Genomic DNA, 72,089 nt, shown 5'->3' with positions numbered 1-72,089 from the left:
ACAAAGGTCCATCTATTCAAAGCTATGATTTTTCCAGTAGTGATGTGTGGATGTGAGAGTTGGACTATAAAGAAAGCTGAGCGCAGAAAAACTGATGCTTTTGAACTGTGGTGTTGGAGAAGACTATTGAGAGTCCTTGGACTGCAAGGAGATCCAACCAGTCCATCCTAAAGGAAATCAGTCCTGAATATTCATTGGAAGGACTGATGCTGAAGCTGGAACTCCAATACTTTGGCCAGCTGATATGAAGAACTGACACATTTGCAAAGACCCTGATGCTGGGAAAGATTGAAGGCAGGAGAAGAAGGGGAAGACAGAGGATGAGATGGCTGGATGGCATCACCGACTCAATGGACAGGAGTTTGAGTAATCTCCAGGAGTTGGCAATGGACAGGGAGGCCTGGCATGGTGCAGTCCATGGAGTTGCAATGAGTGGGACATGACTGAGCAACTGAACTGAACTGAGACAAGTATGTGGTCCATGTGATCAGTTTTGTTAATTTTCTGTGACTGTGGTTTTCATTCTGTTTGCCCTCTGATGGGTAAGGATAAGAGGCTTATGGAAGCTTCCTGATGGGAGAGACTGACAGAAGGAAACTGGGTCTTTTTCTGATGTATGGGGCTATGTTCAGTAAATCTTTAATCCAGTTTTCTGTTGATGGGCAGGCCTGTGTTCCCTCACTGTTGCTTTACCTGAGGCCAAACTATGGTGGAGGTAATGAAGATAATGGCTACCTCCTTCAAAATGCCCCATGGAGGCATTGCTGCCCTCAGTGCCTCCAACCCTGCAGCAGGCCATCACCAACCCACACCTCTGCTGGAGACTCCGGGACACTCATGGGCATGTCTGGGTCTGTCTCTTGTGGGGTCACTGCTCCTTTCTCCTGGGTCCTGGTGCACACAAGGTTTTGTTTGTGCCCTCCAAGAGTCTGTTTCCTGTGTAAGTTCCAAGAGTCCTGTGTAAGTTCTGGTGGTTCTATGATGGGGAGGTTAATGGCGACCTCCTCCAAGAGGGCTTATGCCATACCCAGGTCTGCTGCATGGGATTGCTGGATCATATGGTAGCTCTATTTTTAGTTTTTTTAAGGAACCTCCATACTGTTCTCCATAGTGGCTGTACCAGTTTCCATTCCCACCAACAATGTAGGAGTGCTCCCTTTCCTCCACACCCATTACCGAATTTATTGTTTGTAGATGGCCATTCTGACTGATGTCAGGTGATATCTCACTATAACAAAAAGACAACCCACAGAATGGGAGAAGATATTTGCAAACAATGTAACCAACAAGTGATTAGTCTCCAAAATTTACAAACAGCTCATGATGCTCAATATCAAGAAACAAACAACTCACTCAAAAAAAATGGGTCTAAATACATGTTTTTCCAAAGAAAGTCTATACATGGCCAAGAGGTACATGAAAAGATGCTCAACACAGCTAATTTTTTTTATTCCACATATAAGAGAGATCATACAGTATTTGTCTTTCTCTGTCTGACATCTCACTTAGTGTAATACCCTCAAGGGTCACCTAAGTTGTCTAAAATGGCAAGATTATAAGCTTTTTTATGTAGAAAAATATTCAACTATATGAATATACCAAATCTTCTTTATTCTTTCATCCATCAATGGGCACTTAGGTTGATTCCATAGCTTGGCTATTGCAAATAATGTTGTAATGAGCATAGGGGTGCATATTTCTTTTTGAGTTAGTGTTTTTGTTTTCTTTGGCTAAATGCCCAGAAGTGGAATTGCTGGGTCATATGGTAGTTCTATACTTAATTTCTTGAGGAATCTCTATACTGTTTTCCATAGTGGCTGCACCAGTTTACATTCCTACCAACAGTACAAGAAGGTTCCCTTTTCTCCACATCCTTGTCAACATTGTTATCTCTTTGTCATCTTGATGATAACCATTCTAACAGTTGTGAGGTGATTTTAATCTACATTCCCTGATGATTAATGATGCTTAGCATCTTTTCACATACCTGTTGGCCATATGTATGTCTTCTTTAGAAAAATGTTAAAAATTGAAATCAGTGGGAAAAAATCCATGGTAAAGAAAATAACAATACGTTGCATGAAGACAGGATTCAATTCTGCCACACCTGTCTCATCCTAATTCTGGCCCTGGTCCTTTGTTTATCATAACAGGAGGCTGCTCTGTGGACTGTAGACTGTCAACTTGAGTTATTTAGATATTGCCTTAAAATATGGCTGATTCATGTCAATGTATGACAAAAACCACTACAATATTGTAAGGTAATTAGCCTCCAACTAATAAAAATAAGTGAAAAAAAAAAAAGAAATAAAACAAAACAAAACAAAAAATATACTATATGCCTTGATTACTGTGCCCTCTTCCAGGGGGATCTTCCCAACCCAGGGACTGAACTCACATCTCTTATGTCTCATGCATTGGCAGGCGGTTCTTTACCACTAGCATCACCTGGGAAGAAATAAAGCACCAAATACTCGTTTTCTGCATTCCCTCCAAGCTGGGGGAAGATGAGGAAATGTCTGTCAGTCAAAGGGTACAAGCTTCCAGTTACAAAAGAAGTTCCGGGTATATATAACGTACAGGACAGTGATTATACTTAACAATACTGTATTGTGTACTTGGAAGTTTCTATGAGAGCAGTTCTTAAATTATCTCAGCCTTAACAACAAAAATTGGCAGTTAAGTGAGGTGAAACGTGTTAACTAACCTTATTGTGCTAAACATTTCACAATATATATGTGTATTACATCATCAGGTTGTACACCTCAATCTTACACAAATACCTCAATGAAGCTGGAAAAAACCCTCCAGCCCCTGGTGAAGGAGTCTTTTGGGCCTAGAAAAGAGAACAACAGTCTCAAAGGCCCCTTGCTGAATCATCTAACTTCAGAGAAAACAAAGCATAACTTTAGTTCCATCCTGATGCTCCAGGCCAGTTGCATCTATCTGGGACTTATCACCCCCTGTCCAGAAACCTTCCACCCCCTACACCCGCTCAGAAGACTTATCACCCCCTGCCCAACTATAAGTGTCATCTCAACAAAAGAATACTCAAAATATCCCACTTGATTGACGTTTCCCTTATCGCTTCCACAAACCTCCCATAAGTATGAAGCTTCCCTGATCCCTTTTGGCGCTCAGCCTGGTCGTTAGGCCGACTGTCGCCCCTCCTTGCCTGAATAAAGGTAACCTACTTCTGTTGAGGTCGTCTTTCCTTTTCTGCCTCGCCGGAACTGTACCTTACACCTGGGAAGACCCATATCCTGCAATGACTCCTAGAAGGACTTAACCTGCCCCCCCTGAGATAATCAACTCATTCCAGTTGCCCCAGGACTTGTCAGGATTTAGCACAAGTCCTAGATTCCAGAAAATTGCTCAGTCCCAGGAAACCAGGGTAGTTGGTCCCCTGACTTGTAATGCTGCTTCCCTAGGATGAGATTGTGCCTTTTCTTCTGATTCTGGACCCCAGGAAAGAATCCCTGGTCCCAGTCATTATTTCTGTATAACCAACATCCCCAAACACAGTGATGAGAACCAAAAAACATTTTGTTCTGCTTGTGGAGTCTATGGGTCAGGAATTTGGACAGAAGACAGCAGAGACAGAGGCTCCAATTTTGGGAGCTTCCACTGGAAAGATTCAAAGTCTGGGAGTGACTTGGCTATTGGCTAGAACCTCACCTGGGGTACCATCCAGAACTCTTCTCCTTGGCTCTCATGTGATTTCTTTGTATGGGCTAGCTTGAGGTTCCTAAGAGCCCAATGGCCAATTCCAAAAATGAACACATCAAGAGACTAAGGTGGAAGTGCAGAGCAGTTTCATGATCACACTTCAAAAGTCACATGGCAACACTTCCTTCACATTCTACTGGTAGAGGCAGTCAAAAAAAATCCATCGGTTTTAAGGAGATGGGACAGAGACTCTACCTCTTAATATGGGAGTGGCACAGGTATAGAAGGGGCTTCCCCAGTGGCTCAGTGATAAAGAATCCACCTGCAATTCAGAAGCCCCAGGAGATGCAGGTTCGGGCCCTGGGTCTGGAAGACTCCCTGGGGAAGTCAGGATACTACACAGGTAGTGAAGTGCTACCCACTCCACTATTCTTGCCTGGGGAATCTCATGGACAGAAGAGCCTGGCAGACTACCGTCCACGGGGTCACAAAGAGTCGGACATGACTGAAGCGACTTAGCACAGCACAGCACTAGATGAAGTCATAAGGGTAGAGATTCCATGAGTGGAATTAGTGCCTTTATAAGAAGAGGAAGAGATACAAAGAGATGCAAAAATGTTCTCTCTCCACATCAAGGAAAGGCCGGGTTGTGACTCAGTGAGAATGCCCCTCTGCAAGCCAGGAAAAGACCCCTCACCAGAACACGACCATGCTGTCACCCTGACCTAGGACTTTCAGCCTCCGGCATTGTGAGAAAACAAAGATGTTATTTCAGTCACCCAGTCTATGATATTTTATTATGATAGCCTGGGCAGACTAAAACAATTTTTTACATGGAACTCATGCTCAAGAGAGTAAACTAAAAGCATGTGTGAGTCCCTGCAGCAGTGTGTATACCAAGAGGTGGTGCCCTCTCTCTGACCTCCAATTCAACATGGCCACCAACCCCTGAGAAGGACCCCAAACCCACCAGCTACTGGCCACAGGAAATGCAAGCCTGGTTGTCCAGGCCCCTAGGTGAAGAGACCCCTCCTAGAGTACTTTCTGCCTTGGAGAGAGCAGAACCTATGGGTCTTCATTCCCCAGAGTGTTCTTCCTGGTCTTCTGTGCCAAGGTCTAGGCTGCGCCTGACTGCTAAACATTTCTAAGAACTAGATCTCATGCTTTTGAATACATATAATTTGCCAGAAGAACGAAAGGCAATCAGAGGCCCTATTTGAATTAGAAGACATGTTTTTAAAGTCTATTGACAGTAAAAGCATCAAAATCCCATTGTGTGACTGTTGTCAAAGCCAAATTAAGCTCCCTAAGGGCAATTTTAGAGATGTAAAGTTCTGCTTCTTTAAAAACTTAAATGCTCAGGGGACAGCACACATTCTGTGTGACTTCAATTCTGTTAAAGCTTTAAAAAAAAAAAAAAGAAAAGAAAGGAGAAGAAAGCTACTTTCTTGCTCTACATTTCAAATCTGAAGAGTGAGGAGAGAGAACAACCCACAATATGGCATAAGAATAGAAAACAGATAAAAGAAAGAATACAAAACAAATAAATAGGCTTTATTAATCGCTTCTGGCTAGGCAGAGTTTAAAGAGTTCCAGTGTATTCTTATGGTACATCTATTAATTTTCAGACAGAATTTATATTTTTATGTTTTTCCTATACTGAAAAGTAAATGCTTGTGTGTGTGCATTTTGTTGTTGTCAAATTGTGTATGCCCAATAAAAATTAACTGTTTGCTCTTCTTTTTATTTGATTCAGACTTCTTTAAAAAGACTCCATTTTCATAAAAGAACAAATGAACACCCAATCCTAGAGTGGTTTGGAATCCAATTTAATCAGTTGTAACTGACTTCTGTTTCCTAAAATGGGGTTCCAATGAATCAATAGCATAGTGTGTAGATTAGAAAGAAGACTATGAAATTATCTGTTCCCAGTATCCATACCCTTGAAAGGTATATTACAAATCCTTGCATTCAAAGATGGAATCTATTTTTCTACCTACTGCATCTGGGTTGGCCCCTTGACTTGCTTTGGCCAATGGAATATTGGTGTATGTGATGCAAGGAGAGCCTTCAAAAGCATTTGTGCGTTGGAGCTTGCCATCTCCTGCTTTTCTTGAAAACCTACCTGCCTCTATGTAAACATGCCCTGGCCTGATAGACACATGACCCAGTGAGCCCTGTTATCATGGCCACTGCCATCCAATCCCTAGAAGCAGAACCACTAGTTGATGGGGAGCCAACTGCAGAGTTGTGAGGGAGCCCTCCTGAGATCAACAGAAGAATCTGCCCAGCTGAACCCAGACCAAGTTACAGACCTGTGAGCTCCATGTAAATGGTTGGTGTATTAAGCCACTTGTTATGTTTCAGAGTGGTTTGTTATGCAGCAGTTGTTAACTAACACACATAGATTGTCAAGCTTTTATTCTCTTTGAATTCTAGAAGGTAAATTTCTTTTATTTTTTTTTATTTTTTTTTTATTTTTCAGTGGGTTTTGTCATACATTGATATGAATCAGCCATAGAGTTACTCGTATTCCCCATCCCGGTCCCCCATCCCACCTCCCTCTCCACCAGATTCCTCTGGGTCTTCCCAGCCCACCAGGCCCGAGCACTTGACTCATGCATCCCACCTGGGCTGGTGGTCTGTTTCACCACAGATAATATATATGCTGTTCTTTCGAAACATCCCACCCTCACCTTCTCCCACAGAGTTCAAAAGTCTGTTCTGTACTTCTACATCTCTTCTTCTGCCCTGCATATAGGGCCATCGTTACCATCTTTCTAAATTCCGTATATATGTGTTAGTATACTGTAATGTTCTTTATCTTTCTGGCCTACTTCACTCTGTATAATGGGCTCCAGTTTCATCCATCTCATTAGAACTGATTCAAATGAATTCTTTTTAACGGCTGAGTAATATTCCATGGTGTATATGTACCACAGCTTCCTTATCCATTCATCTGCTGATGGGCATCTAGGTTGCTTCCATGTCCTGGCTATTATAAACACCCAATGTTCATCACAGCACTGTTTATATTTTTTATTTTTTTTATTTTTGCTTTTATTTCCAATATTCTGGGAGGTAGGTCATAGAGGATCTTGCTGTGATTTATGTCGGAGAGTGTTTTGCCTATGTTCTCCTCTAGGAGTTTTATAGTTTCTGGTCTTACATTTAGATCTTTAATCCATTTTGAGTTTATTTGTATGTATGGTGTTAGAAAGTGTTCTAGTTTCATTCTTTTACAAGTGGTTGACCAGTTTTCCCAGCACCACTTGTTAAAGAGGTTGTCTTTTTTCCATTGTATATCCTTGCCTCTTTTGTCGAAGATAAGGTGTCCATAGGTTCGTGGATTTATCTCTGGGCTTAGAAGGTAAATTTCTTAGTAAGAGAAGTAGTGTCTGCTCAGTCTCCCAATACAAGTAATTGCTATCACTTTTGATTTTTTTAATCATATTTTCCTCCTGTCCCTTCCCATGATGACACTGAGTTGGTAGGGATTAGGTTAAACAGAACGTATGACAGTTACAGAATGAAAGTGACTTTACTCAGGACCATTGCTAGAGCTGTAGGGCCCACTGCAATGAGATTTTGCAGTGGGGGAGAGAGATTGGGTTCAACTCTGAATACAACAAATAAAGAGTGAATTTACAGTCAAGGAGCAGGGGCAGGTTCATGACGGGGTGAAGGGAAGGGCCAGAGGATGGAAAATTACTAAGAATTCTAACAGGTCAGGTCAGGGTGATCAGACATCACCTGAGGGGTGGTGGGATATGAGGAAACCAATCAGATACGGAGCGTAATCAGGTTTGAAGAATGGAGTATTCTGGCTAAATTGACTAGGGATACTTACTAAAAATTAGACAATGTAGAAAGGAACAAAGAAGCCCAAAAGTCAAGATCTAGTTGGGGAGAGGATTCAGAAGAGCCTGCCTTGCTAACGTTTGGTCAAGGAGAGACTGTTGATGAAGAGACAGAATGTGAAAATGGGCACTTTCAGCCTGTTTTCCACCCAACACTAGAGGGCACAGCTGTGGCGTGCCCCAGCGTGAGCCAAGCAAACACTCCAGGCAACTTACTTCACCTCCCAGCTCTGCACTGGAGTGAGGGCTGCCACAACCAGGGAGAGAGCTCAGCCATGGGACACCGAGGAGACTCTCACCTAGGACAATGTCTGGGCAGGGCAGGAGCGGCCAGTGCTGGCGCATACACAGATAATAAATACATCAGAATGGTCCTGATCTCTAACAGAGCTGGGACTGTCACAGCCTACACCATGATGCACACCAAGAGCCCACGTGGGCCCCACCAGCTCTGTGGTGTGGGTCCACATTGGGGCAGTGGAGGTTGGGGGTAGCGATCGGCTATAAGGGACAAATTTCTGGAAATGTACAATCTCCCAAGACTGAACCAGGAAGAAATAGAAAATGTGCCTGCTCAGTCGCTTCAGTAGTGTCTGACTCTTTGCAACCCCATGGACAGTAACCTGCCAGGCTCCTCTGTCCATGGGATTCTCCAGGCAAGAATATTAGAGTGGGTTGCCATGCCCTCCTCCAGGGGATCTTCCCCACCCAGGGATCGAACCTGAGTCTCTTGCATCTCCTGCATTGCAGGCAGATTCCTTACCAACTGAGCCTCCTGGGAAGCCCCTGAAATTGAAACTATGAACAGACAAATTACTACCAAATGAAATTGAATCAGCAAAAAAAACCCAAGCAAGCAAAAATGGACAGAGGGACTGAATAGACAACTTTCCAAAGAAGACATAGAGATAGCCAACAGACACATGAAAGATGCTTGACATCACTAATTATCAGGAAAATGCAAATCAAAACCACAATGATATATCACCTAACACTTGTCAGAATGGCTATTATCAAAATTACAAGAAATAACAAGTGTTGGAAATGATGTGGAGAAAAGAAAAACCCCATTCACTATTGGTGGGAATGTAAATTTGTGCAGCCACTATAGAAAACAGTATGGACATTTGTCAAAAAATTAAAAGTAGAACTACCACATGATTCAACAATTCCACTTTTGTGTGTTTCTCTGAAGAAAGGGCAAATGTTATTTTGAAAAGATATATGCATCACTATGTTTATTACAGCATTATTTACAAAAACCAAAATATGGAAGCATACTGAGTGTCCATCAGTAGATGAATGGATAAGGAAGTTGCGTATATATACAACTGAATATTACTGAGCCTTTAAAACCTTGTCATTTACAACAACATGGATGGCCCTCAAGGGTATTACGCTAAGTGAAGTTAAGTCAGACACAGAAAGACAAATACTGTATGATTTCACTTGTATGTGGAATCTAAAAAATGAAATGAACAAATACAACTAAACAGAAACAATCATAGATACAGAGAACAAAAAGGTAGTTGCCAGAGGAGGAGTTAAATAAGTGAGGGAGATTAAGAAGAACAAACTTTCAGTTACAAAATAAATGTCACAGTATGAAATGAACAATGTGGGAAATATAGTCAATTATTATGTAATATTTTTGTGTGGTGACAGATGACAACTAGACTTAGCATGGTAGTCATTTTGAAATGTATAGAAGTACCAAGTCAACATGTGTGTACCAGGAACTAACATAGTGTTGTAGGTCAATTATACTTCAAGAACAAGCAACCTCATAGAAAAAGAGATAAGATTTGTGGCTATTGGAGGCAGAAGATAGTGGGGGGAGGGAATTGGATAAAGGTAGTCAAAAGGAACAAACATCCAGTGATAAAATAAGTACTAGGAATGTAATATACACATGGTAAAGGTAATTAACACTATGGTACATTATATATGAAAGTTATTAAGAGAGTAAATCATAAGCATTCTCACCACAAGGAAAAAAGTTTTTTTCTATTTCTTTGATATTGTATGTATATGAGATGATGTATGTTCACTAAACCTATTGTGGTAACCACTCTATGATGCATGAAGTCAAATCATCATGTTGAACATCACGCACACAGAAAAGAATCAAAACTGCCTGATGAAATGCCACATCTCCCTAGTCTTACGTTGTAGAATCTTTTTGCCAAGTTTAATGCCCATGACTAATGGATATGCCACAGAGTACAAAGGTTTTTCCAGCCACGCATGCATGCATGTTAGTCGCTCTGTCGTGTCCAACTCTTCGTGATCCCACTGACTATAGCCGGCAGGCTCCTCTGTCCATGCAACTCTCCTGGCAAGAATACTGGAGTGGGTTGCCATTTCCTCTTTCAGGACCATTTCCTCCTCCAGTAATAGTATCAGCCAAATCTATCGATGATAATAAGCCACGTGGGGAGCATGAACTTGTGATCTTAGCCCCCCCCCCCCACACATAGTTCGTGTATCTGTTAGTTCAGGCCTATAAGGGTCTGGCTAGGGCAGCCCAATTCACTCCAAGTCTTTGTCTTCCAACAAAGAGTCACGGCACAGAACTCAGATTTGCTCCACCACAGCCAAAAGCAGCCTCTTTTGACTGTGTCACAAGAAAGGAAAGGAAATTGCCATTTGAAAATGGTTTGGGAATGAGAAGACTTCTGAAGCACTAAAGAAAAGCCTGCTGGTCTGCTGTTAGGGATCATATTTCAACCATCCTTGGCAAATTTGCAGACTCTGCCTCTTGGCTCTCAACTCTTCACTGAGCAAAAGACCTCGCAAATAGGAGACACTAATTAATTGATCTCATGCAGACCACAGCAGCCTTTTCCAAGAGAAGACAGTTAGGAAATACCATTGGAAAAAGAAGCCGGAAGGATGGTCCCCACACCCAGGTCCTCAGGGGCCACTGAAGTTTGTTCCGCTGGTTGGAACATAACCACTATGGCTCATATGGTTTCACATTTTGCCTGGTACAGATCATCTGGTTTTGATCACAAGACAAGCAGAGTAAGCAACTATAGCTGGATTGACAAAAACCCTCAGCCGCTCCTGGAAAACTACAAATATACTTTATGACAACATCAGTAATACCATGTCCCACTGGGAAAGAAAACATAGCCCAGGTCTCAATTCCTCATCCGGAGATTTCCCTATTATAAGAGGACTCAGGCAACCTAAGACTGGTTAGGTAGAGATCATCTTAGCATGTCTGAGGGGATGTGAGGAACATGAGCTTTGAAAGTTTCTGCTACAAAGTGTTCTTTGTTCAAAAACTTGTACAAAACTGCATACTATTGCTTTCTCTTGGAATTTCATAGAACATTTTGACATTTCAAGAGCTCTAAAAAGCCATGCAGCAACAAAACCACAACAAAAAAACACAACAGCAACAAAAACCACATTTATGCAATCAGAGAAACCATTATTCTTGTAAAACCTATGAGCATTCTTACAGATGTGCTTTCTCATAGAACACACTTCAAGAAACACTGAGGGTCATTCACATGTATCTTCCCACTCAGAAGTTCCACTTTCTTTTTCTATCATTTATTTTATTGAAGTATAGTTGATTTACAATGTTGTGTTAATGTCTTAGTTCTGTACAACTTAGTTCTGTACAACTAAGTGATTATATATATTCTTTGTGACCCCATGCCCCATTGACTGTATAGCCCCACCAGACTCCTCTGTCCATAGAATTCTCCAGGTAAGAATACTGGTGTGGGTAGCCATTCCCTTCTCCAAGGGACCTTCCTGACTCAGGGATTGAACCCAGGTCTCCTGCATTGCAGGCAGATTCTTTACCATCTGAGCCACCAGGGAAGCCTATATATACATACTCGTTTTCATTATGGTTTATCCCAGGATATTGACTATAGTTCCCTGTGCTATATAGAATGACCTTGTTCATTCATTCTATATATACCAGTTTGCATCTGCTAACCCCAAACTCCCTGTCCATCCCTCCCCACCTCTCTCCCCTTCGGCAACCAAAAGTCTGTTCTCTATGTCTGTGAGTCTGTTTCTCTTTCATAGATAAGTACATTTGTGTTATATTTTAGATTCCACATATAGGTGATATCGTGTTATACTTGTCTCTGACTTATTTCACTTAATATAATCTCTAGATCCATCTGTGTTGCTGCAAATGACATTATTTCATTCTTCTTTATGGAGCAGCTCAATTCTTGATGCTGAGTCAACTTGGAGGACAATGCTCTCAGAAGATCAAGGTGGCCCCAGACCCGTTTGAACTTGGCGTTGACAGCAGCCCTGGGGCAGAGCAGTGGAAGTCCTTCCCTTGAGGGGAGCAGCCTAGTATATGTAGGGTGGTGCTCAATAGACTGAGCCCAGATCCCTCGGTTTAAGTCTAGGTCAGGAACTTCAGAAGAAGCATTGCTGCTAAGTCGCATCAGTCGTGTCCGACTCTGTGCAACCCCATAGATGGCAGCCCACCAGGCTTCACCATCCCTGGGCTTCTCCAGGCAAGAACACTGGAGTGGGTTGCTATTTCCTTCTCCAATGCACAAAAGTGAAAAGTGAAAGTGAAGTCGCTCAGTCGTGTCCGACTCTTCACGACCCCATGGACTGCAATCTACCAGGCTCCTCCGTCAGAAGAAGCACAAAGCCCTAAAAATATATGCCCCATACATATATGCTCTAATTCAAGATAAATTCAACTTAAATTGTAAAATAAATACATGGAAACATAACAGAATTCTGAATTGTTCCATAATAACGACTTCAATATTTGAACTGCTTGCCCCCAAATTAATACTCCTGCTCTGCTAGTGCCCCCAAACACTAGTCCTATCAGCATTCCTACCCGAGGATCTGCCACTTGTTTATTCCAAGTTCATCAGTTGACCTCTTTTGGCTCCAGTTAAAATAGCAAAGGAAGTTAAACTAGTCTAGACCCTAGACTTCAGATAACTGCTATGATTACTTCCAGCTCTAAGGTTCTGTGATTCTTCCTGCTCTATTAACCAGCCCTGACATTGGAGGATGAAAGGCTTCCCTGAAGCAATTCCCAAGGTGCCCACGGTAGGACACACTGCTGGCTTCTCACCAGCCATTGGAAACTGTGGATGTCCAGTCCACCTGCCCTCGGTGCTTCCTTCAGTCCCATCCTAACTGATGGCATCAAAATTCAAACACTGCAGCACTTTGCCTGAGATCTTCTTCTGACTATTGACAGTCTGTATGAGGCAGGCTGGAACTACCATGGAGTTAATATCCCTGAGAGCATCCCTCAATCAACGGTGGCTGAGAGTTGGTCTATAAACACCCCCGCTCACTGACCCTCAGTTTGAGTAACTCCAACGTGTGTGCTCTCCAGTATCTCCCAGAATTCCCCAACAGGGCTGAACCTCAGTTGTCCACAGTGGTAGCTAACTTGGCAATATACTCTTTTGGCTTCTTTCATTTCCCTATCTTTGCTCCCTCCTCCCCAACCTGTATTTCCTGAGATCACCTTTCACTCCTCAAATCCTTGTTTAGAGTTTGTTTCTGGGGAACCCAAGGCAAGACAGTACTAGTCATTCATTTCCCCACTTTCTTCCCCCACTAACCACACCTTGTTTTGGTTTAGCTGTCTACCCTGCAAGAAAATGGACTCCTACATGGTAAATTCAGTCCCCTTCCCAGTGATGAGGTAGGATGTGATCCAGTGCTAGCCAATGAGATCTGAAGGGAGGATTGGAGGATTCTGGGAAACAATTTCTTGCTCTAAGAGATGTCTCCTGTTCTTCCACTAGGAGTTGATATGTCTGAATGTGAATGCCCCAAACTGCAGCCACCGATTTATGACCAGGAAAGCCAACCTGGAGGGAAAATTGACTCACTTAACATGCTAAGTGGAGAGATGGCAAGATTCTGTCTCTTTTTTTTATCATTTATTTATTGGCCACACTATGTGGCTTGTGGGATCTTAGCTCCCTGACCAGGGATTGAACCCGGGGCCCTCAACAATGAAAGGGCAGAGTCCTAACCACTGAAGATCCTGCCTCTTTGATGTGTTTGAGCTTCTGGAGTCCACTAAATCTCTGAACTTTTTACATGAGGTAATAGATTTTGTGGTATTTAGACAAATTTCAGGGGATGACAGAGGACGAGATGGTTGGATGGCATCAACAACTCAATGGACATGAGTTTGAACAAGCTCCGGGAGATGATGAAGGGCAGGGCAACCTGGTGCGCTGCAGTTCATGGGGTCACAGAGAGTCGGACAAGACTGAGTGACTCAACAACAACAGTAGGAAAATTCTGTTGCTTGCAGTTAAAAATACCCTATCTGATCAACCTTCCCAAAGATTTCAGGAATAAAATCAAAGTTTGTTTTGGAACTTTGCCACTTGAGAAATTAAATCCTTCATAATTTCTAACAGATGTCTTAATAACAGGGACTGGTTCAATAAATTATGGCACATATCATACATCCATGAAGAATTCTCCTTTAAGAAAAATAATGACCCAGAAAATTATTTCAGAGTATTTTTAAGTTAAAAAGCACAAGTATGGTATAAATGTATTGAAAAAATGTTAAAGTTCATTCCCAGAACCATTAACATTTAATTTTTTTCACCCACCAATTTCTATTAAGAAGATGTATTGCTTTTAATACTTGGGAAAAGAGGACAGAATATTTGGAAAAGTAACCTAGGCTCCTTCAAGTGTTCCTTCTCTTTCCTCTCCGTCAGGTAAAGAAGCAAGTGTCCAGCATCAAAGTACACCTTGAAAGCAGAAAGCAATCAGAACTCTTTAGGAACCTAGATTTCAAAAGGTCAGCTTCATGAGCTGTTCAGAGCAGAGCGTTCACAGAAGTCATAAAAGATAACCGTTTCTCTTGCTACAAGGATTACAAGCAATGTAGAATGGCTTCCAACAGCCTGATGGAGATATCTAGATTTGCCTTCCTGCCTGAGCCACTGACCATTGGGAATACTATAGATATATAAAAAAGAATACCTGATCGCCTGGTTTCAGGAGAGGTGGCAGAGTTTGAGGAACATCTTCTAGGAGCTAATTTACTAAAGAGGAAGTAGGGTTCTGTTGGTTTGTTTTTTGTTTTGGGTTTTTGGTGGTTTTTTTTTTTTTTTTTTTTTTTTTTGCAAGATGAGAGGAAAACATCCAAAACGGAAGCCAGAATAAGAAAGCAGGGAGAAATTAAAACCAGCCTCACGAGGGTGATGGTGAATGGAGAAAAACAACACAGAGTGAAGCAGGAAGAGAAACAATAACCAAGAAGCCCAATGGCTGGCAACCTCTCCTAGGGTGAGCCCTGGACATCTGAAGTTGCTGACACTTCATGATAACATACAGATAGTCACAGGCACCAGCAATTCATGCATTGGTCCCTGATGTGTAAAGCAAAGAGGGCACAGGCTGGTCCCACATTATGGATTCAGAAGGATGCCATGTTCCTTGGGTATGTGGGCAAGGTGGAAAGCTTTCTGAGAACCCAGTGCTGCTTCTGTACATTTGGGAATGCAAGTTAGACTCCCTGAAACCATCAGTACAAACTCAAACCACATCTTAAGAGGCTTTGTCGTAGAGTACCTGGTATGCTGTGTTACGCTTCAGAGAAGCTGAGTTCAAGCTTCAGGTCTGGTATGTACTAGCTGTGTGACCTTGGTTGTCCACTGTGTGTGTGCGTGTGTGCGTGCTGAGTCGCTTCAGTCATGTCCGACTCTGCGTGACCCTATGGACTGTAGTCCATCAGGCTCCTCTGTCCACAGGATTCTCCAGGCAAGAATATTGGAGTAGGTTGCTGTGCCCTCCACCAGGGGATCTTCCCTACCCAGGGATTGAACCTGGGTCTCTTGTGTCTCCTGCAGTGGCCGGCGGGTTCTTTACCACTAGTGCCACCTAAGAACCCCTAGTTGTCCATTAAACATCTGTAAACCTCAGTTTCCTCATCTATAATAATAATTACTAACTTTGCATCCTTCATAAATTTCTTATAAGAATCTAGTGGAATAATACATGTGATAGTGCTTTATAAAACTACAGAAGTCTCCACACTGTAAGGTACTATTTGTGATCTTGAAGTCCTAGTCAGGAAAATCTTAAAGTGGGGAACTAGGGATGGTTAACATGCTAAGGGAAACAAATTTTTAACAATAGTCATCCAGAGAAGAAACACAAACGTATAGATCTACTACCTTGGAGCAGATGGTGCTGACAGAGAGAAAGCTGAACACCATTGTCATCTTTTATATCAAGGGAAAAATTTTAGAAAGAATTTTGAGAAAAGAATCAAAGCCCAAGCGAGCTGAGGGAATTATGAGATCTCTTCTTTGGGACTTCATGTTAAACAAATTATTTCTGTTTTCTCCCTCCCCCCAAAAAAGAAAAAATTTAGACATTTGATCCTAAGACCAATGTCTAGAGAGCATAGAAGAATCACGTTTGTGTCATTTGGGCCCTCCAGGAAGCAGACTCTGAGAAGCAGCTGAGAGTGCATGAGGTTTATGGATTTGCAGATGTCTGAAGGGAAAGATAAGGAGAGAGGAGGCAATTTGGGGCAGGGAGCACCTCAAACCATAATACATCTCTGACAAGGCCTCAGCCACCCCAACAGGGAGTCCTGGAGCACAGATTTCCCCTTTAAAGGAATTCTGATGGGCAGGGGCAGCCAGACCTTACTACCTTCACTGTGCTCAGTCATTGACTAGCGGCTGCCCAGAAACAGTGTAGCCTCAGCTCAAAAGTTGAGCTGAATTCTGATGTGCTAACAGTTGGCAGGTTCGATCCCTGGGTCGGGAAGATCCCCTGGAGGAGGGCATGGCTATCCACTCCAGTATTCATGCCTGGAGAATCCCCATGGACAGAGTAGCCTGGCCGGCTATAGTCCATGAGGTCACAAAGAGTCAGACACAACCGAGTGACTAAGCACAGCACAGCAGTTGGAGAGCATCAGCTAACTACACTCTTCAGCGTGGATCTTTCATGAAAAACGATGGAGCAGTGCATCTCCACAGCTGCCACAGCATTGACTAAGGGAGATGCCAGGGGAACGAAGATGTTCAGATATACTGGGTTTTTTTTTAGGGTGGCCTCTAGAAAGTCTAGACTAGACTACTGAGCAAAACTACTGTTTGTGAGCACTTCACAACAGGCAATGGAGATCAGTAAAGGCCAATAGGGTTCATCAAGAAAATACCTACACCCATGGCTGATTCATGTCAATGTATGGCAAAAACCACTACAATATTGTAAAGTAATTAGCTTCCAATTATAATAAATAAATAAATTTTAAAAATACCATAATAGCTCATCTCACTGTTTTTGTTGTTGTTGTTACTTGTTTCTATTGATTTTTATTCTCAAAAAATTTTTATTTTATATTACAGGATAGCTGATTAACAATGCTGTGACAGTTTCAGGTGCAGAGCAGAGCAACTCAACCATACATATATTGTATCCATTCTCCCTCAAACTCCTCTCTCATCCAGGCTGCCATGTAACATTGAGCAGAGTCCCCTTGAGTTGCTATACAGGAGGTCCTTGTTGGCTATCCATTTTAAATATTGTTAATTCGCTAGGTCATGTCCAACTCTTTTGCTATCCCATGGACTGTAGCCCACCAGGCTCCTCTGTCCATCAGATTTCTCAGGCAAGAATACTGGAGTAGGTTGCCAGTTCCTCCTCCAGGAGAGCTTCCTGATCCAGGGACCAAACCTGCATCTCCCACATTGGCAGGCAGATTCTTTACCACTGAGCCACAAGGGAAGACCATTCTAAATATAGCACTGTGTAAATATTGATTTCAAACTCCCTACACTGTTGGTGGAAATGTAAATTGGTATAGCATATATCCAGGGGAAAACATAGCCTGAAAAGATACACGCACCCCCAATGTTCATTGTAGCACTATTTACCGTAGCCAAGACATGGAAGCAACCTAAATGTCCATTGACAGAGGAATGGATAAAGAAGATGTGGTACATATATACAATGTTTTGGGTTTTTTTCTTTTATTGGCTTTTTTATTTTTTGGCAGTGCTACACAGCTTGCAGAATCTTAGTTCTCTTACCAGGGATCGAACTTAGGTCCTTGGCAGTGAAAGCACAGGGTCCTAATTACTGAAATGCCAGGAAATCCCCTCATTTACTGTTTTTTACATCACTAGTCTGACACACATACATCAGGAGAATGTTAATAATACCGTATAACTAGATTTCAGAAAGATATTATTGAAATCTAAAGCCATAGCTTTATCATTAAGATGGAAATACAGGGACTGGGTAATAATTTAGTTGGGCACATTCTGATATTCTAAAGCAATCATGCCCGTTGAGATCAATTAATAAGACATACATAAGCAGTTAATGTTTTAAATTCAAAGATCCAAAACCAGGATTTTTGTCTTCCAACACCAACTCTTCTTCCTCATTTGTGACATCTGTCAAGAGTATTATATTTTCCCAGACATCCAGGTATGAAAACTCTGAAATTCCGTGACTTCTTCCTTCTCGCTTATCCTCTTCACTGACTCAGTTTCCAAGTCATGAAGACTATATATCTTATGACCTCTCACATTCATCCCTTTGCTTTCATTCCTTGGCCTTGGGCACCATTTCTTCAAATCAGCTCCGTGTCATGGCCTGCCCAGTGTTCTTTACACATCAACCCAGCCCACACCATTCACATTGACCTTCCATATGCCACTCCAAATCATTGGCTTGCTAGCCAGGGCCCCTTCAGTGGGGTCCTTCATTTATCCTTCTCATCTTACCGTTTGCCCATGTGTCCCACCCCCTAATGGCTCAGCTGGTAAAGAATCCGCCTGCTATGCGGGAGACCTGGTTTCCATCCCTGGGTTGGGAAGATCCCCTAGAGAAGGGAACCCACTCCAGTATTCTGGCCTGGAGAATTCCATGCACTCACTCCCACCCCTGGGATTAAACAAATCAAAGTACTGCTCTTACTGTGCCTCCTGCTGGCTGTCGGCTGCCTTGCAGATTTCTTCAATCCTGAGTCACACATTTAAAAAAAAAGAAAAAATCTTCAACGTTTCTGAAATTAGAAAGCACCTTATATTCAAGATCACACAAAACTGTCAGCCTCAGAATTAAGGCAGAAGTGATGATAGGCTCTTTGCTGCCTGTGACTGAGAATTTCACAATGTGTAAAAGGGATCGGTTCATCTAATTGTCATTGCAACTGTATATTAATTTTGGATACCTAATTTTTACTTAAAATGAGGCAACATATGCTATAAACTGCTCTGGATGCTTGAGGCAAGAGGGGAAGATCTCTGCCCTGATGGAGCATATGTCATGAAGAACTGCTGCCAGTTTCTGAAGACTCTATCTGTCACAGGATCTGGTGGACTTTTAAGAGAAGATCTTTAACTTCTAGTGACAAATAACTCAATTAGGGGAAAAAGTGAAACTATGGTTCCACCAAATAAGTCATGAAAGCACAATCTGTTACACTTTGTGTGACAGAAAATCATTTGAAGACAGGAACCTGTGTTTTGTTACCCTTGTCCTTTCCTCTTTCTTCCTCTCCCACCCCTTACCAGTTCAAGCAGAGAGTTAGTCCCCTTCTCATCTGCTCAGAGGGAGAACATGGCAGGGAAGAAAGCAAATATGACCTAAAAGAGAGGGAATCTTGGCTCTACTTCCTGGTGGTACTAGGAACAAAAAGGTAAAGTGAAAAAGTGAAACTGTTAGTCACTCAGTCATATTAGACTCTTTGTGTCCGCATGGACTGTAGCCTGCCAGGTTCCTCTGTCCATGGAATTCTCCAGGCAAGAATACTGGAGTGGGTAGCCATTCCCTTCTCTAAAGGATCTTCCCGACCCAGAGATTGAACCTGAGTAAGGGAGTGGCAAAATTCCAGAAAGAAAGTGACACTCAAGTTATATCTAAAGGCATGATGGCAGTCTTGCAGGCTAAAGCATGTGTCCCAAGTAGAGTTTGAAGGGATTAGAAGGGAGAGTGGTACCAAATATCTCCATCCAGTGGCTGAATGTTGAGTAAATCCCAGAGAGCCACAAAGAAATTCCAGAAGAGGAGGGAAGAACTCAAGATATAACCATGCTAAGTTTTTCCAGCAATCCAGAATGGAAAGCTCAAAGTAGAAATCAGGTTGAATTATAAAATGTAAAATTGTATGTCTTCACATATGAACATATAGACTGAAAATCTTACCTGCTATACTTTCCATGTCACTGAATTAAATGTACCAAAGAGACCAAGAATCATGTGAACATTATGAAAAGCAGTGAGTTCATGGAAACAGCAACTCAGGAGAATGTTCAGACTCCAAATGTGAAAAACACTTTCAAAATTTGGTCTGGATTTGAAAAAGGGAAATAGCAGATACTTAAAGTTATAAGGAGAATCTCGATCATTTTTAAATGGATACCTGATATCATGTTTCTTATATTTTTCCTCTAAAAAGCTGCTACTTCAATTGATAGTGGATATTACAATTCATGGCATTTTTGAAGTGAGGGGAAAAAATCTGTTTTTCATCATTCTGAGGAATTTCTTCTGTCAAAATCCTACCCATCAGCAACCAAAGTGTCAAAAACAAGGGATTTGTTAAATAATTGTGCTATACCTATATAGTGGAATAGAGTATTTATAAATGGTCTCATAGAAGAATATTTAATGAATGAGAAAATGTGAAAGTTAACTAAATTTTTAAAAACCTCTGTGTGTGTGTGTGTGTGTGTGTGTGTGTGTGTGTGTATGTGTGTGTGATATCTATAGGTCTCCTTCCAAAGTGTCTCTCAAGACCTCCAACCTTTAATGGTATTTTTTAGTCTAATAGCCAAATGGCACACCTGAAATGTCATCTCGTATGCCTCGTATGGGAGGTCTACCAGTACTAGGGTGATCAATCATTTGAGTTTTCCCAAGATTAAGGGGTTACCTGAGATTTCAGGACTAACATCAGGACAGCCCTGGGCACACTGGAACAGCTGGTAACTCTAATCAGTGCCTGATATCAGGAGCTGAATCAAGTCCCTGGTGTAGCAAGCTGCTGCTGTATTTTCCATGACCAACTTTCCTGAGCTCTTGGTCCCCCTGCTGCTGATACCATCTGCAGGACCTAAACTAAAGCCTTGAGGTAACAGTAAGTACAATGTGAATGTGCGCTCAGTTGCTCATGTCTTTGCGACCCCATGGACTGTAGCCCTTCAGGCTTCTCTGTCCATGGGATTATCAAAGCAAGAATACTGGAGCGGGTAGCCATTCCCTTCTCCAGAGGATCTTCCTCACCCAGGGATCAAACCCATGTCTCCTGCATTGCAGGTGGATTCTTTACCACTGAGCCACCAGAGAAACCTGATGTAATATATGTTTTGTTAAATCACATTGAATCTAGAACATCATTTCTAGCACTTTCTCCAGGGATCTGTACTTAACCCTGTACCATTTTTTGGTATTTCTGTACCTTTTATAAATGCAAAAGACCCTGTTAAGAAGATGAAAGACAAGTTACCACCTGCTGCTAAGTCACTTCAGTTGTGTCCGACTCTGTGCTTCCCCATCCCTGGGATTCTCCAGGCAAGAACACTGGAGTGGGTTGCCATTTCCTTCTCCAATGTATCAAAGTGAAAAGTGAAAGTGAAGTTGCTCAGTCATGTCTGACTCTTCGCGACCCCATGGACTGCTGCTTACCAGGCTCCTCCGTCCATGGGATTTTCCAGGCAAGAGTACTGGAGTGGGGTGCCATTGCCTTCTAAGAAGTTACCACCTGGGACAAAATATTTGTTAGCCACCTAACCAACACAGAACTAGTGTCTAGAATATATAAAGAATTCTCACAACTTCATAACAACAACAACAAAAAAATGACATTTCATTGAGGAGGATATACAGTTAGCTAATGTGCACATGCTTCACCATCAGAGAACTGCCCTTAGCCTGCTCTCCCTACCAATCTTTAGCAAAACTCCCCAGTTCTTCAGAGGCCATCCCCAGCCTCTTCTTGACTCCCTTTTCCCTTCTCTCAACCCAAGCCTGCCTTATTTAGCACGGCCATCTACCTCATGCTCTGGACCTTATCTTGGTATCAGGAGGAAGGCCATCCTGGGGCATCCAGTCCCACCAAGTCAGCCTGGCCACTAAGAAGGGAGTGAAAGTCACTCAATTATGTCCGACTCTTTGCGACCCCATGGACTATACAGTCCATGAATTCTCCAGGCCAGGATACTGGAGTGGGTTGACATATTCTTTGCAAAGGAATCTTCCCAACCCAGGGATCGAACCTAGGTCTCCTGGACTGCAGGCAGATTCTTTACCAGCTGAGCCACCAGGGAAGCCCAAGAATACTGGAGTGGGTAGCCTATCCCTTCTCCAGTGGATCTTCCCTACCCAGGAATTGAACCAGGGTTTCCTATATTGCAGGCAGATTCTTTACCAGCTGAGCTAAAGGAAGAGGGATTTTCAGGAAAGTGGGGAGAAGGGTAAACACAGCTGGGTGCAGGCACAAGGATCTTTCTGGTGCTTTCCCCATCACACCAGAAGCCATCGGGTCCTTTCCCCTCCTTTCTTCTCAGATAGGCAAGAGGAGCTGAAGCATAAACTCTATTGAGTTTTTCTGTTTCCTAAGCCAGGGGTCCCCAACCCTTAGCCATTGACCAGAGCTGGTCCATGGCCTGTTTGGACCTGGGCCACACAGCAGGAGGTGAGCAGCGGGTGAGCGAGCAAAGTTTCACCCGTACTTACAGCTACTCCCCATCATTCTTGTCACCACCTAAGCTCAGAAAACAAGCTCAGGGCTCCCATTACAGTGAGCTGTATAATTATTTCATTATATAGCACAATGTAATACTAATAGAAATAAACTGTGCAATAAATGTGATGTGCTTGAATCATCCCCAAACCATCCCCCCACCCCCGTTGTCCACAGGAAATTTGTCTTCCACGAAACAGTCCCTGGTGCCAAAAAAGTCGGGGACCCCTGCCCTAAGTGGTAAAAAGGCTTCACCTTTCAAATCAAAATGTGCTGCTTAATGGCTGGTGAACTGACTTCTAGTTCTTTCACAGCCAAACATGGCTGGTGAAGGGGCAGGCCGAATTATCCACGGCAGGGGGCCGGGGAGGGGTTGGGGTGTGTGTGTGTGGGTGTGTGTGTGTGTGTGTGTGTGTGTGTGTGTGATCCATAGGGACAGATACACCCAGAATTAAAACAGTGGAGGGTGGAGACCTTCAGGATCCTTTAAAACTCCCAGGTGGAAACCAGGTCGGACATACATCCTGCCTGGACCTTTCCTGCACAGCCAGGATATCCTGTGTTTGTCAAAAGGACTGCATAGGGAGGCCCTGGCCATTGTCCATCCCGAAATCTGCCCTTCAGCCCCTCCCCAGCCTGTAGCAGCCGCCCCGGGGCAGAGGAAGAGTAACTCTGGAAACGGTTTTATCAGCATCCTCCACGGACTTCCTCACCTCCTCCCCAACCTCATTAGCCCCAAGGTCCTTAGCATCCTCCAGCAGAAACCTGTGAAGCTGGGATAGGGTCAGCGCCCTAAAGCCAGCCCCTTCTCGTTTGCCAAGACCTGCCTCTGCGCAGCCCTAAGTGGGTGCAGCTGGAATCCTGAGCCTGCGATGGAGCCCCGGCTGGGGCCCAAAGCTGCCGCCCTCCACCTGGGCTGGCCGTTCTTGCTGCTGTGGGTCTCCGGCCTGAGCTACTCTGTCTCCTCCTCAGCTTCTCCCTCTCCTTCTCCGGTGTCCCGAGTCCGAACGAGCTACAATTTGGGAAGGACTTTCCTCGGTCTTGATAAATGTAACGCCTGCATCGGGACATCTATTTGCAAGAAGTTCTTTAAAGAAGAAATAAGGTCAGAATCTCAGTTGGATAACTCTGAGGGGCAAAACGTTCCCTTCATGTGATGAGGTCCAGGAATTTCTTGAAAACAAGTCAGGGTGTAGTTTTTGGGTGCGAGCTGAAGCAAAGCCATTTAATTATAGTGGTAACGGGTTGAGGTTGGGATGGAGAGGAGGGAAGGCGTGAAGCCTAATTCCAGCTCTAAATGCTAAATCCAACATTTCCTTTGGAAGTAGGAGCGTAAAGTTTTAAAGTTTTCTTTTCTATGAATGAAGTAGCCCAGGACTATTGAGTTTACCAAGTTCATTTCTCATAGCAGCAGGGAAATAAAATTTATAGAAAGCTTACTATGTGACGAACGTTTTTAAGCTTCTGTTATTTTCACCTCACAACAATCCTGGGAGTTAGTGATTCACACCCATGATTCAGATAGTGAACGGAAACCTAGCAAGGTTCAGTGATTGGCTCGAGGTCACCACCTAATAAGTGGCATATCTGGGACTCAAACCAAGGCAGTTTGCTCCAAAGTTTCTGAATGAGTTTTCTGTTGTGAGTTGTTACCTTGATCAGAGGAAAAGCTAAGTTTAATAAATGTCATGCACATGGCTCTCCCCAGAGAATGGTACCACGCTCTGGAATTCAACCCTGTCCACTCGTGTTCAATGAAGCTTTACTATGGCCAAGGCCCAGGATGGGCTATAATGACATTGCTATAACTCTGGTCCTTGCCCTCCAGGGGTTCAGGAGTTAGGGAACAGTGTTATAAATAGCAATAAGGCCTGATATGATGCAGGCCAGAAGTGAAGTGTAAAGGACCTTGGGGAACTCCAGGGAGAGAATGTTAATTCCCAAAGGACTTCTGAGCACAGCCCTGAAGGATGATGAACTGAAATTAAGTGGGAGGAGAGCAGCTTAAGGTAGAAGGATCAGCTTAAACAAAGGCCCAGAGGTGTGCCTTCGTGGCTACAGCATGGGGCCCATGTGGAGGCATGGCACAAGGAGGAGGTTGCAAGGGGAAGGGGGCCTTGAATGCCATACCAAGGAATTGGGACCCTAACCTGTGAGCCAGTGGTCTCCAGGCTTTTCAATATCAAAGACCCTTTGTAATAGACCTCTTCTCTTATGCCCTGCCCCAAGGCTCTGCCCCTGGCTTCTAAGATTTGGTGACCAGGCAGAAGGCATTAACCGACAATAATTTTATTTTCAATCTATATTAACCAAAACTTGAGTATTCCACTAAGTTACTAAACAGAAATAACAAACAGAAAATACCAATAAAAATGGTGAACTTCTTTTGTGAGATGGTAGATATCACAGGGAGTTGAAATGAACTTTTCCTAGTAGACTGTTTTTTAAAAAATTTTATTGGAGTGTAGCTGATTTACAATGTTATGTTAGTTTTAGGTATATAGAAAAGTGAATCAGTTATCTATACACATATATTCATTCTTTTTAGATTCTATTCCCATATAGGTTATTACAGAATACTGAGTAGAGTTCCTTGGGCTACACAGCAGATCTTTATTAGTGATCTATTTTATATATGGTAGTGCATATATATGGGTTTCCTAGGTGGCTCAGTAGTAAAGAAAATGCCTGCCAAGCAGGAGACACAGGAGACGCAGGTTCGATCCCTGCATTGGAAAGATTCACTGGAGGAGGAAATGGCAACCCACTCCAGTATTTTTGCTTGGAAAAATCCTATGGGCAGAGGAGCCTGGCGGGCTATAGTCCATAGGGTCGCAAAGAGTCAGACACAAAAGAACGTGTGTATATATACTATATCATTTTTAAGGCATTTTTAATGTTGAAAAATTGAAAGACTTCTACTTACAGGAGTTCTGTAGCAGGCAATGGTGAGGGTGTCACATAGGGTGGGGACAAGATGAGGCCAGTGTTTTGCAAAAATCTTCTGGAAAGCAGTGTGTAGAATGGCCAGGTAATGCAGACCAGTTCTCCTCGTCCAAGAGAAAGATCATTGAGAACAAAGCTGGGCAGGAAGGATGCAAGTCAATTTAGCTGGAGACTTATTTTGTTGATCAACTCAATGTGAGAGGAAAAAAAGATGGAGATGTGGAAAATGAACTCAAGAATTCCCACCTAAGAAATGGGATGAATAAAACCAGTAACACAGGGGAAGTGGGTGGGACTGACTCCTTAGAGAAAGAAGGCAGTGAAAATACGGACATATTTTAAGATAGGAGGGAGGGAAATTAAGGGGTTCACCTGAGGAAGAGCTCCAGATTCACCTCCTCCTCCAGATAAGTGAACAAGAATATATGAATCTTACAGTCGACTCTTCACCAAGTGGAAAGAAATGAGGCTTTTCTCATCAGGCAAGTAATGGCCAAATTCAGGAAGCATTTCCCCAAATAGGTTTGTGTTCCAGTTGGAGTTCAGGATATTACTTCAGCTCCCTCAGAATTCATTTTCCACATGTGCCTGCCTGAAAGGGAAATGTGCAGATCCAAGCAGGAAATCACCAGGCAGAGGAGGTTGGGGTCTGGAACGCTTCACGTTGAGAAGTCACATTCTCAATGCAAGGAAACTGAGGCCAGTGAATGGGTCTGGAAATGTAGACTTGTTTATAGTCCTTTTCTCTACATTGTAAATAGTTATTTCCTTATTTTAAAAGTGATATCTCTTTATTTTAGAATCTTCAGGAAATATCGATTAAAGAAAACACAAAATAAAGATCTCAGACAATTCCTCACCAAGGATCACTGCTTCATTAACATTCTGGTGTATAACCCTTACTACCTTTTTGCTAAGTGTGGATTAAAATTTTTTCAACAAAAATGTGAGCATATTATGCACTCTTTTGGAAACTTTTATCTAACAATATATCGGGAAGATTTTTCTACATTAACTATTCCCCACAATTTGATTTTTAGTGGTTTCATGGTGTTTGATTGCATCAGTCAATCCTAATTTATTTAACTAAATCACTGTGGTGGGACAACTAGGGTTTTTTGCACTTTATGTTATTAAAAACAGTGCTATGTTGAACCTCCTTGTGGTTAGACTTTTATGCATATCAATAATTAATTCCTATAACAAATTCTAAAAGGTAAAATTTCTGGGTCAAAAAATATAGTGAATTTTTAGAATTTTGAAACATATGTGGATATATATCCAAATGGAGACTTCTTCCTGTAGAGTTTACTTCTTGCACACTCGGAAATGTTTACTATTACTATTATTTTTGCTTTGTATATTCTTCTGTGTTGAGCCCTTTTCTCAGACTTCTTGGCCTTTTTTATTTCTTCTTTGCTAAATGGTCTGCAAATTCACATCCTTCACCTCTCTTTCCAAAGGTGTGTTTGCTCATCTTGTTCTTGTTCATTTCCAAACATTTCTCCACTTTGAAAAATGATCATGATGCTACCTTATGAGAAAACCCATCCCAGACTTTCAGATGGTAAGCTGAAATGCTGTTGCCAGACAAGCATTAGCACTCCAGGACCTGTCCTCACTAAGAACTGGACAATGCTTGCTGTTCAGCAACAGAGAGTGAGCTCCTGAGGCTGACTGGGTAGGCTGAAGGCACATGATTGGTGGATGATGTCACCTTTCCTTCTTTCCCTATCTGTTCCCTATTGATTCCTGGGTCAGGAAGATCCCCTGGAGGAGGGCATGGCTATCTACTCCAGTATTGTTGCCTGGAGAATCCCATGGACAGAGGAGCCTGGTGGGCTACAGTCCATGGGGCCACTAAGAGTCAGACACGACTGAAGGGACTTAGCACACAGCTATAACCCCTAATAATGTTACCAGTCTATTCCCAAGAGCTAATTCATAAAATGGATGGTAAAGGACTAAGTAGCAGCAAAGTGGTTCAGAGTACAAGCTCTGGAGCCCTGAAGGCTACTTCCTCCAGTTCCTGGCTGTGTGACTTGGAATAAAGCACTTAACATTTCTGTGCCTCAGTTTCCTTATCTGCATGATAATAGCAGCACTGACCTCACAGGTTTGTTGAAAGGTATAACTGAATTATGGCACATAAAGTGTTTAGCAAAGTGATTGCTAAAGTGATTCATAAATGTGTATTGCTATTATTATTATCTAAAAGAGCCACCTGGTTGTAGACCCTTAGTTACAGGCCCTTGGAGAGAAGTGGTTTGAACCCTCATGAACAAGAGCAGCTACAGGAAACAGACAGGCCTGCCTCAGGGCCCTAGGCCCTTCCTTATCCTCCCAGTGGGGATCAATTCCCATGATTGTCCTAAAAATGCCAGTAAAATTGATTCCTTGCAAGTTTTTAGCATTTGGTCTTTTTAAACAGATTTGTGGCAATGTCCTGGAACAGAATTCTTTGTGCCTATTTCCATAGAAGTTTGAACAGTCCAGTATCACAGAAGGTATTGACTGACAGTTTCTTAGAGCATCTTCTTAGGAAAGCTTGCAGTCTCTTAGGGTAACTGTGTCATATAAGTGAGAAAAAATTACAACGTAGGATGTGGAGCTAGTTCCTCGAAAACTCATTATCATGAGGTTGCCCAGTAATGCCCAATAATAAGAATTTAAAGATTCTTATTGAAATTAAATTAAAAATGAGGTCCTTTTGTGTAGCACAGGGAACTATACTCACTATCCTGTGATAAACCATACTGGAAAAGAATATGGAAAACAATGTATATATACATGTAACTGAATCACTTTGCTATACAATAGAAATTAGCACAACACTGTAATTCAACTATACTTCAATAAAATAATTATTTATTTTTTTAAAAAGAAATTTTTTTCTATAATTACCATACCACTAAAATACTTAGTGCAGACAAACCTGGTGATTTTTATTTTATTAATTTTTATTTATTTATTTTTAATTTTTTTCATTTATTTTTATTAGTTGGAGGCTAATTACTTTAAAAAAAGAAATTAAATATATAACATATATACCTAATTTTCATTTGCAGTATAGCCCTCAATAATAATGAAGATACACAATTTTCTTAGTAATTTTTCATACATGAATGAGAAGAAGATTTAGCATTCTTTCCTGATGGAAATGTTGGCACACAGCTAGAGAGATGACTGGAGAAAAGGGTCACTGTGGGGTGGGTGTAGAAAATCAGCAAATGGTAATAGGCCAGTGCCTCTCCCCTGGGGAGCATCTAGCACTGCCCAGGCCATTGTGTGGAATCACACACCTCCCAGATAGCTTTGAGTCTGGATCCCAGATAGCTTTGAGTCTGCTGACCCTTTAACAGCCACTGTTCCCTGACAGTTGGCTGGGACCACAAACTTAAATCTTTGGACCGAAAGAAAAATTGATGGGGCCGTTGGGGTTGGATATGAAGGGGGTATTGCTCTCCCCAGTGCAGGAGTATAAGCTTCTTCAAGAACTATGGTTTCAGGTTTTCTCTGGTGGTCCAGTGGCTAAGACTCTGCACTCCCAATGCAAGGGGCCAGAGAACCAGATTCCACTTGCCGCAACTAGAACAAGGGTAGCAAAGGAGAAAGATCATGGGTTTTGCTGACAGAGAGCCCTGGGTTTGCACCCCTGCTTAGCCACATATTATCTGACCTTAGGCAAGGCACTTAAGCTCTGTAAGCCTGCTTCCACATCTGTAAAGTGGTGATGGGACATGAGGAGAATCAAAGATACCAGCGTGTGTAAATCTGCTGCCTTCACAGAAAGCCAGTTAAGTGAAGAAGATTAAGTCTGTGTCTGGTATGCAGATCCCTCACCTTTTCTGACATCACATATAAACTTCCTTAAGCCTGAGAAAACAAAAATAGTCCTTTGCCAGAAAGAGCCTGGAGCACCCCAGTCTAAGGAGAAGAGATGGATCTGAGCAGACGTGAACCCCTATGTCCCTGTCCCCGGGTTCTGCTGGCTCTGGCAGTGTGACTGGTCCCGGTCTAGTTCCTTCTCTCCGGCTCCCAGGCTGATCTGAAAATGGCTGATCCTTTTTCAGGTTTGACAACGGCCTGGCCTTACACCTTGGACCACCTCCTGACGACTTGCCTTCTTACTCTGCAAATTACTCAGATGATTTCAAAACCTGGCGCCCTGTGGAGATCTCAAGACTGGTCAGCAAACAACAAAACAAGATCTCAGACAGGAGAATCTGTGCCTCCGCAGCTGCCCCCAAGACCTGCAGTATTGAGCGTGTCCTGCGGAAAACAGGGAGGTTCCAGAAATGGCTGCAGGCCAAGCGACTCACACCAGACCTGGTGCAGGTGAGTGTCCTGGCTGTGGGGGGCGGGAGAACGGAGGGTACCATTGCCAGCTCACATCTCAGTCTGTCTGGGCAAAAGGAATCGTAGTTTGTCTAAAGTGGGACAAAACAGTGTCATGAAACAATGTGGCTTATGACAAGACAGGAACTAAAGAGGTTTCCTGATGGTTCAGACAGTAGAGTCTGACTGCAGTGCAGGAGACCCAGGATTGATCCCTGGGTTGGTAAGATCCACTGGAGAAGGAAATGGTAACCACTCCAGTATTCTTGCCTGGAAAATCCCATGGACAGAGGAGCCTGGCAGACTACAGTCCATAGGGTCACAAAGAGTCGGACACGACTGAGCAACTTCACAAAGTGGTTTAGTTGTAGGGACTCCTCCCATTGTCGTTCTCCATTCTCTCTGCTGTGACCCTGAGGAACTCTTTGGGAAACAGCTCCTAGCTGCCATCTCTGGTCTGAACATCTGTCAGGATGACCCTCACCAACCTTGCCCCCTCCCCCAAAGGGGCTTAGCTCACCTACAATGTTTGCTAACCCCTAAACTGTCACTGTTCTTTTTCTGGAATATTCATAACAATTTTATTTTTAATTGAAGGATAGTTGCTTTACAATATTGCATTGGTTTGTTCCATACATCAACATGAATTAGCCACAGATATACCTATGTCCCCTCCCTCTTGAACCTCCCTCCCACCTCCCACCTCCCACCCTTTCCCACCCCTCTAGGTTGTTACAGAGCCCTGATTTGAGTTCCCTGAGTCATAGAGCAAATTTCCATTATCTATCTTACATATGGTAGTGTATATGCTTCCATGATACTCTTTCCATTCATCTTACCTTCTCCTTCCTCCCCCTGCCCATGTCCATAGTCTGTTCTCTATATTCCATGTCTTAGAAGCTTCCATATATATCCTCTTTCATGATCCAGAGACCCTACTTTGAAAATCAGCTTCCTTTTTCATCTCCCACCATAAAATAGAACCAAACCTAAGTCACTGCGAAAGCAGACTCCAATAACGCAACTCCCTCCTCCCACCTGAGAGTTCTCACCCACTCCCACAAGTAGGCTGCCTTCAGAGTTTTGGCACATTGCCGGTGACATCTTACCCTGTATTTGTCCCCTCCTGCACTGTCATTGCTGATATCATCTGATTTTTATCCAAACCAACATAGCCATGTACCTCCACGCACATCCAGCCTGGCCCCTTAAGGCAGACAATGCCACCTCAAAAGATTGAGGAGCCACTCACCTTTAGCAAAGATGAGAAAGAAGAACTCACCTCAATTTTCCTGCCATGATGAGGCTGGAGGATTTGGCATCCCTCAGGGGCATGCCAAGATTGTTTCTCGAAGTCCCCAGACCACTAGCCCCTTCAAATGGGCACATAAGGCTGCCCAGGTAATTTCTGAGCACTAATAGACCTTCCCTTTGGTATGTTCAAGATGAGTCACCCAGAACAAAGCAGAATCATGTCCCTAGATATCTCAACCATGTGGCAAGACCATGTGACTTTGCCTTATGGTTGTGTGGAAACTACTTAGAAATCAAGAGGAGTCAAGGTGCTGGTAACATGGCCATCATCTGACACTGAACTTTACACGTGGTCCTTTTGTACTTTGTACTTTACAAATCTCACTGACCTGGAATGGGGAGAAAATAAGCCAGAGGACGTCAAGTTATTCCCAGTCTGGGGAGGTAGTGGCAGGACCCAGCCTACGGGTCTTGGAGTTGGTGTGGGAGATAGGAATTGGAGACTCGGGTGGGAAGAACCTTATGGGAGCTGCTCAACACTGGGCAGAAACAGAAAACAGAGAACAGATATCAAAGCCCACACCATGGTACACACCCTAGGTGTAATGGCCTTGTGCCTCTTTCTGCACCTGCAGACACACCCTCTGCCTGCAGACACACCCTCCCTGCACTAGCCTGTGGTACCCACCATCTGTCATTCTCAGGCTGGCCACATGGGAAGGACTAATATGAGACCTCCTGGGCTTTGCCTCAAATATGTGCTCAGGAACAAACAAACAAAGAAAAACTCTTCCTGTGCCCAGGAAGAGTAAAACAAGATACACAAGGAATTGTTTCAGAACCCCTTGAAAATCCCATCACTTCTTCCTGTCATTGTTGTCTGCTTCCTTGCTGACAGGCACAGTTCTCTCAAGTCACTGGCCCCAGACTGTCTCCACCTGGGACCTGGACCATGTACCAAAGGACAGAACTTCCTGGTGCATAAGATACATTTGGGATTCCACAGATAGTGACTAAACTGGTCTTGGGCTTTGAACTAAGGAAGACTTCCGCTTTCCCTCATTTCTAGAGACTTCATAACGCAGTAGAGATTATCCTAGGAGGCCTAAAAAGTCCAAAGCAACCTGCCAGGTACATCTAGTGTCACCTACCTTGATGAGTATAGATGCTGTGGTAGAAGCAGAAGACCCCTGGGGACTGGAAACTGTGGTTGAGTCCTGAAAGCAAAAGTATTAGTTGCTCAGTTGGGTCCAACTCTTTGCAACTCCATGGACTGTAGCCCACTAGGCTCCTCTGTCCATGGAATTCTTCAGGTAAGAATACTGGAATGGGTTGCCATTTCCTTCTCTAGGGGATCTTCCCCACCCAGGGGTCAAACCCGCATCTCTTAAATCTCCTGCATTGGCAGGTGGGTTCTTTACCATTATCCCCACCTGAGAAGCCCATCCATATTGTAGTCATTGCCATGGACTGAGAGGAGAAAAGAATTAAGAGTGACTCTTGAATAGATACATGGTGTCTCTTAGGGTGATGAAAATTTCTGGAGTTAGATAGTGGTGATAGTTGTACAACTAAAAGCCACTGAATTGTTCACCTTAAAATGGTCCAAATGATGAATTTTACATGATATAAATTTTACCTTAATAAAAAATGGAAGAATAAGCCATTAAAAAAAACTTCACCAATCCTCTGACTCCATTCCCTTAGAGCCCTGACAGGTGACAGGTGACATTAATAATTTAATTCATGCCAGGATGTTAACAGCTAATAGCATTTCACTGTAGCCCTCCAAGAAACCATTTGTGTGTAAAGTCAATATTATGATGCTCCCACTAGCCAATCCCATGACTATCTTAGACCTTCCTAATACCTCCCTGCATTATTTCCCCCACAAAACCCAGATGTGGCCCCGGAATTCTCAATAGTGTTCCATGCAAGCAGCCTCTGTCGTGATTTCAGCTGGACTAAGAGGTGACATCTATGTAACTGCTGATTCATCCGAGAATGGGCCAAATAGCTCTACCCTATTTTTCTGATGATCGGTTAGACATGAAGTCTTGATTTCTAATTTAAAAATTATAGTAGTTCTCTTTTCACATAGGAGTTTCAGGAGTCAAGTGGAGAGAGATTGTAGAATGGATGGTAGGGAGACTTGCCTCATCCTTCTTCTATATTAAATGGCCCGATGCCAACTCTGCCTATCGGCAAGGCCATTCAGCACATGGCTTCAGTGTGCATTCTCTGAATTCCTCAAGAGCCACTTTCCACCAGGGATCTAGGCCAGCACCCTCAAGTGTGTGTATTTGAGTGTGGATGTGCTGACGTGTGTTTGGAGGAGACAAAAGGAGCCAAAAGAAACTGATGGGTTGGCTCAGAAAACCGGCAAGGCAGGGAAGGAGAAACAAAGAAATGAAAATTGAAGGCAGGAGGGATCTGACTGGTGCAGGGCCCTCAGAACCTGGACTGGTGGCGTTGCTTAGAAAAGTTGACTTGGATGAAAAGATTCAGTGCTCACCATCAGGTGCCAAGTGCAATTTTGTATTAATACTAAGGACCCTCTCTTGAGCCATAGGCAATACACTGCATCTAAGGGCTTCCAAGGAGGCTGGACTGGACCAGGAATCAGCAAAAGGGTGAAACATTGCAATGTGTGTGGGTGTGTGTCTGTGGCACTTACGCTGATAAAATCATGACTTTTCTCCTCCAAAACCTGCATTGTTCTGACGGGAATATCCCACAGCCTAAATTACTAGCCCACAAATAGAGCCGTGGCCAAGGACAGCACCCAGAGTTTATCATGATGTGCTTGTTCACAAAACCACAAAGAAGGCTTCCTCTGCTGTTACGCCAAGCACCAAAAGCAACCACTCTCAGCATCACGTGGCTAATCAGAGGAAAACACAGTTCCTCCATCGGGTCCTCCTCCCATCCCCTCAGCTGCCATCCACTCTGGACATTGTTCTATACGCTAACCCTGTTTCTTGTCAGGTGGAAAGTGGAGTTTTTTCTCCCACTAGATGGTGGTATAGAGTGTTCGGGAAGCTTTGTTTAAAGCAAGGTGCCTGGCAATTTTACTTCCCTGGTCTCAATTCCTTTTTTTACATAGATACAATAAGAGATGGGTTTCCCAGGTGGCGCTAGTGGTAAACAATCTGCCTGCCAATGTAGGAGATGCAAGAGGCACAGGGGGTTCAGTCAGTAAAGACTCTGCCTGCAATGCAGGAGACCCAAGTTCAATCTCTGGGTTGGGATGATCCCCTAAAGAAAGAAACGGCAATATTCTTGTCTAGAAAATTCCATGGACAGAGGAGGAGCCTGGTGGGCTACAGTCCATGGGATCGTCAGAGTTGGACATGACTTAGCGACTAAACCACCATACACATACATTAAGAGAAATAAAGTAACCAAAGTGCATATTAACCATTTAATCAGAATATAGTTTTACAGATAACTGCTAAATGAATGATAAAATTTCTTTTTGTTTAAGTTTTATTCAAAAATACTGAAGGGGTATGTGCAGGACATATCCTAGACTCTAGGAGGGTATAAGGCTGTCTAGACAAGGCCCCTGCACTCTGAGAGATAACACCCCAGTGGGGGAGACAGCATGTGTGATGAAGTCTGATAACTCAGCAGTGTGTGTATGCGTTATTGCTCAGTCGTGTCCGACTCTTTGCAACCCCGTGGACTATAGCCCACCAGCCTCCTCTGTCCATGGAATTCTCCAGGCAAGAATACTGGAGTGGATTGCCATTCCCTTCTCCAGGGGATCTTCCCGACCCACGGATTGAACCCAGGTATCCCACACTGCAGGCAGATTCTTTACCATCTGAGCCACCAGGGAAGCCCTGGTGAGCCATAAATAAATAAATATAGCAGTGTGTACATGTCAAATATAAATAATTTTTTTTAAAAAAGAAACAGGACTCATAGATTATCCAACCCATCCTCAAAAATGACTCCTAAATTACTCTTGATCTCATGAATGAAAAGGAAACAGTGAAAGGTTTCCCTTGACACAGACAGGTTCGGAGAGGAAAACGGAGGCAAGAGAAGACTCAGGAAAGGTAGACATGAGTTGCCAGTGGCTCCTTCCCCATGAGTCTCAAATGCAGAATAGAGGCAGTCCCCAGACAAAGCATTACTGAAGCTTGGACAGTCACCAAGAGAGACCATCAGAGTAGACTTCATCTTCCCAGGGCCCTCAGCTTTTCCTGAACTTAGATGTTAGCCAACCAAGCCTCTTCTTAAATCAATCAAGCCATATTTTGCTCTTTCTATGATGTCTTTCCTGGCTCTCTAGCTATCTCTATCACTATCGCGACCTACTCTGGAGCAAACACTTTTGATAGAGTGTAGCTTGTCTCAGAGTCCTGGGGATTGGCTATCTACATAGTATATAATATATAATCTATAAAGATATTTGCTTGAAAAAATTGGTAGAAGTAATTGATACATGTGTTACATTCTAAAAACCATTTATTAAGCCACAGAAACATTCAATACATTTTAAAAAGTACAAATGCCAAAGACCAGGTCAAAGAAAAAAGAGTTATTCTAGAATAATTCTGTTAAATGATTCACCGGTAATGACTTAAGATCATCTCTTCCTCTTCTAGAGGTGCACAAATCATTCTATTAATACCTTGTCTTAAGAATATTTCCTATCATGCAGCACCTTGCAAAATCTATCCTCTTGCTCCTTTGAATATCAGAAATGAATATTCATGCCTTTTCTATTTTCCCCTTCCACTGCCTGAGATTCAGCAATATTGTTTGCAAGGTCTCTGTGAATCTTCCAGGTGGGAGACTCATTCCAAACAATGAAAGCTCCCTTTACACTTTCTGGCACCCCATTCCTGTTCACCACTGTTTTGCTCCACCCTTTTCAGATCAAAGGCCAAGTACCTATCAAAGAAGACAGGCAAATATTATGAACGTTGAGCCTTCATTTTGTTATCCACCAATATTCTCCCCATGGCCCTGGTCTGTAGTTTATTTTCACTTAATACTTTGAAAAATAGAGTTCTTTTCTAAGTTTTCAATCAAAGTATAACCTATGCACTGAAATGTGCATATATAACATGTAGAGCTAGATAAATTTTTACACATGTATTCATTCCTGTAACCACTGTCCATATCAAGATACTGAACATTTCCAGCCCCTAAGAAGGCTCTTTCATGTCCCTTCCCTAAAAAGACTGCTTCTAGGGTGACCAACCATCTGATTTTCTTGACACTAGACTTGTTTCAGCCCTGAAAGTCTCACATTCTGTGAAAGCCCTCAGTTCCAGGAAAAATGGAACAGTCGATCACCCCACCCCTTCCCAACAGTAACCATTCTGAACTAAATCACCATAAATCAGTTTTATCTGGTTTTGAACTTCATTTAAATGGAATCACACAGCACATCTTCAACATGTTGTCAAGCTATTTAACCATACTGTTGCATGAATCAGTAGCTTGTTTTTCATTGCAGTAGACTATTCCATTGTATGATGAAGTCAGTTTATTCATTCTAATGTTGAAGAACATCTGTGTTGTATTTAGTTTGGGTTATTGTAAATTAAAACTTCTGCAAACATTCTTATCTATGTCAGTTGGTGAACACAAGCATACAGAAGGGATATTTTTGGGTCATATTGTATACCTATGGACAGATTTAGTCAATACTGCCCAACAGTTTCCCAAAGTAGTTGTACTGATTTCTTTCTATAAGCAATGGAAGACAGAATTCCATGGTTCCACATTTTCATCACATTTGATATTGTTAGTTTTTCATTTTAGTCATCTTGGTGAGTGTCTACCAATATCTCATTATGTGAGCTGAATTTGTATTTTTCTCATAACTTACAATATAAAGATCCTTTTCATATACTTATCAGCTCCTCTGATTTCACCTTTTGAAAACTGTTGGCATATGTTGTTTGTCCATTTTTTGGGGGGCTGTCTCTCTCATTGCAAAAGTTACGTTTATATTCTGGATACAAGACTTTTTGTTGGATATATGTATTACAAATATCTTCTCCCAGCCCATGGCTTGCCTTTTCACTGTCCTAAGGGTACCTTTTGATAAATTGACATTCTTAATTTAAATGAAGTCCAGTTTATTAATTATTTTAAATGGCCTAATTTTCCCATGGTCACAAAGGTATTCCCCCATTTACTTCTGAAGTTTTCATATATTATCTCTCATACATAGCTCACTAATTTTATGTTCTGCTTTGCCCAGTTTGGGGTTAAATCCAGTCAGTAACTTCCTAATTTCAGACACTGTATCTTGTATTTCTAAACACCAATTTAACTTTTTTCATAGATTCTAATTCTCTATTGAAATTCTCTCCCTTTCGTTATTTCTGTCTGTCTTTTCCTCTATTTTCTTGAAATCTTAATCATAGTTACTTTGACTTCTATACTTGCTAACTTTAATATCTGGATTATCTCTAGTTCTACTTCTGCTTTTATTGGTTGTTTTCTTTTTTCTTTATTTTGCTTTATTTTTGATTGCGATGGGTCTTCATTGCTGCATGGGCTTTTTTCTAGTTGCAGCAAGTGGGAGCTCCTCTTTGTTGCGGTGCATGGGCTTCTCCTTGCAGTGGATTCTCTTGTTGCAAAGCACAGGCTCTAGTCATTCGGGCTTCAGTAGTTGCAGCGTGTGGGCTCAGTAGTTGTAGCTCGAGGACTTGAGAGTTGCTCTGTGGCATGTGGAATCTTCTCAGACCAAGGATTGAACTCATGTCACTTGCATTGCAAGGCAGATTCTTAACCACTAGACCACCAGGGAAGCCCCTCTTTTTCTTGATTATCGGGGAAAGGCTACCCATTCCAGTATTCTGGCCTAGCGAATTCCGTGGACTGTATAATCCATGGGGTCGCAAAGATTTGGACACAACTGAGTGACTTGCACTTCCACCATTGGAATGGAATGGAGGGCAACAGGTTACTGGTGTGTTTATTACTCTTAAATCTCACAGTCTAGTAGAAGTGAAGTATATAATAACTGTAATACAATGAAGTAAGTGTTCTTTTGGGGTAACTTTTCATTATATGCTGGATTTTAAGGATAACACATGGAAGAGGCTCTAAATTATGTTATCTTCTCCTAAAGACTACTGAGCTTTGTTCTAGCAGCCAATGAAATTGATCACCTAAATCCAGGGTTTCCCAATCTTGTCATTATTGACTCTCGAGGCTGGATCATTCTTTGTTGGGGGGATAGAGCTGGGGCTGTTCTGTACATTGTAAGATTATAGCAGCATTCACAGCCCTCATCCACTTGGTACCAGTAGCATCACAACTCCCAGCGGTGACAATCCAAATTGTTTCCAGATGTAGTCAAATGTCCCCTGGGGAACAAAATTGCCCCTAGTCAAGAACTGCTGCCTTAATTCTGTTGAGATTGGGTTTGGGACTTTGTTACTGCAGGTCTCTTTCAGTTTCATCCTTACTCCTAGGACATAGTCCTTGCTGATAGAAAGTGAAAGTGAAGTTGCTCATTTGTGTCCAACTCTTTGCGACCCCATGGACTGTAACCTACCAGGTTCCTCCATCCATGGGATTTTCCAGGCAAGATACATGAGCCTTAATACTAGAATGTGGACTTTCTGAGGTCCAGTCAAAAGCCCAGGGTGCCCACTGGGAAGTCTAGCCCAAACCCCCATCTCCCCAGCACTATGTGGCCTCTAAACTCTCTGCTCAGTGATACAGCCATCTAATGTGGCCCTAGAGTCCCACCCTGCTCCTATGCAGTTTAGGAGTTGGCCAAAGATCTGAAGGAAAACTGTGTTTCACATACTTTTAAGGTGCTCCTTCTCTGTGACTTTCCCTGTATAGGACCTTGCCCCCCAGATTCTAGCTACTCAAGTAGCCTCAAATCCTGCTCGCTGGTTCTTCTACCTAGCAGGATCCTGAAGTGCAGCTTGGAACGTGTCCTCAGGGGGAAAGACAGAGAGATAGGGGGCTCAGCTCACATGCATCCTTTCTCTCAAGGATCACTGCCTTATGTTGGTCATGGTTCAATGCCCACAGTTGTCTTACATATTTTGTCCAGGTGTTAGAGCTATTTCCATCACAAGGGTAAGCCTGATACCACTTACTCTGTCATGGCCAGAACTAGAAATCTCAAAATGATTTCCAGGAGAGGAAAAAGCTAGTGCTATTGCATTCATATATCCAAATCCAAATATAACTATGAAAGCCATCTTCCTTTCTTTTGAAAATCTCACCTTATTCTAAAAAGCTTTGGCATTTTGGATACTATTTCAAGGCTGAAGAAAGCCTGGGAATACCTGTGGCTTTCAGCCCAGCACATGTGAAAGGAATCAAACCTGTCATGGGAGCCAGTGGAGAATCTGACTTAATAACAGAGTTATAACAGACCAGAAAACCACTTTCTATAGAGTACATGGCATTGGGTTTTTTCTCTTTTCTTTTCTTTCTTTTTCTTTCTTTTCTTCTTTCCTTTCTTCTTTCCTCCTTTCCTCACCCACCCCCCCCCCCTTCTTTCTCTCTTTCGTTCTGTTTTTGCCTCTTCAACCAGACAGAGGGCCACTTGAGGGTAGGGACTGCATCTTATTCATCAATATCTTCCCTCACACATGTCTAACATGAGGTAGACACTTCATAAATCTTTGGGGAATGAAGGAGTGATCAAATGAGTGAATGAACAGGACTTCATTCACCAATCATTATTCATGGCTTCAGAGTGACTCTCAATCCACACCTGTGCTAACTCTGCAGTTGATCAACTCTGGAGGCCATCAGATTTCAGAGTCTCGGTAAGTCGCATTTTTCCCCAAGAGAGCATCTTTCCTGGCATGACTCAGGTGTTAGCAAGCCTGAAAGTCCCATGGTTCCTACTCCTTGGAATATGACTCTTGATACCAAAAATGTCTACCTAATTTGGGTGAGGAGGGATGGTGACACAGTTAATTATTAGCTTCTCTAGGGTTTAATATCTCCATAGTTATCTTGGGAGAGAGACAGCTGAGGCATTTTGACCCAAAGCATACAAGGAAGAAATAGATGGTGGGCCTCTTGCAGAGAAGGAGGAGGAGTGGTCCCTCCAGAGGCTTGTCTGATAGGCTGGCTCAAGCACTTCTAAGGACAGCACCTCAAAGAGAAGGTAATATACCAAATACATTTAGGATGGTTGGGGTCCAGTGAAATACTTCAGTCAGGTTGAAGAAAAGTCACCAAGAGAGAAGCAAAGAAGCCAAGGGTGATGTGGTGCCTTTGGAATGTATCAATGTGACCAAGCGCAAGTTGTTCAGTCATGTCCCACTCTTTGAGACTCCATGTTCTGTCCATGGGATTCTCCAGGCAAGAATACCAGAGTGGGTTACCATTCCCTTCTCCAGGAGATCTTCCTGACCCAAGGATCGAACCCGGGTCTCCTGCATTGCAGGCAGATTCTTTACCATCTGAGCCACCAGGCAAGCCCTATAAGCTGAACTACATTTCCCAGAGTTCTCTTCTTTCATGTTTCCGGTTAGAGCAACTACAGAGATTCTATTAGGACTTTGAGAGAGTGGAAGGGCAATAGTGGCCATTCTGTGGCTCACACACATTGTTGTCCCAGCTCCCCTCACTGGGGTGAGGCAGCAGCCAGGCCTGAAACTCTGCTTTCTCTTGGTTCCTCCTTCAGCTTCTCTGACTCCAGGGTAGGGTTAGCTCCACACCAAAAGGCCCCAGCTTCTGCAGGTCTTGACACCATCAAACTCAAGGGCAATAAGAACTGACATAGGTTTCAGTCCATCCTCATGAGCTCCATCCATCTTGTGCTTATGGATTCAACCCTGTCCTTGATCTTCCCCCATTTTGCATGTCTTTCCTTCTCAAGTGTCCGCCTATGGACTTCAAGCTCCAGTATCATATAGGAGAACAACTGCCTTCCAGAGACTATTTAACCTACTTGTACAATTCTGCAAGTTCAAATCCTGTTTTTAAAAAAATCTAGTGATTCTGCTTCTCTGATTGAACTCTGACTGATATAGGTGGTACAACCTCAACAGAGGTATGTGCTAAGTCACTTTAGTCATGTCCGACTCTTTGTGAACCCATGGACTATAGCCCACCAGGCTCCTCTGTTCATGGGGATTCTCTAGGCATGAATACTGGAATAGGTTGCCATTTCCTTCTCCAGGGGATCCTCCAAACCCAGGAATCAAACCTACGTCTCTTATCTCTCCTGCATTGGCAGGTAGGTTCTTTACCACTAGTACCACCTGGGAAGAGGCGAATCTTCCTGCAATGCAGGAGAACCCAGTTCAATTCCTGGGTCAGGAAGATTCCCTGGAGAAGGGATAGACTACCCACTCCATTATTCTTGGACTTTCCTGGTGGCTCAGATGGTAAAGAATCCACCTGCAATGTGGGATACCTGGGTTCTATCCCTGGGTTGGGAAGATCACCTAGAGGAGGGCATGGCAACCCACTCCAGTATTCTTGCTTGGAGAATCCCCATGGACAGAGGAGCCTGGTAGGCTACAGTCCATGGGGTCACAAAGAGTTTCACACAATTGAGTGACTAAGTACACACACACACACACACACACACACACACACACACACACACACACACACACACATACACACATACACACACACCCCAGGACTTCCATTTCATTGAGTTTCTATGAACCTCTCCCCACTGGGAAAAGCAGGTCAGTTCAGAGCAGCTGGGGTTAAAAACTAGCCTGGTAACCCCTTCCTCCAGGCAAGCTTGAGGCTGGTTTGAAGGTTTTCCTGATAATCAGAATTCTATCTGAGCTTCCTGAACCACCAGACCTTTGCACAGCAGAAGCCACTGAGCTTCAGTGGAAATTTCTGCAAGTCTGCATGCACAAATGAGTTGTCGGAAGCACTTGGTTTCCTATCTTTTGATTTAAAAAGAAAGCGAGAAACAAAAAAACAGCAACCTATGAAATGAAATGGCCCAGTGGAGAATTATGACCAACCTTGGCGTACCTGAATCAAAATGACAAACCATGAAATAATGTGTTTTACTCTGTGTCAGCTGCCCTACCTGTCCCAACTATCAGCTGAATTGCCTGCCTCAATGCTTATTTCATCTGCCACAATGAAAATCTTGGAGCAGGCCACAAAGACTTCAGTGGCAAAGCCTCTGGGACCCTGGAATGGAGGAAGGTGGAGGACGAGGTGGGAAGAAAGAGATAGACTCTTATAAGAGGAAAAAGCTAGTTACCACTTCCACCAGCAGGGTTACTCAAGGTGTTGACTACCTCATAGAAGAAGATGCCATGATCGCCACCAAGGGAGCCTCTGGCTGCCAAAGGTTTGACAGTAAGAGACACAGTAAGGGACAGTAAGCAAGAGGAGGTAGCCCTGACCAGGGCAGATCTGCCAGAGAATAAATGAAGAGTGTCTGGGCAAAGCCATGAAAGTGAGAATAAGATGTAACTGTGGAGAGTGGCAAATGTCACAACCCATGATTATAGGATGTGTCAAGAGCAGTGGGTGGATGTTGTAATGGTGGGTCTGGGGCAGGGGGGTGGGAAGTTACATTTTATTCTGTAAGACAGTGGTTCTCACACTTGAGCAAGCATCAGAATCCCCTGGAGAGTTGGTTAACACCGACATTGCGGGGTCCTACCCCCACAGCTCTGGGACAGGGTTTCAAAATTGGCATTTCTAAAAAAAGTGATTTAAAAACAGTGGCTCTTTCCACAAATGGGACCTAAAAGTGGTGTGCGGGGCAGATGGGCAAGGGAGTGAGGTCAGTGAGGCTGTGTGGCAGAAATAAGGCAGGACCCCCAAAACACAGCTGCTGGTGAAGAAAGTAGGGAGGAGAGGCTGAGTTTCAATGCGAGAAAGCAGTACCATCTGACCTGGAACTTAGGCCTGAGTTCAAATCCTGACTCCACCGCTAAGTAGGGTTCCTCAGTGGAAGACAGCTCATAGTCAGAAGCCTGTTAGGTGGGTGCTGATCTGAGAGGAGAATCAACCAAGTGATCTTTAGTGGACTGGCCACCTGCCCATGGGTTGCAGGAGGCCACGGGCTGTACACCCTCTTCCCCCAACCACAAAGCCAACTCCTGACCCTTGGATTTCCTGTCTGAGTGACCAGTGTAACCAATCCCTATGTCTGCTTGGCAACTCCAAATAGGGGACAAGATGATAACACTCATTCCCTAACCCTTCTCTCTGAAGTTCCTTCCATAGCTCCCTCACCAGGGTTTCTTGGGGTTTCCAACTGTTTTTTCCAAATTTAAAGACAGTCCTGGGTCAACAATAGTCACAGCATGGAATTCATTTGTTTGACCCTCCAAAGGCTACCTTGTTTCCTACTCAGAGATCCAACTTATTGTGAAATTTAGGGAAGGGGAATATTACCATTGACCCTGTTGATCTCTGGAACTGATAACACTGCCTTATGTTTACAAAGCACTCCACAGCATGTAAAACAAAATGAGATGTTTATCATGCTTTCAGGAAAGTCACATCAGGTATCTATAAAGTCCAGAGAGCCAGTTAGAGTCAGGCAATGGAATGACGTATCTGGACCATAAAGAAAGCTAGTGCCAAACAACTGATGCTTTTGAACTGTGATGTTGGAGAAGAGTCTTGAGAGTCCCTTGGACTGTAAGGAGATCAAACCAGTAAATCCTAAAGGAAATCAACCCTAAATATTCATTGGAAGGACTGATGCTAAAGCTGAAACTCCAATACTTTGGCCACCTGATGCACAGAACCAACTCATTAGAAAAGACCCTGATGCTGGGAAAGATTGAGGGCAGGGGGAGAAGCAGGTGACCAAGGACGAGATGGTTGGATGACATCACCAACTCAAGGGACATGAGTTTGAGCAAACTTCGGGAGATGGTGAAGAACAGAGAATCCTGGTGTGTTGCAGTTCATGGGGTGGCAAAGAGTTGGGCACGACTTAGTGACTGAACAACAACCATCATACCCTCATGAGAGATGAGGAAACAGCCTCAGAAAGGGAAAGAGATTTGCCTAAAGGCATACCCTTGGGCCAGCTAAGCCCAGGGGGGGCACAAACTGGGGGAGAGGTGACTGAGGTCACAAATAGACACAGCATAATACATGCTGGAGGTCACATTGATGACAGCACAACTTGACATGGTGAATCAAAGACGGAAGAGATCAGCCATTAAGATAAGAAAGTTGAAAACAGCTCCAGATATTCTAACCTGGAAGACTGGGAGAAGGGTCACTAACAGAAGTGAGAAAACTGGGAAAGGTCCTATCTTTGGGGTAAATAATAGCAAATAGTCATAAAGCCCTTCCCATGTGTCAGACACTTTTCCCAAAGATTTGACCTTCACAATACCCTGATGAGGTGGGTACCATAATTATTAGAGTAACCATACATTCAGGTTTGCCAGAGACAGTCTCAGCATATGCCAGCTGTCCTGATCTAATAACAAGTATCGTCCCTTTCACTCTCAAAACTATCCAGGTTTAGAAGATAAGTCAAAGAGTACCCTTAATTATTATCCCTCAGTTACACACGAGGAAACTAAGGCATAGATCATTTGAGGAAATTTTTCCAGGTCATGTGGTTGTTAAGTGACAGAGCTGGCATTAGAGGTAACTTGCCTCTAAAAGACATGCTTGTAACTATTTTGTCATGTGCACGTGTTAAGTCGCTTCAGTCGTGTCTGACTCTTCAGTCTTCAGACTCTTTGTAACCCCATGGACTGAAGCCCACCAGGCTCCTCTGTCCATGGGATTCTCCAGGCAACAAGAATACTGGAGTGTGTTGCCATTCCCTTCTCCAGGGAATCTTCCCAAACCAGGGATTGAACATGCGTCTCTTATGTCTCCTGAATTGTCAGGCAGGTTCTTTACCACTAGCACCACCTGGGAAGCCTCACTGCGTCTCAAAGTTGGTAGTGAATCCAGTTTTTCACCTTTGTAGTTGGGTTGCCAGCTATCCAGGCAAAGACCCCTACCCAGGCCAGTGGATTCCAGCATGAAATGAGGGGAGAGCAGGCAGTGGCCTGGAGAGGTTAGATATAAAGAAGATCCACCAGAAGGTGCTGCTAGAAGCAGGAGACAGGATAAAGCCACATAACCACCCAAGGGGGATCCCAGCAGGGAATCTGCATTACTCCTGTCCTGGGAATCCTCTTCATCGATTTAAACAGAACTTCTCAAACATTCCATCAGGGCTTAACCCAGGAACTCCAGGAGTATCAAGAATCTAAACAAATAGAAACCCCACCCAAGGAAAAGATGTTGCGAAGCTAGAGGCTCTGTTTTGTGTGGAAGCGAGAGCTTTGTCAGAGACAGGCGTTCCTGTGCAAGGGAAATGTTTTATAGCCCTCGTCCCACCCAACCAAGTCTGTTTAGTTTTTTATTTAATGTTGTTTTAACATCTAGTCACCCCTCCGAGGTATGTTATCCACTCTGAGGTGGTCCAAGGCAAACTCCAGATTCTGGATCCACTCTTGGTTGATCCCCTGTCCTTGCTTCTACCCTTTGTGACTAGCTTTCCTTCAAGGACTGAACTGCAGGGAACCTAAATTGATCGGTACCAGAGAGAAGCTTCTGGGGGCGGGGGAAGGGGCCTATCATAAAGCTACCATAGCTTATGGATTTCAAAGCAAAACTGAAATGATTTGGGGACCATCTATTGTACAAAATAACCTCCCTTCTCCAGTACCAATAACAGTGGCTGAGACAAGCTGTGTCATAAGGTAACATAAAAGACTGTTTTATGAGGACATTTTTGGATGCTTTACCTTTGAAAATCATCCGTATGGTTTCTCCAAGATAATCACTGTGGTGGCCAGCATTTGTAGAATGAAAAGTTAGCAAACCAAAAACCTCACATCAAGTCTGTGTTTCAGATTAAAAACAAAACAAAACCAGGAAGCTCTTTAATAAAAGGTGGGAGAAAAAAATCCATCTACTGGAGTAAGAAAAGAACCATGAGCTGTTTCTCTTAATATCATAAGCCAAACAGGGATTTTCATTGTTTTGAATACAATGCAGCTTGAAGAAATGTTCAAGTAACTTTTGGCTTAATTATCCACAACCAATACAGTTATTGAATTGTCATTGTTCTAATCAAGACACACGGATTAACTCTGATACATAAAAAATAATAATTAACCTAACCCTGCTTCACAAGCATATTTAACAACTAAATCCTGTGAAAAGTGTTGAGTCGTGCAACCAGAAAGACAACTCACACGTTTATTAACCCTAGAACTTTCTCTTCTCCCTGGGTACTAGGAGCTTGACAAAAATAAATTCACTAAATGTAAAAACTCATTTGTTCAAGATTTCCCTCAGCTTTCCAAACTGAACTGGCCAGAGAAACCTTCTTACTGGAAAAGCTAACTTCAGATCTTTTTATTCCTGGCATCACTACATGTGTGTATTCATACATACCCACACAGAACAATGGTGGCCTCTGTGAGCAGCAATATGATTTTTTTTTTTTTACTTTCATACTGTATACTTCCATAGTGTTTGCGTATCTCACAATGAACAAGCTCGAGATGGCAAACTTTGGAAATGTCTATCCACTTGGTGCATGGAAAAAAGTACACAGACTGACCATTCTTTACAGACAGCATGGGCACCGCCTGTGTTCTGATCCACTGATGGGGAAGAGGGTGGTATGGTAGCCTTTACCCTTGGAAGGAGTAAGGAGGGGAATAAAGTGATTGGAGTCAGCACATCTGATATCTTCAGATGTGTGCCATAATTTGCAAACATAATTTTTGTCTTATTTTTACATTTTTTAAAGCTTAGGACCAAAGAACAGATCCTATCTGAAAAGTGAAAATCAACTCTCATTTCAACATGAAGCTCTCCATTAGTCAGTTGTATGTGTCCTTGGAAAGAAGCTCAGATTCCTGAATTAAACTGTGCTTTTAGTTAGCACTGTGACCGTAACTTGCTGACTTCCGATCTAAAAGGGAAACCAACTTCTTGTCTTAGATTTTTCTTTCTAAGAGCATCTAGTGTTCTTTCTTCTACACATTTCCACCAGAACAAGTGTATTCAATGGTGTAAATTTTTGCCTTTTTAAAAAAAATAATATTGGCTATATTCCCTGTGATGTATACAATGTACCCTTGTAGTTTATTTTATGCATAATAGTTTGTACCCTCTTAATCCCCGACCCCTGTATTGCCACTCCCTACTTCCCTCTCCCTACTGGTAACCACTAGTTTGTTCTCTATATCTGTGTCTTTTTTCATATTCACTATTTCATTATGCTTTTTTTAGATTCCACATGTAAGTGACAAATCATGTAGTTGTCTTTCTCTGACCTACTTATTTCACTTAGTATATTGCCTTCCAAGGGCTTCCCAGGTGGGTAAAGAATCCACCTGCCAATGCAGGAGATGTAAGAGACACAGGTTGTATCCCTGGGTCAGGAAGATATCCTGGAGGAGGGCATGGCAACCCACTCCAGTATTCTTGCCTGGAGAATCCCATGGACAGAGGAGCCTGGGGGGCTGCAGTCCATAGGGTCACACAGAGTCGGACACAACTGAAGGGACTTAGCATGCAATACCCTCCAAGTTCCTCCATGTGGCTGCAAATGGCAAAATTTCATTCTTCTTTTATGGCTGAGTAGTATTGCATTGTATACACACACATACACACACACACACACACACACACACCACTTTATCCATTCATCTGTTGATGGACACTTAGGTTGCTTTGTAAATCTTTGCTTTTCAAGTAGCATTTACTTAGGAGAAACAGCTAAAAACCATCCAGAACTAAGTGAGATCATTACTATGGGAAATGAACTTGAAGATAATATGCACCCATAAGCAACATGGTCTTTAACAAGCTACTTCCCTTTCTTGTTCCTTACCTCAGTATTTTCATCTGAAAAATGGGAATATTTTACCAGATCCCTTGATAATGCAGTCTACCATTTGCACTGACCAGCACAAGCTGCAAAAATTAAGGTTACTGCATTTCCAACAAATCCTTTAAGCTCCTTTCAAAATCAATCACTTTGAATTTCCAGGAGCATCACAGAGCAAGAAAGAGCTAAAGGCTAAGAGTCCTTGTATGCCAGGATAATATCTGTGAAAAGGCTTGCCATATGGCCTGACATGTAGAACTTCCAGAAAGTGTTATCCTCCTTTCCCGAACTGTGTCCCACCAACCATGGCTTGGAACTTAAGTCCTAGAGCAATTCTGGCAAGGTTATTGAAGGTCCACATAACTTCTAAGTTGTGGTCTGCTTTGAGGAAACCCCCTTCCTGCTCTCTTGACTCTCTTATCTCTGGCTCCTAGGGAGGAACAACAAGTACAACTCTTTTAACTTTTTAAGGACCTCCATCAGAGTCACAAAGTCAATTGTCTAGCAATTTCGCTTTCATGCTTTCGTTCTGGTAAGAACCCTTTACATGAGGACACCGCTGATTGCTGGTGATTTTGTTGAGCAAACACAGGCAAGGATGTGGATTTAAGCCAACTGAAGGTCAAACAGCTCATTGGGGAAGTTACTTCTGGTGTACTCAGATTTCACTAGAAGCTTCAAAAGTGAAAGCAAATCTAGATTTCCTTCTCAGTTGCTATTGTTTCCGCAGAAAGCAAGTGCTTTTCCCTTGGCACCAGTGTATAATATGTGTGTGTATATATCATATATATGTAATGCATATATTGTATTTTGATAGTATATTATACAAATATACAATATTAATAATTTGTTAACCAATATTAATACAGTATAAATTGTTAATTAATATAAATTTTATACAAAATAATTATATGTAATATATATGACATATATGATATATTTGTGCACACACACATATACATATATAAACAGATTTATTTTAAGAAATTGGCTTATGAGATTGAGGAGACTGCCAAGTCCAAAATCCATAGGACGGGCCAGCAGACTGGAGATCCTTGTGCAGTACCTGATGTTATAGTCCACAAGTGGAATTTCTTCCTTTTCAGGGAAACTTTAGTTTTGCCCTTAAAGTCTTTCAACTTCTTGGATCAGGCCCATTCACATTATCAAATATAATCTCACCTCCTTTAAGTCAACCGACTGTAGATGTTAACCTCCTGTACAAAGTTTCTTCACAGCAACACCTAGATTAGTGTTTGATTGAATAACTGGGCACCACAGCCTAGCCAAGTTGACACATAAAACTGACCATCACAATGATATACCCGTTCTATTTCACTGATTCTTTTATAGACTGTGGTAGAGAAGCTTGACAATCACTCAGTACCACCTTGCACTGAAGGTCCCTGTAAAGTGACAATGCAGCAGAGCAAAAGCCTGGTCACTATCACTGCACCATGAAGACCCTGACCTACCAATGGCACCAAACAGGAAATACAAGGATGAGGAAACTGGGCATGATGAGGGAGGGGCAACAGGAGCTCAGGGTTTGGTTTTCTTTTTGTCTTTCACTGGAAGGTGATGTGTTAGCCCTGTTGCCCATATATAGAGAATGGAGTAGTGACTTGGAATAATAAGTCATTATTTTATTGGAAAATGTCCTACTTCTGTTTGCCATTGGCCAATATCATTGTGGGCTTGCACTCGGCCACCACACAACAAACAGAAGTTTACAGAGCCCCACTCTGTAAGTGGGACCTTGGGAAGCAGCTGCCTCCACCTTTAAGGGAGATTGGAGTACCAGATGGTTTTAAAGCCTATTTTGGTGATAATTCTAGAAGTGGCCCTGAAACTTTTCAGCAAATATATCAGTTATTTATTGCTGAATGACCCACTTCAAAATTAGGGGCTTAAAACAACAGCAATCATCAGTTTTCCTCATGAATATTCAATTTTGGTAGGGCTTGGTAGGAAAACTCCCGAAGCCCCACACAGCATCAACTAGGATTGATGCATTGGAGGAGCCATTCCCAACATGGCTCAGTCACTTGTCTGGCAAGTAGAGCTGGCTGTCAACTAGTTACTCAGCTGAATGAGGGCTAAGGATCTTGCTTTTTCTCCAAGTAGCCTGGGTTTCTGTACAGCATGGTGGTTGGGTACAAGAGAGAGCCAAGTAGAAGTTCTATCTCCTTTTATAGCCAAGGCTCAGAAACCATATAGCATCACTCCCATAAACTTTCCAGTCACTGGAAGTGAGTCACCAAAGCTAGTCCATACTCCAGGGGAGGAGAACTAGACTCCACCTGGATGGGAGACATGTCTAAGTGTTTGTGAACATGTTTTAAAATCATCTCCACAAACAATACCTCCAGTGTCCACTCTCATGTTGACTACTAACTCTGACACCTCATTTTCTTTGACCTCCCTCTCCCACTCAGCCAATCACCAAGAGCTGTGAATTCTACTACCTACAAATACTTTCAAATCTTTTCATTCTCTCATCACACAACTGGACCACTGCACATTCTTAACTGACCTTGCTACCTCCATTCTTTTCTTCTATGATATTTAGGATTAGGTTCAGCTGCATGTGAGAAAAATCCAAGTAACAGTGGCTTAAACAAGATCAAAATATGCATCTCTTTTACATAAAAGAAATGGATACATAGCTGTCCAGGGCAGATATAATGGCTCTGTGATTGTCAGGCATCCAGCCTACTTTCATTTTGATGCTCCACAACCCTCAGCGTGCCCTGGTCCAAGATCGCTGCACAAGCACCAGCCATCACTTCCACAATCAGGAAAAGAAAAAGGAGTAAGGAAAAATACGCCCACTCCCTTTAAGGGCCTTTCTCAAAAGTTTCTATTTATTGTACAATCCATCACCCCCCTTTCCCTATGCATTAAAATTCCTCATTTATCCCCTTTCCCCCTCATATTCCTTTCTACTGTTTTTCTGACAAAAATGAGCCTTTTCCTCTTTGTGACTCTATGAGTCACAAAGGGGGGGAGGGGGAAATCACCCCCCTCCAGGACCTGGCTCCACTCTTGGTTTCTCTTTTCTTCTGCTCTTTTCTGGTGCTCTTTTTGTCAGTCGGGTGTGGGTAATAGGACAGCTGTGGGCTTTTGGGGACCTTTAACTGTTTTGTTTTTTCCTTTTCATTTATAAAAACAATAAACATTCAATTTCAGAGAACCAAAAATTCCACCTTCCCACCAAACACTACTAAGGGGTTTGTTTTCTGCTCCAAACCTTTTCTGTTTTTCTTTCTCTCTTGGTATTGCTTTTAAAAGCTAATGAATTTCTTTCCTCCCACTTCCCACCCTTTCCCACCCCTCTAGGTTGTTACAGAGCCCCAGTTTGAATTCCCTGAGTCATACAACAAATTTTCACTGGCTATTTTACTTATGTTAGTGTATATACTTCCATGCTATTCTCTCCATATACCTATGACTAATTCGTGTTGCTGTATGACAGAAATCAACCTAATATTATAAAGCAATTATCCTTCAATTAAAAAAATAAAAAAATGAATTTCTTTAAATAAATAAAGTTTTTAAAGTGTGAAAAAAAAAATTTCTTGGCAATTCCAAGAATGGAATCTTTATTCCATGCAGTCATAGCATCACTAAGGTTTTTGCACATCTTGTTACTTCTGCACAGATACCCTCCCTCCCCCCTCTTTGCAGGCTCACTCTATGCTTGCTTCAGGCCTCCACTCAGACTTCACTGTCTTCCAAGAAGCCTTTGAGGGGCCCACAAATATGTTTTGATTTCTTTCAAAATCAGAAGAAAAATAATCTTTTAGGTCTAAGAACATGTTTGAATGTGTAATATTAATGTATTTGTCTTTATACCAATGCAGTTGTAAAATATCATTTTAACCATTTTTTATGGAGGAAGGGGCCCATGAAAACAAAGGATTTTGTACCAACACCTCCAAAAGTTTTAGTGTGTCCCTGCATCCATGGGCTCCCACAGATCCCTGACCTCAGGCCGGTCATTAGCACTCCCTGCACCATATAGTAACTGCTGGGCCTTTGATGGTCTCGCCCACTTGGTGGCTCAGATGATAAAGAATCTGCCTGCAATGCAGGAGACCTGGGTTTGATCCCTGAGTCAGGAAGATCCCCTGGAGAAGGAAATGGCAACCCACTCCAGTATTGTTGCCTGGAGAATTCCATGGACAGAGGAGCCTGGTGGGCTACAGTCCATGGGGGTCACAGAGAGTAGGACACGACTGAGCAACTAACAACTGTCAACTGCCCAGTTGACAGGCCTGGAAGGGCAGTGTCTGCTGTGGTCCCCATTACATCCACAGTGCCTAGAATACAGCCTGGTCTTTGGTGGATTCTCTGCAAACATTGATAGGTGAATGAATGAATGAGTGTTCTGAGCTTACTCAAATACAGAGTTACAAACCCAGTAAAGATAAGGATGCAGGTCCTACCTGGCTCCACCTACCTACCTCTCACCTGGTGTACTAAATACTAGGTATGTGTGACCTGAGGGAACTCACTTAATCTCTCTAAATCTCAGTATTGCCATCCACAAATTGGGAGCAATAGTAGTACCTACCTTATTAGGTTCTTGGAAGAAGGAAATGAAAGAACATACTACCTGTGAGAATCTTAGAACAGCTCCTGTTGTATAGTAAGCACTCAATAATTATTACCTACTATTATCATTGTTTTATGGCCAATACCTCTCCCAGAGGTATTTTTTATTTACGAATCAGCTCTTGGAAAAGAGAAGAAATTACTTACCTCTAACCCTAACCACCAGGCTTCTCAGGTGGCTCAGTGGCAAAGAACCCGCCTGCCAATGCAGGACACATAAGAGACATGGGTTCGATCCCTGGATTGGAAAGATTCCCTGGAGGAAGGCATGACAACCCACTCCAGTATTCTTGCCTGGAAAATCCCATGGACAGAGGAGCCTGGCAGACTACAGTCCATAGGGTCACACAGAGTCAGACATGACTGAAAGTGACTTAGCACACATGCACACACACAACCCTAACCACCACCCCTGCCCCAACAATGACTATCTTTAATGGCAGAATTTTAGGCCATGTAGGAAAAGATTTTCAGAAGCAAAGAGATTGCCTCATAGCTTCAAATCATCTTCTATGGTCTCCACCTGGGTAGTTTATTAGGTTGAGGGAGGGGCAAGACCTACCACAGGGGAAAAGGCCTAGATGTTGGCATCTATCAGATTGGGTTCAGTCCTAGCTTAGGGTGTTGTAACAGAAGACCATAGACTAGGTGAGCTAAAAACAAAATTGTATTTCTCACAGTTCTGGAAGCTGGGAAATCCAAACTCAAGCTGCTAGCCAATTGATTCCTAGTGAAGTCTCTCTTCCTGGTTTGCAGACAGCCATCTCCTCATGGTCTCCTTGAGGTGATGGAGAATAGAGAGGGAGCAAGTTCTCTCAGGCCTCTTCTTGTAAGGTCACTAATCCCATTCATGAGGGCTCCACCCTCAAGACCTGGTTACCTCTCAAAGGCCTCACCTCCTAATACCATCACATTAGGGATTAGGGTTTCAACACATGAATGAGGTGCAAGAGAGGGGCAAACATTGCAGTACACAACAGGTTCAAATCCTGAATCCAACCCTTCCAACACTAACCTGCAAACTTCTAATTTCTGAGTTGCAAAATTGTGGAGACACAGAGGCTCCGAAACTCCTACTAGGAGTTTGCTAGGGATGCACTGCCTGCCTAGCACCCTCCTACATGACCTCAGGATCTCTCAGTCCTTTCTCCTCAATGCCAGCTCTCACCCATGTACCCCACTCAGGCCCCTCTCACTCCACTGCCTAGGGGTACTCTGCTCCATACCCCACAGGGGTCTTTTCTTACCCCAAGACCCACTTGACCCCTGCAACCCAGGGATCTCCCCCACAGCAGAGCCTGCCCATACCCGGTCCTGCCAGCCCCCCACAAGCACTCAGCACCTTTTCTTCCTCCCTGGATCTCTCCTGACCCACTGCAGGGCCTGTCCAGCCCTCTCTTGCGCTGCCCATCACAGCGACTCCTGGATCGCGTGGTCCGGCGCTATGCAGAGGTGGCTGACGCTGGCAGCATCTTCATGGACCACTTCACGGACCGGGACAAGCTGCGTCTCCTCTACACGTTGGCAGTCAACACGCATCCTGTCCTTCTACAGGTATGCAGTGACCCTGCCCTGGAAAGCCCGTCCAGGGAGGGGATTCACATCTGGCTCTGAGGGAGTAGGCCCTGGGTTGAGCTTTCTCTCCCATCACTGGACACCTTGGGGCCACCAGTCCATGTTATAACAAAACCTCTGTGGCACTCAGTAAAAATGTCTTGTTGTTTTAGAGGAAAGAAGTGTGGGAGCTGCGGGGGAGGGGCACAGCTAGGAGTGGACATTTCATGGCCAGAGAAAGCCCTGAAGGGCATTGTGGAGGAGGGCAATTTTGACCAGGTGTCTTAAAGATTAGGAAAGGTGTGAGCAAGCTCGGGAGGTGGGGAAAAACCAAAGGATGACCCACTCAGAGGTGTGCTATGCAGCTGTGCTTGGAAAAGATTCAAGGATGGAAGTAACCTAAACCTCCATCAAAAAGGGAATGGTCAAATAGGTAAGGATGCTCTAGAGTACTGGTCAACAAGGCAGGCATTGCTGGTCCCTGCCTTCATGCAGCTTTCAGTCCAGTGATAGAGACAGTTCTTAACAAGTTGAGAAAACAGCATCAAAGCATGTATATTTTCTATAGTGAAAGAGATCACCAGCCCAGGTTGGATGCATGAGATAAGTGCTCGGGCCTGGTGCACTGGGAAGACCCAGAGGGATCGGGTAGAGAGGGAAGTGGGAGGTGGGATCGGGATGGGGAATACATGTAAATCCATGACTGATTCATGTCAATGTATGGCAAAAACCACTACAATACTGTAAAGTAATTAGCCTCCAACTAATAAAAAAAAAAAAAAAAAACAAGTCAACATCTATAGGACACCCATTTCTCCCCGATCCCGAGAGTCAGGACACTTACTTAATGGGCACAAAGGAAACTAGAAAATGGGAGGGAGTAGCAGATTAAGGAGGGAGGAAGAGAGAGGAGAGGAGGAAAAGAAAAAGGAAGATGAATAAGAGGCAGTGGGAGAGGAGGAGAGGGAGGGGAAAGAGAAGAAGAGAAAGAAGAGGAGAAGGAGAAGGGGCAGGGGGAGGAGGGCGTGGAGGAAGAAGAAGCACCATAACAATTAATAATGATTAGTATTGTTATTAAGTATATTATAATTATTTATTATATAATATAGTGATATTGATGATTATAATAATTGTATATTATATTGCTATTATGCTTGATATTATATTACTATTATATTTTAATTATTTATAGTGTTGTGTTAATATTAATACTTGTAATTAATTATTATTTTATATTATGATGATTTGTGTTATAATTATTTATAATATATTTTATTCTGATTATACTAATATATATAATATATACCATTATATAATATATATTAGTATATAACATACTAATATATAATTATTTCTTCTATATAAATTATTATATAGTATATATTATATATAATATATATATTATAACTATGAGATATTACATAAGATAATTATATGTTCTTTTTATATATGATATAGTAATTATATATTATTGGCCAAAGGATGATGCCTTAGTACATAATAACAACTCATTTCTTGGCATTGTGTGTTGTACATCATGATCTCATTTAATGCTCAGGACAAACCCCACAGGGATATTACTATTGTCCCCTCTTTCAGATAAGGTAAGTGGAGCTCAGAGCAGTGAAGTGACTTGGTCACAGTACCTTAGCCAGTGTCAGCAATGAAACCCAAACCCAGAGCTGTCTGATGTCAGAGTCCGTGCTTGTTCTGCTAAAAACCACCTGGTAATGTTGGCATTGGGCTTCCCTTGTGGCTCAGCTGGTAAAGAATCTGTTGGCAATGTGGGAGACCTGGGTTTGATCCCTGGGTTGGGAAGATCCCCCTGGAGAAGGGAAAGGCTACCCACTCCAGTATTCTGGCCTAGAGAATTCGATGGACTCTACAGTCCATGGGGTCCCCTGGAGAAGGAAATGGCAACCCACTCCAGTATTCTTGCCTGGAAAATTCCATGGACAGAAGAGCCTGGTAGGCTACAGTCCATGGGGTCGCAAAGAGTCAGACACAACTGAGCGACTTCACTAACTAACTAACTAACTAATGTTGGCGTTTCAAATCCTAGAGGAGAAGAAGGAATTGCTGGTTCCTGCACCCTCAGAGGTCTTCTTCTCTCGTTGTCCTACTGTTGGTGGCTGAGGCAGATGATCTGACTACTTCCAGCCCTAGCTCCTGACAAGCCTGAAACACAGAGATGACTCCATGGTCGCATATTTAGACATTGCCAGGGGATTGGGGACCTTCCTCTGTGGCACGCAGTGGGAGAGGTCCCGATGGGCAGAGAAAACAAGAAAAGGTTTCACAACGTGGCAAGTGGGCTAAAATGACAGGAGGTCACAGAACATCATCAGAAAGGGGGATGACTTCGTTTTTTTAAAGAAGGAAAATAAGAGGAAAAGTGCCAAGTATTTATAGTTTCTGTCATTTCTCCCATAAAGAAACACCATTCTAGATATAGCTGCCTCAATAAATAGTCAGAAAAAAAAGACAAGCCAGGATTCTCTCCTCCTTTTTTTTTCCTTATTGAGATATAGTTAATTTATAATGTTGTGTTAGTTTCAAATATATGGCAAAGTGATTCAGTTATATATATATATATATATAACTGAATATATATATATATATATATATATATATATATAGGCAGGTAGCGCAGTGGTAAAGAATCCACCTGCCAGTGCAGGAGATGCAGGTTGGATCCCTGGGTCAGGAAGACCCCCTGGAGTAGGAAATGGCAACCCACTCCAGTATTCTTGCCTGGAGAATCCCATAGACAGAGGCGCCTGAAGTACTATGGGGTTGCAAAGAGTTAGACATGACTGAGTGCACACACACATGCACACATGCACGACTGAGCACACACACACACACACGCATTTCTTTTTCAGATCCTTTTCCTTTATATGTTGTTACAAAATATTGAGTAGCATTCCCTGTGCTATACAGCAAGTCCTTGTTGGATATCTGTTTTATATACATACTAATGTGTATGTTAATCTCATACTCCTGGAGCCCTCACAAGGAGACAGAGGAAATTGGTTGGAGCTTTGTGCTTCCCTGGACCAGTGTTAGGCTATTGCAACATTCCAGTCAGTTGTGGAGTCTCTATGAATATGTAATTATCCTACCCAGGCAGATTCTTCCAGGGCCAGTGCAGTGGTTTGCAAAACATTTTACCCAAGGGTCATCTTCATAATTTGTGCCCTATCCCAGAACTTACTAACTGCACTGTTATTTTTTAAAATATTTTTCTTTAAATCAGTCTTAAGTTGACCCTTTTCCTCTCCATAGCCTCTTCCTAAGCAGACATATCTGTGAAATCTGAAATGCTAGTCATATTTTTTCAAATATACAACTCTGAAAATAAACACATTCCCCTGACGCCTGAGTGCATGCGCGCGAACTCAGTCATATCCGGCTCTTTTGTGACCTCATGGGCTGTAGCCCACCAGGCTCCTCTGTCCATGGGATTCTCCAGGCAAGAATACTGGTGTGGGTTGCCATGCACTTCTCCAGGGGATCTTCCTGACCCAGGGATCGAACCCACGTCTCCTGTGTCTCCTACATTGAAGACGGGTTCTTTACCACTGAGCCATTGAGGAAGCCCCCCTGATGCCTGAATACCCTCTAAAATCATGGCAAGTGCATTGGCACTCTCTTACCTCACTTGGGGCAACTATGTTGAAATATAACCCACCATATGGAAAGAAGAGCTTCCTTTTATGAATCCTTCCATCAAGAATAGAATAATAGCTGGTAAGGGGTGGTGGGGGAGCAAGGAATTTGCCATGTTCCAAGAGGTATAAACAAGGTTAAGAGATGCTTTGCTGATATCTTGAGACAGTAGGTACCCACATAAGGCTGATTTTTCTGTGTGCTCTTGATGAGAGAGAAAGAGAGAGGAGGGAGGAGAAGGGGAGGGATAGAGAAAGGGAGAGAGCTGCCTCCAGGAGTTTTTTCTCTCTAATCCTCTCATCTTTCCTCCTCTTGGCTTGGCAGATCTTTCCGGGCGCTGAGGGTTGGCCGCTTCCCAAGTACCTGGGCTCCTGTGGTAGATTTCTGGTCAGTACCAGCACCAGTCCGCTGCAGGAATTCTATGATGCACCCCCAGACCAGGCGGCCGACCTGGCCTACCAGCTCCTGGGTGTCCTGGAATCTCTGAGGAGCAATGATTTGAACTACTTCTTCTACTTCACCCACGTGGATGCAGGCATGTTTGGCATCTTCAACAATGGACATCTGTTCATCAGGGATGCCAGTGCACTGGGCGTGATCGACAGGCAGGAAGGTACCCAGCATGGGTCTGGCTGAGCAGCTGTCAGAGGGGAAGTCGGGGTGACAGGAGTTGGGGGGTGATGGGCAGCAGAGGAGGGGTGTCACATCACTGGGCTTGACCAGTGTGTCATATTGAGAGCAGCCCAGGTTTGGGAAGAGGAAGGGTCCCTCTCCCCCTTTTAAGTCTCTGCTCCAGTGCCAAAGCAGAGTTGAACTTGACCTTGTTAATGCAGGAGAGGAAGATCTGCATCATGGTCATGGCGGTCTGGCCCCAGCGGCACCCTCTGCGGGCACTGCCATTGCCTGACATGCTCTGTGTGGTGTAGGGACCTGCCCAGCCCCTCCTCACACACAGAGAACCCCTCCACCCCACACCCAGCTCCCCTTCAGAGCTTCTCCCATCAATGCTTTTAGCCTTTATCTGAACAATCTGGCAGATTCACTGGTACATTTCACAATCCATTTGGGCCCCCTTGTTTGTGTAAGGGCTTCCATGATGGCTCAGATGGTAAAGAATCTGCCTGCTGTGCAGGAGACCTGGGTTCAATCCCTGGTTAGGAAATATCCCCTGGAGAAGTGCATGGCAACCCACTCCAGTATTCTTGCCTGGAGAATCCCGTGGACAGAGGAGCCCGGTGGGCTGTAGTCCATGAGGTTGCAAAGAGTCTTCAAGTTGAAAAGCATGGCACCAACTGAGGTGTATGAGTGAATTGTGCTTCTCATGATGTGCACAGGTTCAGCCGGGGTTCTAGAACCTTTTGAACACCCCAGTCCTTAATGGTGACCAGATATTCTGAGCCCTGTAGTAGGACACAGGATTCTAATCTCAAATTTCTGATTTTATTTATATGAGAAGGCCTACAAAGATAGACCAATTAAGCCACACTTACTCCTTTCCTGATTTGCCTTTATTAAGAAGAATCAAATGAGAAGAAATGAGGGTGATTCCAGAATATTCAGAGATGTGACTCACTGAATGTCAGTCCCACGCCAATCAGTTGAAGGCATACTCTGAATTACCTGTTCTTTCTCCCGACTTTGTGTTTAAAAAGAGTAAATGGAACCGGTCTGAGGAATCTCCTCAGTGTTCCCTAATTCAGGAGTAATCATGGGAGAATCACAGCATGTATGTCTGCCTTACACCTGTTGTTCAGTCACTCAGTCATGTCCAACTCTTTGCAATCCCAGGGACTGCAGCACACCAGGCTTCCCTGTCCTTCACCATCTCCCAGAGCTTGCTCAAACTCATGTCCATTGAGACCGTGATACCATCCAACCATCTCATCCTCTGTTGTCCCCTTCTCCTTCCATCTTCAATCTTTCCCAGCATCAGGGTCTTTTCAAATGAGTCAACTCTTCGCATCAGGTGGCTAAAGTATTTGAGTTTCAGCTTCAGCGTCAGTCCTTCCAATGAATATTCAGGAATGATTTCCTTTAGGATGGACTGGATGGATTTTCTTGCAGTCCGAGGAACTCTTAAGAGTCTTCCCAGAGTCTTATAATTAGAAGGCCAAGTTCTGGTACAGAGAAGTGCATTTCCCTGACCAGCTCATCTTATTTTAGCAGAAGGAGCTCCCCCCCACCCCGCCAGGGTTTTCAACAGGGGCTGTCATGTCCCTGAACCCTAAACCTCCTGGGGACTGGAGATACTAGGAGCCTGAACCACTTTGCTTAGCAATTCTCATTAGGGGCACCTCCTCCCCAGGGAACTGGGGCTATCATGTGTATAACATCTTCCATCTCTTGTGTAGGCAGTCAAGCAGCCTCCAGGGCAGGAGACGATAAAGACATCTTCAGCTGCCTGGTCTCTGGCTGCCAGACCGAGCTGCCCTCCTGTGACACCATCCCTGAGAAGCAGAACCTGGTGCTGGTGTGCAGGCAGGTGTTGCCCCTGCTTCTCCAGGCCAAGTTCCCATCCCCAATGCGGGAGGAGATTGACGCCGAGCTCACTCGCTGTGCAGATGGAACCCGGCCAGACCCGGAGGTCCTTGGGGCTGCCAGCCGGCTGAAGGACATCTTGAGACCCCTGAGAACCTGTGACCCCAGATTCGCCTATCGCTACCCAGACTGCAAGTATAATGATAAGTTCTGAGGGGCTGGAGCCTTGCCGACCCACATCCTTGGAACTTCCACTGCCCATTCGGCTCACTGCATGGTTGAGAGAAGCTGCTCCCTTTTAGCCATTGGGAGAAAGGCACTTTGGTGTCCCAGAGACAGAGGAACATGCCAACCACCAGAGGACAGCTGGGCCAGAGGGCGGTGTGACTGCTACCTGCCCCCTCCACCCCTAGCTGGGACATCATAGAAGAGCCCAGGGTTGGGCATTGGAAGACCCGGGTGTGGACACTCACTCAGCCTCTTTGAGCCTCAATTTTCTCTCTTCTCCACAAGACTCTTGAGTTAGTGAAAAATGCCAGAGATGTGAAGGGCCCAGGACACACACTTCCTACTCCCAGCCCAGTTGATTACAAAGAATGTTCCAGAAGCACGCATGCACAGGCAGGGCAAATGAGACAGAGCCATGGAGGTCAAAAGAGTGACATGGAGGAAAGACTTGGCCCCGGTGCTAGCCGTCCTGCCACACTCCCCATACTGCCATGGGGTGAGGAGACTGCAGGCTAAGGGGACACAGGGACAGGAGGCACTTAATGGCGCGGGAAGGAGGCAGGGGTAAGAAGAGAAGACTGCTGGGCTGGGGGCCAGCATGTTTGTCCACATCCTCTGAGAACAAGATTTCAAGACAGGATTAAGTGGGCAAGGGTTGTATTGAGGAAGATGGCTGTGTGGGAGGAAAGGAGGGGGGAGCCGAAGACCGTGGGGAGAACCATGAGGCCAGGCTGGAAGGCTGATGCCCCCTCCCCCAAGGGAAGGCAAGAAGATCAGGTGAGAGCATCCCAGATTCCCCTCTGCTCAACCAATATAAGATTCAGCAGGGCTGTCAGGGTGTCCTTGAGGTAAAGCCAGTCCTCAGAGGAGCTTCCCAAGGATGGACAGCCCTTATATTCCTGCTGCAGGGAACAGCCCATGGGAAGCGTGGCCTTAGCCCAACCACAAAGATGGATTTCAAAGCACAGTGCAGGGCACTTAGCCAGTTGAGCTCCCTGGAGCAGGAGTTCTGTGAGTAGAACATTCTTTGTAGCCATAGCAGGGGACCAGGGCCAGGTCTCTCTACATAATGGCCTCCAGGGCAGGACCCTAAGGAGTCTGAGAATTTTCATTCAAACTTGGCCTTATGGGTCATTCTAAAAATACTTTTTCAAGGTCAGCCAGCAGAATATATTTTATTCAGCAGCTTGCTTGTTTTATACCTTTCAAATGATTAGCCACCATGGTATGTGGGTTTCCATGTATCCTCTTGCCCAGGCCACAAACATTAACGGGGGTTCCTTGGACTTTTGCCCAGTCTCCCTGCCTGCCCTCTACCCTCAGAGACCTCCCAGTTGGCCTCCTCTTTCCTACCTCTGAGTCACCACCTTTAAGATAAAATGCCTGGCGTAATAGGCTTCATGCAGCAGATGTGGAAACTGAGGCCCAGGGAGACAGAGTGACTTGCCACGATAGTTTCAGAACTCCAGCGACCAGTCCAGGCTCCTCTTGCCTTCCCTTTCAGCCTTGTATGTGCATGCTAAGTTGCTTCTGTCGTGTCCAACTCTTTGCAAGTCTATGGGCTGTAGCCCGCCAGACTCCTCCGTCCATGGGATTCTCCAGGCAAGAATGCTGGAGTGGGATACCATTTCCTTTCCAGGGGATCTTCCTAACCCAGGGATCGAACCCAAGTCTCTTAGTCTTCTGCATTGGCAGGCAGGTCCTTTACCACTAGTGCCACCTGGGAAGTCCCCTTCAGCCTCTGTCCTGCCCAACTTTGGTCCCTTTGTTGACATTTAAAGATGAGCCAAGGAAAGTCATATTTTGTGGTACACTGCAATGCAGTTGGGGGGCTTCCTTTTGACTACCTCTGGGGCAACCATGACAATGAGGATGCCGAGACAAGCTTCTGGAAGAGCAGGTTTGGGCTGCCTGAGAATTTTTGAGACAGTTACTTCCTGGCTTGGTCTGGAGGGTGACTGACCACCCTTCCCAACACCTTGCTTTTTTAGCCCAGTGAAACTGATCTTAAACTTCTGGTTTTCAGAACTTTCAGAGGATACATTTCTATTGTTTTAAGCCACCCACTTTGGAATAACTATTATAGCAGCCACAGGAGACAAACACATATCTTGAACTCATCTTAATGTCTGCTTGCAAAGAACCCAACTTGCAATACTCCCCAACTCCAGTCTATTCTGATGGATTCAAAAGCCAGACCCACCAGGAGGGAGTTATTATGTGTCCATATCCAGGTCTGAGACTTGGACCGTTCTGTTCCTCCACTTACTAAGTCCCAGGCATCTTAACTGGACCTGAGTCCTACTTGGACCCTAAGCTTTTCCTGACAGCCCAGTCCCCATCAAGCCCTTTCTGAATCCCTCCTCTGTACCCCTGAACCCCAAGTCTGTGCCCATATGAGGCTAATCCCGAGGGTATTCCAGAGAGATATATGCCTCTCCTTCCCATCCAGTTGGGCACTCCTTGAAGGTGGCAGTGGCACAGAGCTCTTTGTGTTCCCTGTTACAACCAGCACCAGGCTGGGCACAGAACAAGTACTCAGAAAATGTTCTTGCTAAGAATAATGACTATGTTTTTCAACCCTTTTTGTTTGGTGTTTTTCATATACCATGTGTTCTAAACTGATTATTTGTGGCCCCCTCCAAAATTCATAGGTTGAGATCTTAACTCCCAATGTGATGGTATTTGGGAGTAGAGTTTTGAGGAGTTAACTATTAATAGGTCATGAGGGTGGAGCCTTCAAGAATGGGGTGAGTGCCCTTATAAACGAGACCCTAGAGAGCTTCATCACTCCTGCCTTGTGGGGACACAGCAGGAAGATCCGGTCCTGGCTGTGAACCAAGAAGCTTATTCTCAGCAGACATCAAATCTGCTAGCGCCATGATCTTAGACTTCCCAACCACCAGAACTGTGAGAAATAATTACTGGTTATAAACCACTTAGTCTGTGGTATTGTTATAGCAGCCAGAATAAACAAAGACCAGCATGCTGGACATATACAGGATATAGCCACTTCCTCAAGAACAGTTCTTTCCCCTCAACAGTCAGGAGACAAGTGAGTCAACACTCTAGACACTTCAGTCAGAATAAAATCATTGTAGTGGAATCTGATTGGAAACAGTAGAGTATTTTTCTGGGTTTCATCAGTCACTATCTTTTTGCCTGCAGAACCAGCTACATAATTTGTGGGGCCCAGTGCAAAATGGAAACATGGGGCCTCCTGTCATTGAGAAATGCAAGATGGCACCAGCAGAGCATTAAACTAAGTGCAGGTCCTGTGTAACTCTATGTTGCATGCCCACGCAGCCAGCTCTGAGTGCCTGAGAATGCTGATTAACCTCTGTGTGGTGGATTCTTGGGATTTACTGGGGTCTCACTTGACCTCCACAACCGAAAGAAGTATCTGTGGAACCAAAGGTGATATAAAATATTTAATAACCATCATGGCAAAGTGAGTGAGTGTTAGTCACTCAGTCGAGTACTCTTGGCCTAGAGCCCACCAGGCTCCCCTTTCCATGGAATTCTCCAGGCAAGAATCCTGAAGTGGGTTGCCATTTCCTCCTCCAGGTGATCTTCTGGACCCAGGGATTGAACCTGGGTCTCCTGCACTGTAGACAGATTCTGAGCTCCATCACTCCTGCCTTGTGGGGTCTGAGCCACAAGGGAAGCCTTATCATGGCAAAGGAACTGACCTAGGAGAACAGACACCATTGGCTTCAGTTGTCAGGTTGACATCCCCACAGCCCTGTGGGCAAGTCCTACTTTTCAAACAAGGAAGTTGGTTCAGCAATTTGCTCAAGGCAACAATTTTCAGGTCTCCTACTTTCCTAGTCCTCCCGTGTAGCGTCTGACTTCTGCTGATAAACAATTGCAGGAGCCTGAATGTTTCCTCTAGAGTTCAAATAAATACTTTGTGGGATTTGTGTTCATTTTGGAAAAAAGTAGAGCCCTGGAATCAGACAGACCCGGTTTCAAATCATGACTCTGCTGGTTACTCGGTAACCTTAGGCAAGTTGCTTAACCTCTCCAAGTCTCACTTTCCTCATTCATAAAATGGTGAGGAAAAGATTTACCTTCATAGGGTTTTATTATCCCATTTAAATAACTGATCGTTTCTCAAGGGCCTCGTGCATGTGGGCATTCTGTATCTTATGGTCTTTCCTTAGGAAAGGGCAGAGGGTTTCCTGACAGAAAGGGCTCCTCACACAGCCAAAGTGAGTGCTGTAGCCTCTTGGGAGGGATTTTGACCTCTGTCCCAAGGCTCTGCTCCAAATCATGAGGGTGCGGCAGGCTGCCAGACAGTGTGACAGGGGCCATTTTTCTTCCCTCCCACTCTCCAGACTCTGGGTTGATCTTGAAAGGTAGCTGGGAAGCCACTACGCTCACCTCCCCAGCCTGGCCCTCCACCAGGCTCAGGAGGGAGTCCTCCTCAAGCAGGTAATTCTGGGAGCCTTGGGAAGTCCATCCATGCTCAGGAAATTCAAGTACTCTCTTGGCCCATTGAAAGTTCCTGGCTCACTGCCTATGCCTGGTGATATGGCTTTTCTGCCCACTTCGGGTCTGTTGTCCACAAATAATGGCACAGCTGAGCTCACATGCACACAGGTATACTCTGGTCTGTCTGCAACAACTTTGTGTCATTGTTTAAAAGTGGTTGTGACTGTGGGCTGTGAGGGAGGGTTAACACCCAGGCAGGGGGCCCCAAATGTGCAGATATAATGACCCTCCAAGAAGGCAACTTAAAGGAATAGGCCAGCAAAGGGGAACTGAGCAACCAGGGGCCCGCCTATTGGAACTCATCCTAGAAGCAGACGAGAGGGAGAAACCCTAGCCCACTAGGGTGACCAGGGCGTCATCTCAGGCCTGAGCTGTCTGTGGAGTCAATGTGGCCCCGCAGACAGAGTGGCGGCTCTGGAAGCTGAGTCATCTGCCTTCAGATCTTGTGCCAGCCCCTCTCACAAAACTCAGTGCCTCAAAGTAATTGATTGCAGCGTTGTTCATAATTGCAAATATCAAAAACAACTTCAATGCCACGGGAGAGTGGTTGAATACACTGCAGCACACATCCACACAAAGGAGTGCTATGCAGTTTTACAAATAAATAAGGAAGATCTCTAAGAACTGATATAGAGTGATTTTCAAGCTATACTATGAAGCGAGAAAAAAAAGCACAGAGGTATGTTTTTAGTATGCTACTTTTCATGTAAGAAAAAAGATACAAGAAAACATTTATGTGTCTGCTCACCTGTGATGCAAAAAAATATATAAATACACACACACACACGTGTGTGTGTGTCTGTGGGTGTATAGCTATATAAAGAATAAACCAGAAGCTAATGGGATTGGTTCCTTACAGGGAATGGATGTCAATGGAGTGGAAAGAAGAGAGGAATGGGAGTGAGCCAAAGGGATGAAAAGGGAGTGAAACTTCTCTGAGTGTACCTTTTTTTTAGAATCATGAGACTACCTCACACAATCCACAAATAAAAAATCAAAATCAGCCAGGATGTGGGTTGAACTAAAATGAAATACAAAGAATAACAAATGGACACAACTGTATTAAAAAAAAAAAAAAAAAGAATAAAATAACTACACAGAGAAACTAACCTAGGTAACTTGGAAAGTAAGACTTTTGACTACATAGTATAAGATGACAAACAAGAAGAAGTCTACACAGACTTTAAAATGGTTAATTTTATAGTATGTGAATTCTACCTCAATTTAAAAGGGGGGGGGGCGGAAATCCATTCACAAAAACTGTGCTCTGGTTAGTGAATATTTTTCCTATGAGAATCTGGGTTAGCAGTTCTGAAACTACTTTGTCTTGAGCAAGTATTGCTTGGAGAAAAGAGTTACAAGTGAGGAAATACAGAATTTTGTGCTTCCAATTTTGAATGTTGTGATGTTAGATTGGAATTAGAAGTATCACTATGAACTCACGATTTTTTTTCTGGCATGTAGGATGTTAGTCCCCCCCACCAAGGATCAAAGTCAAGCCCCCTGCAGTGCAAGTGTGCAGTTTTAACCCCTGAACCACCAGGGAAGTCCCTGAACTCAGGATTTTTTAGGTATATATACACAGATGGATAGATACAGGGATAGAGATGTGAGTGTAGAGAAGTGTATAGAAATATATTTCCTAGCTTTATTCTCTGAGGTGGCCTATAAGCAGTGACACTCCAGTACATAGTGCCTAGGTCTTGGTTTCTTCAGTAAGAGAAACCAGAGCTCTTTGGAGAAATGGCTGATTCTGAGACTAGATAGGGAAAGTACAAGATGAGCCTGTAATACTTTTGTGCTGCCAGAAAGGGAGGATGTGCTAAAAAAAAAATGGGGGCATGTTAAAAGGACACCGGGACCAACTTGAAGGGGCTCCCGTAGCCAAATTTGGGACAATTTGAATATTAAATAAGTAATGATAGAAATAATCCATAGAATAAAATCAATTCTTATGAGATCATACTGATATAAATAAATAACCAGATAAGTAAATAAATGGGAAAGGCAAGAGCTCTTCCTTACAGTAGAATTCCAACTAATAGATGCAGAAAAAATGATGCAAGTGGAAAATCACCAGTTGGCAATCACCAGATTAATAATGATTGCAGGCAGGAATCCTCAGTGGGGACTGAAACTGGTTGATCAAAGTAGGAAGAAACAGGATGCTTGCATCATCTCAAAGTTATCTTGCCACAACATACCCATTAATTACAAAGAGGAAAAAACAGTAAATTTATGCTTGAAGGAACCTGGCAGACACTACTGTAACCAAGTGATCAAGGTCAATGTCACTTGTCATAAGTCACATAAAATCAGGTACCCTCTGATAAGATGCGCTGAGAAGGGTAGTTTTGCCCCAAATGCAAAACCTCAATTGACTCATGAGATAACATCAAACAAATTGAGGGACAACCTACAACTAGACATGAGAGACAAGGAAAGAGTGAGGAATTATCATGGATTGCCGGTGACTAAGGAGACAGGAGAACTACATACAACGAGGGGGCCTAGGTTGGATCCTGGAGCAGAAAAAGGACATCAGCAGTGACAACACTCACCAGCCCAAACTCAGCAGCAACAGAGCTGTAGTTGAACCAGCTGAATTTACTGCTCATCAAAACAAGGGAGAATGGGCAGCATGGAGTAACATGAGGTGTCTCAGTAAAGAGGGGGTTAGAAAGGGCTTAGAGATTTGGGCTTATTAAGTGATTTGGGGGAGAATTCAAGAAAGCGGAGCTTTGCTTTAGATGGAACGCTGTCAGGAACAGGGGGTAAATCCATGACTGCACACCTCAGTAAATCTTATCTTTAAAGCAGGAAGAATGGTGCAGGGTAACTGTAGTTAGGAAAGCAGCAGTCACTCACAGTGGCCAGGACGGGGTGTATTTGGTCATTTTTATTTAAACAATGTTCATGATGTTGTTTGTGTTCAGACCTGAATGACCTTGTTTTTTGTCTTGATTCACCATGGTCACAGAGTGGCCTTGTTTAACGTTAGTGATCTGAGAAATGCTTTAGGTTCAAGGAGAATGCAAAGGCCCAGCTACTGTGGGCCACGTTTCTCTTTCTCAGTGAGACAACTGGTAAAATTCTAAGATCTAATTATATTAGTACATAGACTTTTATCAGTGTTCCTTTCCTAGTTGCAGCAATAGTACTATGGCTATGTAAGATGTCAACATTAAGGGATGTCAGATGGGAGAACTCTGTATATGATTTGGGAACACTTTTTTTTTTTTTTATTTGGGAACATTTTTTGTAAGTCTAAAATTATTCCAAAATAAAAAACCAAAAAAGCAACTCAGTGTGTGAAGCAGAAATTGTTCAGCACCAGGTGAAGAAACTGCCTTGCATAATGGGGCTGTGTAATATAACACAAAAGACAAAACACAAAAGGATTACATGTGTGACAAGATGGTCCCAACTAAGAAGGGAAACTGAGTTGAATTAAAAGGAAGATTCAGATTACCTATGTGTGTATAACTGAGTCACTTTGTTGTACAGCAGAGATTGACACAATATTGTAAATCAATTATACTTCAACAAAAGAAATAAATAAATCAGTAATAAGAAGATTCAGGTCTCCCATTTAGGGCTTACTCCAGGGTGATGCACATTGAGTAGAAGAACCATTGCACCATTTCCATTATTCAGTTTGCCCAGCTGAATGAATATACCTGTACTAGAAGTAGGGCTGCCCCTACCACATTGGAAGGCAGTAGAGACTTGGGGCTTACATGTTCACTTCTGATTCCTTTCCTTCTACATACAAACCCTGGTGTCTCATGAAGAGAGCTGAAATCTCCCTCCTCCCACCCCACACACAGTACCCCGAGCCCCCAGCCATTTACCTGAATCCACCTTTCCATTTCATGCCCCTACCTGGAGCTTCTCTCTGAAAAAAATCATTTTTTAGGAGGAACTGTGCCAAAATCACACATTTTTTGTGCTTTTAAAATAATGCTACCCAAGGCAGGCAAAATTTTGGGAAAAGAGGCAAGTCATGGGAACTTGGTGAAAATATAATCCTATCAAAAAAGTAACTTGGCAATGTTCATCAAGAGCCTCAAAAAGATTGCACACTCTACCCAATAATTTCACTTCTGGGACAATATCCAAAGGAAGTAATCAAGAATGTAGAGTGATTTCTACACAGATTGTTAAAAACCATGGATTAAACACTTGTGTAAGTGTGTATTAGTTGCTCAGTCATGTCCAACTCTTTGTAAAGCTATGGACTGCCCACAAGGCTCCTCTGTCCATGGGATTTCCCAGGCAAGAATACTGAAGTGGGTTGCCATTTTCTTCTCCAGGGAATCTTCCTGACCCAGGGATCAAGCCTGGGTCTCCTGCATCACAGGTGGATTCTTTACCATCTGAGCCACCAGGGAAGCAACTCCTACTAAAATGAGAGTAAGTGGAGCTTTTAATAAGTATAAACTACCACACAGGGGGAAATGAGAAAGAAGAAAAATAGAAACAAAATTTTGAAAGCTGGAAAGCAAATAACTTGGCAGGACCAAAAGAACAGAATCCTAAGCTGGCAGCAAAGGATGCTGATGACCATCCCAATTTACATCATGTGTATGTGTGCTCAGTCGCTCAGTCATGTCCGACTCTTTGTCACCCAGGCTCCTGTAGCCCACCAGGCTCCTTTGTCCATGAGATTCTCCAGACAAGAGTGCTGGAGTGGGTTGCCATTTCCCTCTCCAGGAGAGCTTCTCGACCCAGGGATTGAACCCGTGACTCTTAGGTTTCCTGCATTAGCAGGTGGGTTCTTTACCACTAGCACCAGTTGAGAAGCCCTTCAGTTTACATCACAAAATCTCTCAAAAGGTTGAGGAACTGATGGCTCTAGATCTCTCAGAAAGTGAAGGAGAAGCCTGAAATATGGGTGAGTCTTAAAAGACCATTTTAAGAAGCAATTGGATCCCAGTTTTCTACCCTCACCCAGATACTTCACAGCCAGGTAATGGCCAGGTGATGGCCAAGTTCCAAGCTCCAACAGATCAGAAGCTTCTTCCCTGAAGACAGTCAATCCAAGGGTTTTCAGGGACTGCAGAGAGACTACCACAGCAGGTCACCCTGAAAACTGGGGGCTCAAGGGCATGTGTGCACAGTGGCTATGCACTTCCCCCAAGGCAGAACTGAAGAGTGAGCCTCATGGAAAAACGCTAAAAGATCTCAACATTGGAAGCCCCTCAACCACCTCACCCAGGCATATGAGGTCACAGTTGGCAGACTTCATAGGCTGTTCAGAGCATCCAGTCATCTTTTTAGTTTCTCATTTCTTTCTCTTTTTTTCTAATATTATTTTTAAATCATTTAAGATTTTCAGAAAAGTTGAAAGAAGAGTACAAATACTCCCATATACCCTGTGTTCATATTCCCAACTGTTAAATTTTTCCCTATGTTTGCTTTATCATTCTCTCCCTCTCGATCCTCCCTCTCTCCCTCTCTCGGTCTCGCTCTTCCCCTTTCTCTCTCCCCCAACCCCTTTTCTCCATTTTTTTCCTGAACACTTTTAAGGTAAATTGCAGATATGCCCCTAAATGCTTCAGAGTTTTTAATCCTAAAAATAAAATAAATGCTTATATAACCACAGTACAATTCTGAAAATCAGGGGATTAATATTGATACAACACTATTATCTACCTACAGGCCTTATTCAAATTTGGTCAATTTCTCCAATAATGTCCTTCATAGAGAAAAATTTTTCTGGCCCAGGTTTATATTGCATTTAATTGGCACATCTCTCTACTCTCCTTTAATCTAGAACAGTTTCTCAGCATCTGTGTGCGTGTGTGTATTTCATCACTTTGACATCTTTGAGGAGGAAAGGCTGTTTATTTTGTAGAACTTCCATCAATTTGGATTTGTCTGTTGTTCCCTAATGATTCAGTTTAGTTCTTTTTCATCTTGAGCAGAAATGCCTCAGAAGTGATGCTGTGCTCTCTTCATTTAAGTCTATCAAAAGATACAAAAGGTCAATTTGTCCTATTTTTGGTGATGTTCACTTGGTGTTCTCCACTGTACATTTACTCTGTAACTGGAGAGGAAATACTTTGAGACTATGTAAATATCCTGTATTCATCAAACTCACACACACTCATTTTAACATCCATTGATGATTCTTGCCTGAATCAATTATTACTGTGATGGTTGCTACGTGGTGATTTTTTTTTTTTTTTTTTTTTTTTTTTTGCTGTGCTAGCTCTTCATTGCCATGTGGGCTTCTCTACTCGTGGTACTCGGGCTCAGTGACCCTGCAGCATGCTCCCCAACTAGGGATCAAACCAGTGTCATTAGCATTGGAAGGCAGACTCAACCACTGGACCACCAGGGAAGTTCCCAAATAGTGATTTTTTAAATTCTATTATTCCTTTCACATTTATTAGCTGGCCTTCTATTGTTTTTTAAAAAAACTTATCTTTCCTCCTACTTACTTATTAATACATCTATATATATATGGACTTTGAGATTCTTATTTTGTTCTTATTTTGTTCAATGTTTATAGTGTACTATTATCATTTATTTTGGTGATATAATTTTGGTAAAGATATTAAGAAGAGGTGGCAAGAATACACAGAAGAACTATACAAAAAAGATCTTCATGACCCAGATAACCATGGTGGTGTGATCACTCACCTAGAGCCAGACACCCTGGAATGCGAAGTCAAGTGGGCCTTAGGAAGCATCACTATGAACAAAGCTAGTGGAGGTGATGGAATTCCAGTTGAGCTATTTCAAATCCTAAAAGATGACGCTGTGAGAGTGCTACACTCAATATGCCAGCAAATTTGGAAAACTCAGCAGTAGCCATAGGACTGGAAAAAGTCAGTTGTCATTCCAGTCGCAAAGAAAGGCAATGCCAAAGAATGCTCAAACTACCGCACAATTGCACTCATCTCACACACTAGCAAAGTAATGCTCAAAATTCTCCAAGCCAGGCTTCAATGGTATGTGAACCGTGAACTTGCAGATGTTCAAGCTGGACTTATAAAAGGCAGAGGAACCAGAGATCAAATTGCCAACATCCACTGGATTATCAAAAAAGCAAGAGAGTTTCAGGAAAACATCTACTTCTGCTTTATGGACTACACCAAAGCCTTTGTGTGGATCACAACAAACTGTGGAAAATTCTTCAAGAGATGGGAATACCAGACCACCTGACCTGCCTCCTGAGAAATCTGTATGCAGGTCAAGTAGCAACAGTTAGAACTGGACATGGAACAACAGACTGGTTCCAAATCAGGAAAGGAGTACGTCAAGGCTCTATATTGTCATCCTACTTATTTAACTTATATGCAGAGTACATCACACGAAATGCTGGATGAAGCACAAGCTGGAATCAAGATTGCTGGGAGAAATATCAATAATCTCAGATACACAGATGACACCACCCTTATGACAG

General features: G+C 43.4%; 1 protein-coding gene across 1 annotated transcript; it reads left to right on the top strand.

Moving 5' to 3' along the window:
• Positions 1-23,028: 23,028 nt before the first annotated feature.
• DIPK2B (divergent protein kinase domain 2B) lies at positions 23,029-68,014 on the top strand. The gene is made up of 5 exons (XM_065915688.1): positions 23,029-23,356; positions 29,271-29,535; positions 53,624-53,797; positions 57,794-58,082; positions 59,821-68,014. Exons 1-5 carry the CDS (start codon positions 23,124-23,126, stop codon positions 60,159-60,161), a joined length of 1,302 nt encoding a protein of 433 aa, XP_065771760.1. The 5' UTR covers positions 23,029-23,123; the 3' UTR covers positions 60,162-68,014.
• Positions 68,015-72,089: the final 4,075 nt, after the last annotated feature.

This window comes from Muntiacus reevesi, chromosome X (genome assembly GCF_963930625.1).
Source record: "Muntiacus reevesi chromosome X, mMunRee1.1, whole genome shotgun sequence".
In the NCBI taxonomy this organism is placed as follows: Eukaryota; Metazoa; Chordata; class Mammalia; order Artiodactyla; family Cervidae; genus Muntiacus; species Muntiacus reevesi.
This window is presented reverse-complemented; position numbering and strand designations above follow the sequence as displayed.

Bases quoted from the DNA above. Each gene is read 5' to 3' on its own strand.
- DIPK2B (XM_065915688.1), top strand. From the start codon at position 23,124: ATGGAGCCCCGGCTGGGGCCCAAAGCTGCCGCCCTCCACCTGGGCTGG. The intron at 29,536-53,623 runs GTGAGTGTCCTG...GACCCACTGCAG, and splicing joins TCACACCAGACCTGGTGCAG to GGCCTGTCCAGCCCTCTCTT. The intron at 58,083-59,820 runs GTACCCAGCATG...TCTCTTGTGTAG, and splicing joins CGTGATCGACAGGCAGGAAG to GCAGTCAAGCAGCCTCCAGG.